Raw genomic sequence first — 72,089 nt, forward strand, 5'->3', positions numbered from 1 at the left:
AACCACGCAGTAAGATAATATTAAATGAACTTTTCGACGAAACTATTGAACCTTCAACAAGAGTTGTTGAAGAGCCTAGTACATCAACAAGAATTGTTGATGTTGGTGAAGGAACCCTTTGAAAAGTCCTTGAGTAGAATATAGGATCGTCCCAATTTCCCAATTTCACATAACACGAAATTTTTTACAAATGAACAGAAAAAATATGTATTTAATTTAGAAATTTACAGTATGCTTAAAACAAAATACAAAAATTAAAATTAGGGTTTAGAACCCATACATTTGAAGAAAGATTCTTCAATTGAACCCTTTGAATCGACGAATCCCACCACGAAATTTCCTCTGTATTCTTATGGATGAGAACCCAAAAGTTTGTCGGCTATGGCTATTTTGGTGAGGGAATTAAAGAGATGAAAGAAAGGAGAATGATGATGGGAATGTCAGATCTCTGTCACTTTCTATGTTCTCTGTGAAAGAAAATGCCAGAGAAAGAAAAGAAAAACAGTCCGCCCTACTATCACGTAGATTTTAAATAAATCATTTAATATATAAATTTATATGATAACTACCTTATCATAAAATATATATATTAAGCTTTATGTTAATCAAATATAATATATAACCTATAGTTTCTATATTGTATCAAATGGAATATAACTTATAGTTTCAATACTCTTCTACCAATAGATTTTAATATAAATCTCATTTATATTAAATTTAATTATATGAATTCAATTCATATAATTCATATTTGAATCACATTCAAATATTTATTTCATCTATAATAAACTTTATAATATAATGTATCAAATACATTATAGTAATTATATCATATATAATTAGAATTAAATTAATTATATCACATATAATTAATTTCCTTAATTAATTTGAACTAATCAAATTAATCCAAAAACTTATTCTCATTTATTCTCGTTGAGCTACCGAGGGGTCTCATGGACCTATAACTTGAAGCTTCAAAAGTATGTGAATAATTAATTAAACTCTTTAATTAAATTATTTACTATCCGTTAATTGTCAGACACTCTAGTAAAGACCGACGTTTGTACTCTTTGCACTACAGATGTATTTTTGTGTCCATTGGATATAGCCAGTCAACAGTACGATGATCCTTCATAAATTGCTCGTTGTAGTTATATCTAACTCCTTAAGTACCATTGATCCCTCTAATGAACAATAAATCATAGTCCAACTATGACCAAACCCCTTTCGAGCCAGGAGAGGGTGTGGCGCCACATTGTTCCATCCTTGGAATCAGCCCTTAAGGGAGCAATTTATCCACTTACACTGACATTAGGGAAGGAGTGAATTTTTTCTTGTGTAGTTGTGTTCCCAGCTCCCCATTCAGACAAATCCCCAAAAAGGTAGGCTTGTTGAGTCTGCGATCTAGCCATTCTCACCCATATAAATCAAAGAACCGCCTTTATAGGTAGGAGTTCATAACTTACTTAGAATTCAGGTCATGTTACTTATGGTCATCTTGGTGAAATGTAAGTCTCTATTATGAACGACATTATATAATAAGACTAAACATTTCATGGTCTGGTATTATACAAACTCATTGATATAGAATATCCCTACTCATATGTCTCCACATGAATGATCAGGATCAGATCATTTGTAGTACTTTACAACAATTGAAAGATCTACAAAGCAGGTCATACTCGTAGTGTTACCAGGATAAGGTATCCAACCTTATCCATCTACTACAGACCATTTAGGCTATCACTTAAAACATGATCCACTCGTATGTCTCTACATACATGTTTAAACTACAAGATAACTTTGGATCTTAGTTTATTGGTTTTGGTTAATGCAACTAAAAATGAAATAAAACATCATATATTTTATTAAATAAGTAAGATGTTTGTAAAATACAATTACAAACTATAGGACCCTATAAGATGTAAAACATCAACCCCAACAGTTGTTTCATCTAGTAGGTAGCATCCACCTCAATTGTTGAGGGAGCCTTGATGTAGTGCGAGGGTTACAAACCCACTTTTTTGTTATATGGGTTTAACAGAAACCCTATCATATCTGATGGGGAAGTTGAGAATCCATTATCTTATAAACAGGCAATGGATGATGTAGATAAGATGAATGGATCAAAGCTATGAATCTCAAAATGGAGTCTAGATACTTCGATTCAGTCTGGGATCTTATGGACCAACCTGATGGGGTAAAATCTATAGATTTCAAATGGATCTACAAGAGGAAGATGGGTGCAGATGGTAAGGTACACCTTCAAGGCCAGACTAGTGGCAAAGGGTTATACCCAAATAGAGGAAGTTGACTATGAACATCAAGACTTCCTTTCTGAATGGCAATCTTGAGGAGACAATCTATATTCAACAACCAAAGGGATTCATAACCCAAAGTCAAGAGCAAAAGGTTTGCAAGCTCAATTGGTCCATTTATGGATTGAAACAAGCTTCTTGATCTTGGAATATAAGGTTTAATACTACAATCAAATCTTATGACTTTGATCAAAATGTTGATGAATCTTGTGTATACAAGAAAATCATCAACAATTCAATGGTTTTCTTAGTGTTATACGTAGACGATATTCTACTCATTGGGAACGATGTAGGTCTACTAACTGACATAAAATGGCGATTGACGACCCAATTCCAAATGAAATATTTGGGAGAGATGCAGTTTGTTCTCGATATTCTGATATTTAGTGATCGTAAGAATAAATCGCTGGCCTTGTCTCAGGCATCATTATTGATAACCTGCCCATCAAATATTCGATGCAAAACTCCAAGAAAGGTTTACTACCTTTTAGGCAAGGAGTTTTCTTGTCCAAAGAACAGTGTCCTAAGACACCTCAAGAAGTTGAGAAGATGAGACGGATCCCCTATTTATCAGTTGTTGGCAGCCTGATGTATGCACTGTTATGTACTAGACTTGATACTTGCTATGTAGTTGGGATAGCCAATAAATATCAGTTTAATCCAAGATTAGATCACTGGATCATCGTTAAAACCATCCTTAAGTATCTTAAGAGAATACATGCTTGTGTATAGGTATAAGGATTTAATCCTTATAGGATATGCCGACTCTGATTTTTAGACCAATAGAAATTTTAGGAAATCCACTTCAGGATCAGTGTTTACTCTTAATGGAGAAGATGTAGTCTGAAGCAACACCAAATAGAGGTATATATCTGACTCCACCATGGAGGCAAAATATGTAGTGTTTTGTGAAGCTGCCAATGAGGTTGTTTGGCTCTAGAAATTCTTGACTGGCCTGGAAGTTGTTTAAGATATATTAAGGCTTACCACCTTTTATTGTGATAATTGTGGTATTGTAGTTAATTCCAGCGAGCCCATGAGCCACAAATGTGGAAATCATATTGAGTGCAAGTGACGTGATCATCACCAAGATTACTCCGGAGCACAATATTGTCAATCCGTTTACAAAGGCCCTCACGGCTAAGGTGTTTGATGGTCACTTGGAGAATTTGGGTCTATGAGACAAGCCACATCTAGTCTAGGGCAAGTGGGAGATTTTACTGGATGCGTATTGTATGCCCTAGTTTTTTTTTTTTTTTTTTTTTGTACTATGTATTGGTTTTCTCTTTTATTATGTACACCCTACTAACTTTAGGATAAGTAAAAAATTGTTGAGGTTGATGCCCTAAATCTCGTGGTTTTGTAGTTTGTAATTGTATTGTACAAACACTTTATTTATCTAATAAAAAAGAGGTATTTTATTTGACATTTAGTTGCATTAACACACACAAAAAAAATAAACCAAGATCGAAGGTTATCTTTTGTAACTTAAACATGTATGTAGAAACATATAGGTTTTTCATATTTAAGTGATAATCTAAACAGTATATAGTAGAAGGATAAGGTTAGGCACTCTATCCTGAATACAACACGCATTATAGTTATTACAATTGTTGTAAAGTGTTACAAATGATATAATCCCAATAATTCATGTGGAGACATGCGAGCAGGGGTATTTTATGCAAAGAGTTTATATAAGACCAGACCACAAAATGATTAGTATCTCTATATAACACCGTTGTTAGTAGAGATTTACATTTCATCACAATGACCATAAGTGATTTGACCTGAATCTTGAGTGAGTTGTAAACTTCTGCCTATAGAAGTGGTCCTTTGATTTGTATGGGTGAGAATAACCAGTTTCGCTGACTCAATATGCCTATCATTTTAAGGATTCATTTGTTTGGGGAGTTAGAAATCCAGCTTCACAAGAAGGAATTCACTCCTTCCCTATTCTTAAGGTAAGTAGTGAACTTGCTCCCTTAAGAGTTTATCCAAGACTTAAACAATGTAGCACCACACCCTCTCCACTTGAAATGAGTTTGGTTATAGTTGGACTATAACTTTTTGTTCATTAGAGAGATATGTGGTACTTAAGGAGTTAGATGTAATTACAGGGGCAAAACGGTAATTTTGACCCATCTGTACTTATGAGTAAGTTATGAAGGGTCGATGCCCTATTGATTGGTTATATCTAGTGGATACAAAAAATTATCTATAGTGCGAAGAGTGCAGCTGTCGGTCTTTAGTGGAGTGACCGACAGTTAATGAAAGTTGATTAATTCAATTAAAGAGTTTAACTGATTAATCAAGTATCATTGGAGCTTTAATCAATAGGTTCAAAAGGTCCCCTTACTAGCTCAATTGGGATTAAAGAGAATTGAATTAATTTGGATTAATTTGAATTGTTCAAATTAATAAAGAAAATTAATTATATAATTAAAATGAATTATAAGAAATGCAAATATTATAATGTATATGATACATTATAATATAAAGTTTTATTTGGGAGAAAAATATTTGAATATGATTCAAATATTAATATGAATTTGATTTATATTTAATAATTAATACTATAGGTTTGTTGGAATGTACCAGCATGCAGCGGAAGCGACTAGGATTCTTAAGCACTCAAATTCATTAATTTTGGCAAAAACTAAAGCATGCTATAGTAGAAATAGATGGGTTTCAACTCATACCTTTATAGAACTTTTTCTAAAGCTTAAATCCAGCTATAAATCTCCTCCGAATCTTGTTGTAGACCACCCCACAATCTTCCCTACTATCCTCTTGGTGCTCTAGATTGAGTTGTGAGATTAAAAATAAGTTGAAATAAAGGGAATTTGGAGACAAACTCACAGAAGCAACCCAATGAAGAACTCTTTCTTCTCACGAATTTTTTAGAGAAATTCTATCGATTGAATTGCCTCAAAATCACTCCAATCTCTTTAATACATTGCATATCATCATGCAATGAGTATGGCTGCATGAGATGCAACTCATACTTGGAGTAATTGAAGACCAAGATGGTGAGTTTAGTGTGATCTACTTGAAGAAGACATTGGAGAAAACCAATTTTTCATTATGTGTTTTTCTCTTCTTTTTCAACTTTTGATAAATTGATTTCATAAATCAATTTATTTTAAAATTAAAAAATATTATTAATTTTAAATTAATTTTCTTGATAAAATTAATAAACAATCATTTAAATAATTTAATTAATTCTAATTAATTTAATATCAAATATTAAATTAATTTTACACAATTCCATCTTCAAATATTTAAATCATACTTAAATATTATTTCTCCAATTCTATTTAATTTTAATTTGAATGTTTCAAATTAGCTTATCACGGTACTCTAGAGCTAATCTATTTATAAGCTAGTAGGGAGACCTCGCGGACCTACAGATCATGGGCTCCAACGATCCGAAATTAATTGGCTAAACTCATTAGACCTAACTAACCCCCATTCGTTAACTAATGGGTTACTCCATTAAAACCCATAGCTGAACTCCCCTCACTGTAGATATATTATGTCCACTCGATATAACCATGATTAGTAAGTTAACCCTTCGCAGGTTGTTCATAATAACGGTTGGGTCGAATATCTGTTTTACCCCTGAAATTACCTTTTATTCCTTAAGTCCTACTGATCCTCTAATGAACAAAAGATTTATGATCCAATCAACAAATCGAATCTCTTTCTAGTCAATGAGAGGGTGAGGCCTCTTGTTCAAGCCCAAAAATCAGCACTTCAAAAGAACAACCTTTCTACTATCCCTAATCGGGTAGGAGTGAATTCCATCCTGCAAAGCTATGTCCTCAGCTATTCATCCGGTCTTATCCCCAAAATGGGAGGCTTATTGAGTAGAGACGTTGGTCTACTCTCTCCGTTTGCAGATCAAAGGATAATCCCGAACAAACAAGAATTCATAGTTAGCTCAGAATTAAGGTCAAGTTACCAAGTTCATCGCTTTGAAATAGTCAGTCTTAAGCAGTAAACAATGTTATAAAATAATAGTGACTAGTTTCGTGGTCCGATCTTGTACAAAACTCATTTGCATAGGATACCCCCACTCCTCATGTCATAACATGTATGAATTAAGATCACATTGTTTGTAGCACTTTACAACTCTTTGTAATAACTACAGAGTAGGCCACATCCAATAGTGTTACCAGAATAAGACACCCAACCTTATTCATATACTATAAATCATTTTTTACTATTTACTTGAACTTGATCCACTTTTATGTCTCCACATAATGTTCAAATACTCATGTAATAGTCAAAGGACTTTTAGGTTTATTGGATTTCTAATAAGCAATATATTCAATAACAACTTATTAAATTTTAAGAATAAGTTCTACTGTTTGCAAATTACGAGTTTTAGGACATAAAACACAACAAGATCAAATGAGAAAATTTCAAACTATAGGTTATATCATGTGTGACATAATATAAACTATAAGTTATATTTTATATTAGACATAACAATGGTTTTAATATTTTATATTTATATATCTATCTATCTATCTCTCTCTCTCTCTATATATATATATATGTCAAATCAAATTAAAGTTTTTAATTTAATTATTAGGTAGAGATTTATTTGATAATTTTTTTCTGTTATTTTCTCATTTTAATGTATGGAAGTAGAAGTGCAAAAGAGATGGAACATGGATCATCTTCTTCTTGCATTTAAAAGGACACAAATTAGAACACAAGAGTAAGCAGTGTTATTTCGTTCTCTACTCTCTCCCAAATTAATCATCGTCCCATTCCAAATTTTCTGAATGAAAATCTTGAAGAGAGCATCTTTATGTCTCAACCCGAGGGGTTCGTAACTCAAGGTCAGGAGAAAAAAGTTTGCAAGTTGAATCGATCCATTTATGGGATTGAAACAACGTCCAGATATTGGAATATTATATTTGATACTGTGATCAAATCTTTTGGTTTTGATCAGAATGTTGATGAACCTTGGGTCTACAAGTAAATTATCAATGATAAAGTAGCTTTTTTGGTATTTTATGTGGATGATATTCTACTAATTGAGAATGATATAGGGTACCTTACTGATATTAAAAAATGGTTAGAAGCCGAATTCTAAATGAAAGATTTAGGAAGACGCAATATTTGTTGGGATCCAAATTATTAGGAATCGCAAGAATAGAACGTTGGCTCTGTCTCAACGACAAAATGTTGACTCGATATTCGATGTAGAACCTTAAGAAGGGTTTATTACCTTTCAAACATGGGGTTCACTTGTCTATGGAACAGTGTCCTAAAACATCTCAAGAAATTGAGGATATGAGATGTATTCCCCTATGCCTCAACTGTGGGCAATTTAATGTATGCTATGCTATGCATTAGGCTAGACATTTGTTATGCGGTGGGAATCGTCAGTAGGTACCAGTCCAATCTAGGGTTAGACCACTAGACTGCGGTTAAGAACATCCTCAAGTATCTTAAAAGAATGAGGGACTACATTCTGGTATATAGAGCTAACGATTTGATCCTTACGAGATATACAGATTCTGATTTTCAAACTGATAAGGATTCTAAGAAATCTATGTTAAGATCAGTGTTTACCCTGAATGGGAAAGCTGTAATATGGCGTAGCATCAAGCAAGGATGCATTGCAGACTCCACTATGGAGGCTGAATATGTTGTTTCTTGTGAAGTAACAAAGAAAACAGTTGGGCTCAAGAAGTTTCTAAGTGATTTGGAAGTCATTCCAATCATGGACTAGCCTATCATCTTATACTGTGACGACAGTGGGGCAGTAGCCAACTTAAAGAACTTCGCAGCCACAAACGAGGAAAACATATTGAGAAGAAGTATCACCTAATATGGGAGATTGTGCAAATAGGATATGTGATTGTGAAAATAGGAGATGTGATCGTCACAAAGATCGCTTCGGAACACAACATCACTGATCCATTTATGAAGGCTCTCTCGGCTAAAGTATTCGAGAGTCTTAGTCTACGAGACATGTACATTGTATAATTTAGGACAAGTGGGTATATGGATGCCCTAGTTTATAAATTTATTTACCATTCTCGTTGTTTTGGGTTATTGATATTATGTACTTCTCACTAACTAGAGTTTTAGTTCAAGTGGGAGTTAGTTGGGTTTCATGCCCTAAAACTCGTAGATAGTAAATGTAAATAATTTACAATCATCAATAAAGAGTTATTGATGTTATTTCAATAAGTGTGATTGATTTTATTACATGTGTTTTGTCTTAATAACCTTAAATCCAATAAACTAACATCCTAGGTTGTCTTATGAGTCTTGAACTATATGTGGAGACATACATGGATCAATGTTCAAGATATAGCCTAAGGGTCTATAGTATAAGGATAAGGTTGGGTACCTTATCCTGGTGATACTATGGATACAATCCACTTTGTATTTGATACAGGCGCAATGATCTAATGCATTGTGTAGGCGGCATGCGAGCGGGGATATTCTTTGCAATGAGTTTGCATAAGATCGGACTGTAAAATAGTAACCATAAAATGTAACTCTGTCGACTTGTTAGGTTTCTATTTCAAAAGGATGACCTAAGCAACTTAGTCGTAATCCTGAGTGTATTATGAACTTATGTTCACGAGGGATTGTCCTTTGATTTGTATGGGTAAGAGCAATCAGTTCACTAACTCAATATGCCTACCATTTTGAAGACAAGATCAAGTGGGGGGCTGGGAACATAATAATACAAGATTGATTTCACTTCTTCCTAACTTTAGGATAAGTAGATGAGTTCCCTAAGGTGGTGTCTCCAAGACTTGAACAAAGGGTTCTACCCTCTCATTGGCTCGAAAGAGGTTTCTGTTTAATGGTTGAACCATAAACAACTTGTTCATCAGAGGAGTACCGATACTTAAGGATACAGAGGTAACCATGGGTAAAATGATAATTTGACTCAACTGATGTTACGAACACTCATGAAGGACTAACTTGATGTTATTGGTCTAAATCTGTGGATACGAAAAATATATCTGCAGAAAGAAGAGTGCAATTGTGGGTTTTTAGTGGAGTGTACCCACAGTTAACGAATATTGATTAAAGTGGTTAATGAGTTTAGCCAATTAATCTCATATTGTTGGAGTTTCTAATCTTTATGTCCATGAGGTCCCTTCCTAGCTTGTAAAGGGAATTGAGGTAATTATGTCTTGAATTGAGTTTGAAATGTTTAAATTCACTTAAGAAAATAATATAATGATACATTATAATAAACTTTATGATATAAATTTAATTTTCGATATGATTAAAATTAATTTATGGGAAAATTAAATATTTGAAGGAGTTCAAATATCAATTTAATATGAATTGGATTCATATTAAAACTATAGATTAAAATTAATGTGTATTAGATGCACATTAAAACTATAGGTTATGAGAGAAATACAATTGAATATGATTTAAATGTAGGTTAAATTAAATATTTGATATTTAATTTGGTAATTAACTAATTCGATAATTAATTAATTAATATTTCATTTAATTTAACTTGATTTGATTTAATTAAATTAATTGAATTAAAACCATTGGTTATGTGAGAGATGTTTCATTTAAATATGATTTAAATGAAATCATTAATTAAATAAGATTTAACTAATTATTAATTCAATTAATTAAATTAGTTTATTTGATTTTTAATTAAATCAAATAACTCCTACGTAGGGGAATTATCTGAATCCCACGTTTCTTTCATCTCTCTCCTTTGACTAAAGACCTATAAAAGTAATGCAAGATTTTTTACAAGATACAAAAACCTTTTGTGGAAACATTCATATCTAAAAAATATTCACCCTTTCTTTCCATCATTGATTTGGTTCTCACAAACCAACACCTCAATTTTCAAAGGATAGGAAGGTTACCTATTTAGTGGTGTTATTGATTTCTTTTCGCTGTAGGATTTATTTTTAAAACATGCTTAACCTAGATTTATTTTATAGTAGCCTGAGTTTATTTTTGGTGTCTGAGATATTCTAATTTTTCCAGTGTACTGGGTATTTCACATTTTCTAAATTAATTTCGAGAAATGATCCTGTTATTTACTGTCTTCACATTGCTTCTTAGGTTAAGAGGATAATCTTGGAGGGGGTATGACAAGTTAATATCAAAGCAAAGGATTTCTAGGGAGTTTAGGGTCATGCATATTAGCTAGAGCATGTATATTAAAGTTATGATATATATTATAGGAAAAATGCCCAAGAAAAGTGGCAGCTGCGTAAGCAACCGGCAGGCAGAACTCAGAACATTACCAATGAACCTGTAGCGGGGAGTGTAGAGTCTAAAGGGGAATTTAGTCACCCTCAGGTTGAACCTAATATGGAAGAGCAAATTTTCACTATGATGACTCGAATGTTAGCTATTAGTGTAGGTTTAGTGCAAGTAGAACCAAAAATAAGTTTGGCATAGAGAGACTAAAGGCACCAGATGCCACCGCATTCAATGGTACAATAGATCTCACGGATGCAGAGGTCTAACTGAATCTTATAGAGAAAATTTTCAAGGTTGTGTGATGGCCTGAGGATCGAAAGGTAGAGTTAGTTGCATTTTTGCTCCATAAAGGGGTAGAAGATTGGTGGAGAATTATGGAATCCAAAAGAAATAATGCAAGTATTATTAATTGGGAATACTTTAGGAAAATGTTCCAGGATAAATATTAACTTAAATCTTTATGTAATGCAAAGCGGAACAAGTTTCTAAGACTTGTTCAAGATTTGATGACTGTTGCTGAATATGAGAAGAAGTATACTGAGTCATCAAATTATGCTCTTCCGATAGTTGCAGATGAATCTGATTGATGTAAGAGGTTGGATGAGGGATTGCGGAAGGAGATTCTTACTCTTGTAATTGCTACTATTGATTGGATAGAATTCTCTGAGTTAGTGCAGACTGCTATAAAGTAAAGAAGAGTTTGGTAGAGGAAAAGTAGGAAAGAGAAACGTTTAGGAGTGGATGAGCTACTCAGCCATTAAGTGGACTCCGTGATCGTTTAAATAGGAGGTTTGTGGCAGAAGTGTCTGGTAAGGGAAGTTTTAAGCCCTGCATCAGTGGTCAGTCTACTTCCAGGGGCAACTCAGCAGGAGGGATACAAAGACAAGGACCGAGAAGGTCTAGTTTTCCAGCAAAGTCTGTTGAGGTTTCCCTTTGAAGGCAATCTTGGAGAGTCCATAGCTAGTTCAGCAAGGAAACTATTGTGTGCTACTTGTGGAAAACATCATTGGGGATAGTGTTATAGTGGAACTAATGTCTCCTGCGACTATGGGCGAATAGGTCATTCCAAAAGAGATTGTTTTCATCTGATGTAGAAGGACAAAGCTAAATAGAAGACAACTTCTCAAACTATGAATCAACCTAAGACAATTGCAATTGGAGGAAAGGGCACTAGTGGTGCTAAGTAGAAGGGACCTGTAGGACGACTTCGTTAGTAGGAAAAGGTGAATACCATGACTCAGCAGGAAGTAGAAGATGCTCTAGAAGTTATCACCGATACTTTACTGATTTGTAACAAGCCTGCACATATGTTATTAGATCCAAGGGATACTCATTCTTTTATTTTTTTAGTATGTTTGAGGTGAGCATTGATAGAAGTTTATAGCCTATGGCTAAAAAATTATTTATCTTCCTCCTGTTGATGATATTCTGATAGTTAATAATCTTTACAGAAATTGTGTAGATGAGGTTGATGGTATAACTATGATAGTTGATTTAACTCCCCTAAAGCTTCAAGAGTTTGATGTTATTTTGGGAATGGATTTCTTATCTATGCATCCATGGATTGTTATGAGAGGGAGATTGTGTTTAGAAAACAAGAAGAATTTGAGATTGTGTTTAAAGAAGACGGGAAAATTCTTCCTACCTGTTTAATATATGCTGTAAGAGCTACGAAGCTATTGAGTAAAGGTTTTATAGCATATCTTGCACATATAACTAATTTACAAGTAGGGAAGCCGAAGCTTGAAGACATATCAATGGTGCAAGTATACTTGAATGTCTTTTGAGAGGAGTTGTCATGAGTAACACCTAATAGAGAGGTAAAGTTCACTATTGATTTGATTATAGGAACAATACATATTTCTCAAGCTCTTTACAGAGTGGCATCAGACGAGCTAAGAGAGTTAAAAACTCAGTTTGCAGGAGTTATTTGATAAGCGGTATCTATGACCTAGTGTATCTCTTTGGGGAGTTCCAGTATTATTTGTGAAAAAGAAGGATGGTACACTCAGATTATGCATAGATTATCGGCAACTGAACAAGATAACAATACGTAACAAGTATTCTTTACCTCATATAGATGATTTATTGATCAATTTGAAGGTGTTTGGATGTTTTTGAAGATTGATTTACGATCAGGATATCATCAACTAAAGATCAAGGAGTCGGATGTATCCAAGATGACCTTCAGGACCATGTATGGATATTATGTATTTCTAGTGGTGTCGTTTGGATTAACAAATGAATCAATGGTATTCATGGATCTTATGAACCTTGTGCTTTCATCCGTAACTAGATCAATGATTGAGTTCATAGATGACATACTAGTATACTTTAGAAGTAAGGAAGAGCATGCAAAACACCTCAAAATAGTGTTACATACGTTACGTGACAGGAAGTTATATGCCAAGTTTAGTAAATGTGGCTTCTAGCTTGATTAGGTTGTGTTTTTTAGGGTCATTTAGTGTCAATAGTTGGTATTAGTGTGGATCCCTGAGAAATGGAAGCTATAGTTAAGTGGGAATGACCCACTAAGGTAACAAAAGTTTGTAGTTTTTTGGCCTTAGCAGCTTATCACCGATAATTTGTGGAAGACTTCTTAAAGATAGCACTTCCTTTGACAAGTTTAACAAAGAAGAATGCTAAGTTTGAATGGTCTGAGAGATACAAGCAGAGTTTTTAGGAGTTGAAAACGAGGCTCGGGAAAACACCTATACTAAATCTTCCAGTTCCAGGAAAAGAGTTTGGAATTATTATGATGCTTCATGATAGGATCTAGGTCGTGTTCTAATGCAGGAAGGAAAATCGGTTGCATATGCTTCGAGACAGTTGAAGAAGCATGAATGCAACTATCCAACACATGATTTGGAGCCACCAACAATGGTCTTAGCCCTAAAAATCTGGAGACATTATTTGTTTGGTGAGAAGTGTCACATCTACATTGACCATAAGAGTTTAAAGTATATTTTTTAGTAAAAAGAACTGAACTTAAGACAAAGAAGATGGTTAGAATTGATCAAGGATTATGATTGTATGACAAAATATCATTCAGGAAAGACTAATGTTGTAGCTAACGCATTGATCAGGAAGTCTAGGCATCCTAAGGCTTCACTTAATATCGGTAAGGAGTCGCTATAGAGGGAACTGAGAAGTTTTAATGTTGTTTTAATAATAAGAGGCTTAGAAGATCTTCTTGCTCATTTCCAGGTGAGGTCTACTCTATTGGTTAATATTATTAAAGGCCAACTAAAAGATCAAGTTCTTAGGAAGCTAGTAGAAGATGTGAGTTTGAACTAGAGAGCGGATTATGTGTGTGAGACAAGATGGAGCCCTGATGAAGGAAAATAGGTTATATGTTCCTAACAATTTGACTTTGAAGAATGCAATCCTGGAAGAAGCTCATAGTTCAGGTTATGCTATGCACCTAGGAAACATATAGATGTATAGGACTTAAGATGTCTTACTAGTGGTCAGGGATGAAATGCGATATAGCAGAATATGTAGAAAAATGTTTGATTTGCCAACAGGTTAAACCTAAATGTTAGAGACAAACGGAACTCCTGAATCCATTCCCTGTTCTTGAGTGGAAGTGGAAGCATGTGATGATGGACTTCTTATTTGGACTGCTCCAAAATCCTAGTGGATTTAATGATATATGGGTGATTTTAGACATACTCACTAAAGCAACTCGATTCTTTCCAGTCAATGTAACATTTACTCTGGACAAATTAGCCAAGTTATATATGGACAGAATTGTAAGTCAATGTGGAGCTCTATTGTCGATAGTATCAGACAAAGACTTGAGGTTTACTTTTAGGTTCTGGCCTAGTTTGCATGAAGCATTTAGAACTAAGCTACATTTCAGTACAGCTTTTCATCCTCAAACAGATGGTCAATCAGAAATTACTACACAAACATTGGAAGACATGTTACGAGCATGTGTGTTACTGTTTAAAGGAAGTTAGGATGCATACTTGCCTATGATAGAGTTTGCCTACAATAACGGTTACCATTCCAATATTGGGATGACACCTTATAAGGCATTGTACGAGAGATGGTGTAAAACTCCTGTGTGCTGGAATAAAGTAAGAGAAAGGAAGTTAGTGGAACAAGAGTTAGTCCAAGCTTCTTTAGAGAGTGTCAAGTTGATCAGGGAAAATCTAAAGATAGTTTGAGACTAATAGAAAAGTTATGCATGTTGGGATTGGTGTCCTAATTCTCCCGGAGTCTCGTAGTTTATAATATATACACATTGTTATGAATAAAATAAGAGATTTTATCTGGCATTTACTCATATCCAATAAACAAAGCTCCATAGTTATTTTATGTAAACTAAAGCATGTATATGAGATATACAAGTGGATTATGCCTTAAGTGATAACCTAAATAGGTTTGCAGTATAAGGATTAAGGAGGGATACTTGATCATTGTGACACTACGGATACAACCCGCTTTGTAGAGGATTGCAAGTATTGTGAACTACTACAGATGGTAGATCTTGACCATTCATGTGGAGACATGCGAGTGGGGGTGTCCTATACAAAGAGTTTGTATAAGACGAGACCACAAGATGACTAGTCTCATTATATAACACTGTTGATACTAGAGACTTACATCTCACCTAAATGACCATAGGTGACATGACCTCAATCCTAAGTGTTTTGGGAACTCCTGCCTTTGAGGGTGGTCCTTTGATTAGTATGGGTGAGAGTAACCAGATTGCCAACTCAACATGCCTACCTTTTTGGGGACTTATCTGATTTGGGAGCTAGGAACTCAGTTACACAAGATGGAATTCACTCATTTCCTGAAGCAGGGGTAAGTAGATAGATTGCTCCCTTAAGGGATGATTCCGAGTCTTGAACATAGTGGCCATAACTTGTCTTTGGAAGAGAGGACTCGATCATAGTAGGACTATGACTTATGTTCATTAGAGGGATCAGTAGTACTTAAAGAGTTAGATGTAACTACAGGGGCATAACGATTATTGACCCAGCTATACTTACGAGCGATTTGTGAAGGGTTATCACACTGTTGATTGGTTGATATGAACACATAATATATCTGTAATAAGGAGAGTTCAGTTGTCAGTTTTTAGTGGAGTGCCTGGCAGTTAACAGATGGTGGATCCCGTGATTAAAGAGTTTAATCAGTTATTCAAGTACCATTAGAGCTTCAAACTACATGTTCATAAGGTCCCCTTAGTAGCTCAATGGATTCAAGTTGAGAATCAGTTGTTGGTATTGATTTGAAATGTTCAAATTGACAAGAGGTAATTCAATTATATATGATATGATCGGTGTGATGTATGAGATACGTCAGGAGGAGGATTAATATAAATGAAATTTACATTCAGTAACATGAAATAGAAAAAGAGCTATGGTTTATATGTTTCATGAGATGAAATATTAAAACTATAGGTTATAAATATACTATGGTAAGTTGGTTATCATATATATTTATAATAATATTAATTATTGGATAATGATCTCTTTTTCTCTAATAACCAATTGAGGGGAGGTTATTTGTAGTTTCATGGTAACCGTGAGATAAAAGAAAAAATATTTTCCTAAATTTAGTAGTTGTGAGAATTACCATCTCAGAAAAAGAATCACTCACGAGTAGCTGTCAAGTGAATAGAATTCACTAAACGATAGCTGAAAGGAGACTATACGATCATGAAGTGACACTACACAATAGTTCATTTAGCTGACCGATAGCTAAATGATCGTGGAACTTCTTTTAAATGATTGGACATCGTCTATACGATAGACCTTGTCATCTCCCACTTGCTCAATCGTTTACATGATTGTTCCTCCAGTCTCTTCCTTTAACCAAGTCCACATAGAGCCCACACTTCTGGATTCTCACACCGAGAATACTAAGGTAGCCATTATGGTGGTGTCGTACTTAACTCGACATAGTTCGAGGTTTTTGGAGGCCGTTCGTTGTGTTCGTGATCTATAAGCTTGCTGTGTTTGTGGTTGCCAATTGATCGTGCTGTATTATAGTTGAAGTATTCGAGCGTTTGTGATTATTGTTCTTGCTGTTGTACGAGCATTCGTGATCAAGGGAGATTGAAAATGAGTCTTTAAAGGTATGTAGAATTCTATCCCTTGATCTTATGTAAAGCATGTTGTAATTTCGTATGTTGCATGACCTGTTACTTTCCGTTTGTTGATTGTAATTATGTATGTTCAAATACGAATGAAATTTGGAACGATCATTCCATTGCTCATGGAAATCCTCATGTCCGATTTCTTTCAATGCAGAAAAGTGATGAAGAGAATTGGAGTTTGAGGTTGGAGACCAAGTCTTTCTCAAGCTATCCCTATGGAAGGGTGTGCTACGTTTCGATAGAAAAGGGAAGTTGAGTCTAAGATTGGACCCTAAGAGATTCTTGAACGAGTCAGACCGTTAGCTTATAGGTTGGCTTTACCGATGGAGTTATCCAGAATACATGACGTACTTCATGTGTCGATGTTGAGGAAGTATGTTCCAGACCCATCTCATATTCTTGAAGCAAAGCTAGTATAGTTAAAAGAGGATATGTTGTATGAAGAAAAACCAATATAGATTTTAGACAGAAAGGAGTAGATGCTATAGAACAAGACCATTTTGTTAGTGAAGGTGTTGTGGAAGAGGCCACTTAGAAGACTGGAGACTGGAGCAGATACCCACATCTTTTCTCTCAAGGATGTTCGACTAAATTTTGAGGATGAAATTCTTTTAAGGGGAAGGCAATTTGTAAGCCTTACTCCTTCTTTCTCTAAATTTCTTTAGGGTGAAGAAAATTTTGATGTATGTAAGCCTTATGATCCTTATTGGGTTTAACATTAGTTTTGTTTATGCTTGAGGTGAGAAAATGGAAGAAGAAAAATGTCATAAGTGTTAAGCTTGAAAAGACCTAAGTAAAACTATGTGGAGGTTGCTTTAAGAGTTAAGTGTTCTTAAATACTTAAGAAAATTTAAGGATGATTGAGGAAAAGGAGGTTAAGTGTGGAGCTTGGAAGAGTAAAGAAGTGAGTGAAGTATTAAGGAAAGTGTGGCATAAGTGTGGGAACTAAGCGTTGCCCATAAGAACTTATGGTGGAAGTGATTAAGTCTGCAAGGTGTAGGTGAGTCAGGACATGAGAGGAGACGTTAGGAAGTCTTGCATTGTAGTTGAAGCATGAGGTGATGAGGTATGGTTGAAGCATGAGGCGATGGAAAAGAATATGTGGCCGAGAGAGGTGAAAAGCATCTCCATTTAATTTTATTTGTTAAAGCATTAGGAAAATAATTCTTTAATTTGTGCTTGAGACAACAATTAGTGGCATGAGCTGTCAAATTATTAAGCAAAAGGGACATGCAGTCGGTTCTATATATAGGAGGTAGGAAGAGAAGCTAGTTTTGCCCATTTTACTCGTGCAAAGGGATAATTTTTGCAGTCAAATTAAAGTTATCTGTGAAAAAGTAGACTAAGGGCTGCCATGGTAAAATTCGAATAGAAAGTAGTTGAAAATTGAAGAAACTTAAGACTGGTCTATGTTTTAGAGCCATCGGATGAAGCTGGACTTTTTTGTGAATTTTGAGCTACTTGGGAGGAATTAGAAGTTCAAATTTGGAGGTAAGTTAGCTAAGAGGGTGTTTAAGATGTTTATGAAAAGAAAAATTTGAATTAATTTGGCTGAAAATAGTGTTTTGTCTGCTAAAAGTGCAATATGAAAATTACGTGTTTAAAGGGAGGTTGCTGCTGAAGGTTGAAGAAGCCAAGTGGGGGAGTTGACTTGTCAGTGAATGTCAGTGGGGTTTCTCTCCCGTGCACCAGCCATGCACAACACGGCCACTATGCATGCAACAACGTTTGTCTGTGCAACAATGGTCGTGCTCATTTGCCCATGCTCGATGCTCGATCACACACTCACTCGACACCTAGTTGCACACATGCTGCCGCCCATGCCATCCATTCGGGCACCCCCGTACGTACATCTAAGCATATGTGTGCGTGTCCCAGTGTCCACATCTGCCGTGGCCATGCACCTAGCTGCTATAGGCACGACGTTGGCCTAATTTGGGAATTTGAAGTTAGTGAGTCTATTTAAGAGTGTTATGGATTGTTAGCTTAAAAAATGACTAAGTAGGGATTCTAATAGGGATTTAAGGATTTATTAGAAACTAATAGAAGTATGGAATATTTTGAAAGCTAATAGGATTACTTAGAGGTTAACCAAGAGTTCTAATTCGTTTTCCAAGACAAACAAGGATTGGAATAACCCACAGATCCTTGGGAGTTAACCAATGACAGTGAGTGACAAAATGTTTTTAAAATGAGTTCTTTGAATATTTCAAAGTATGATTTCTTTTGATATGAAGTGTTTGCTTTGAAGCTATGATGAAAAAGGTTCATTTATTATAAGTCTCATGAGTTACTTTTCCAAAGGCTATGACCTAAGCATGTTTGTGAGACTTGCATTTTACTAGCATCATTTGAGCTCATATGTTTTAAAGGAAAGCTAGTTATTAGCTTATGATTGTTTAGAATATTTTATGTTAAAAGCAAATTTTTATGAACTCTTGAATCATGTACCCTAATTTAAAGACTTCCAATATTGAAGGAGATGAAAGTATCTGGAAAGTCCAATGGATGAGTTTGTTGTAGGTCTTTGGAACCCACCTTGGTACACATATAGGCTTTGGGCCATGTGCAAGGGTGCTTAATATTTTAGGGGCATTTCTATATGCACGTAAGAGAGTTATCGATGCTGATTGTATTGAGATACTCTATATCAGCTAAAGTCATTGACGTTGAGTGTATCGAGCTTACTCTACCTCAACTAAGGTTTCGGTACAAGTTTATGAACTATTTATGAGTAAGGGATTTAAGTATGTTTCCAAATTTCAAACTTTCTTAATATCTCTGTCTTAAAGTTATGAAAATGTTTCCTTGAATGATTTATACACTTGAAGTTCTGAAAGCATTTTTTTTTTTAAAAAAAAAAATTATGGTTTCAATTATTCTTCCCAAACTTGTTTATACTTAACTAGTCACTTACTAGGATTCCTGACTCACGTTTTCAAATGTTCTCTAGGTAACGATCGAGTTCCCGAAGCCTAGCTTACTACAGTCAGTCTGCCACTACCTTAGATTGTAGATAGATCAGAGTTTCTCTTAGATCTTAAAATTGTGCTTTGTTGTCTAGATGTTCTGTAAACATACTAGTGGGGGTTAGGGGAGACGTCTAAATATGTTGTAAATATTTCTGTATGTTGGGCTCAAGCATGTAATGAATAGAGTTATGTTGCTTTAAAGGCTAAGCTATGAGATTATGTATGTCATATATATACTGTTGTTTATCCGGCAAAGCATATGAATAGTTTGAGCAAGTTACAGGTGGGTAGTAGATACCTTAAGAAGGTTGACATTTGCTGTCTTCACATCCCTTCCTAGGTTAAGAGGATAATCTGGGAGGCGGTGTGACATTTAATTTAAAATAAGTAAATAAATAAAACAACACACTTTAGTTAAGGTATATGGACTATAATAAAAAGGAATAAAGAAAGCGCGGAGGAATTTTAGGATTTAAATATTTTAATGAAGTTATATGTTAGTAGTTGAGTACGTGTTATAATAGCCTAATACAATTTTATTCGACTACTTATTGTTATGGTATGTTTTAAGGGAAAATTTTGTATGATTTTATGTTTTAACTTAAAATTTTGGTTATTGAGAAATTATTGTAAGCTAAGAATTAGAAAATTAAGAGAAAAATGAAAGTATTTATATGAAAGAAAATGAGGATATTTGTATAATGATAAAAAAATTGGTTTTTTTTTTTAAGTTAAGAAAACTACAAACAAATTGATTATCATATTAATAGTAGGAGCATTTTTCAACTTTTTTCTTTAATTTTAAAATTATTTTTGCAATGAGGTATTAATAATTTTTGTTCATATACTAACAATAAATGTATTTTTTATTTTTTTTAAAAGGTTTAGTGTATTTTTGAAACTTTTGAAAGTTTAGGAATATTTTTTAAAACAAAGTTTTAGTGGTTCCATCTAAAACTAACTACAATGACATTTTTTTTTTTTAAGTTTAAAGGTATTTTTGAAACTTTTAAAAATTCACAAGTATTTTTGATACAAAGTACAATGTTTAGGAGCATTCTTTTTTTTATAGTTTTCATGAATATGTATTAGTATTTTTTTTAACAACAATATAAATATTTATTATTTTAATAATTAAAATTAGAAAATAAGATAAACTTGACGTTCTATCTAAAAATAAGATGGTAAAGTAAATAGAGTGGAAATATTATTGAGGGAGGGAGATGAGAGTGGATGGGAAGAAAAAGGATTGGGAAATGATTTTTTTTAATTTAAAAATGTCATGTTATCATTTAAAACAAAATATAAATATTCAAATGTAGAAAATGAAAATGGACTAAAACAGCTCAATTAAAATCTTTGGGGGTATTTGGGGGAAAAAGTTAGTTATTATAGTTAGGTTATAATAATTTGTGTTTGGGATATAGATTATTTTAGTTTGGGTTATAGTAGCATGTGTTTGAGATATAAACTATTTTAGTTTTAGAATAAAATAGTCAAAGTTATATTAAAAAAAATGTTGAAAGTAAAATAGTAAAAATTGTAACAAATAGTAAATATTATAACAAATAAGAGTTTTGAAATAGTTGGCTGTAGTTAATTGAAAAATACAAAATAGTATTTACTGTAACAAAAGGTGGTTATTATAGTCTAGTAGTTGTCATTTTTAAAAATAATATTGATTAGAAAATGATCGAGAGGCATGGTCAAAATTCATAAGAGTTTTTTTTTTTTTTAATCAAGTCCGCACGTAGTTCAATTGGCTAATCCATATGCTATGGAAGAAAAAGTGTTCTAATATTTCCACTGTACTTGTTAAATTAAAAAAAGGCTCTTTAATTTTTTATTCAATGTCATTTAAGACAAGAGAAAGTAGAATTTTAGTACATCTTTAAAAAGGTAAAAAGAACATAACAAAACAAATCAAATATCATGCCCAATTTATAACTATGTTCTCTTTTTCTTCCAAGTGTGAAGAGTATATATTTTAATCAATTGAATTATGTTAAAATAACTTATATTATCTTAAGAATAATTACTCCTTAAAAAAAATACAAAATTCACTTAATTTGTTTCTAAATATGGAATAGGATCTATTATCATATAATTTCTCTCCATTTGTTTTTCATCCAACTTCTCAATACATTTATTTTAGGGAAAATATTTGTGTGTATACCTTACACACAACATACATTTCTAGACATCATGATTTTAAATTTTTAAAAGTTAAAAAAAAAATTATCCAAAGGGGTCTCTTCTTCTATATAACCCTCCCCTCCTTACCTTGTTCAACAAGTGAGTAAGATTTTAATATCTTAATTTATAGTCCAAGACGTATGTCTTGATTAATCGAATTAGGTTGGTTCTTCTACTATATTTAACCACGATAATAAAATATAGATAAGATGTGTTTTATGTTGTTACGAGATCAAGATCAAGTTTTTTTTTTTTTTTTGTTTTCGTAAGTGTTGAAACTTGAGGACCATTACATATATTATTTATTTTTATAATATATCAAAATATGTCCAAGAAAGTAACTATTGAAATCCAAATAAATCTCGGATAGAATGAGGAAGTTGATGGATTGATTCAATAAAAGACACTCAATTTTGTTGTTATTATCCAATGGAATCTAATTCCATAGTTGACTCATGCCATTTGAATGACCCAACTTTTTAGTTCAAATTACTCGTTTTCATACCTTACTTATCCACATCTTTTTATTTGATTTTTTTTTAACAAAACTCTCAAAACAACCAAACACCAATAACAATTTACCTCCATAAAAGGTATGGAAAGAGCTGGAAAGACATCTTTCCAGACCTGTGAACATCTAAGAGTAGGCCAAAAATGTTATGTAGTGTGCAGTTTTGTTCTCCTCTTTAGTGATATGATAAAAAAATTATTAACTAAACCAATGAGGCTTAGAGCGTCCTTTACAAAAAAATCAAATTCATAAAAGTAAAAATCCGAAAGATTCAAAAGCTTAACCATTTCCAAGGAATCCGATTTAGCCTCTATAGGGGAGATTTGCCCTTGCCACTCAAAATCAATCACCTTAAGGCCTTCAACCATGGCTAAAGCTTCCAAAACTTTCACCCCTTAATTTCGATGAAAAGGCTTGCAGCCTTCCAAAATAAGTTGACTAGAACAATCGCTTAAAAGTCAACCCAAAGCCTCCTCTCAGAAGAGAGGTCAACCACACATAAAGTTTTAATGACCTAATGTTGGAGCTTTCTAATCTTGATCATCGACATTAGGAGTCTTAGAAAGAAAAGGAGGGCGATCTGACAATCTTTCATATGAATGACTCCAATGGAGATTCACACAATAAGAAGAATGTCTTTTTCATCATCTTTCCCATGATTGAATTAAGAGAAAACATAATATGATAGATCGACTAAAAAATTGAACTTAAAGTAAAAATTCATCTGGATTCTTTTATTTTTTTATTTTTAATATCTCGTCATCTTTTTCTTCTCTCTTTGATAAAATATTTGCAACTAATTTGGTTTGTTATTCATCGAATCAATTATTGTAATATCTAATTTTTATTTTTTTCCATTCCAATCATCATTTTTTTTTGAGAAATCCATATAATAATGCATTACTTAGTTGATTAGTACTTGACCTTATATATTATACTCCCCTTCAACATTTTATTTGGATTTGTTGAAAATGATATAAACTACATGCTTTTAAATATGTTTCCATTTGTTTAAAGAAACTTGGTTGACCAAATCAACAAACTTAAACATAACAAATGTTGATTTGACCATTATTTATGAATAACAACTAAAAAAAAGTCAATACGAGCACAATTTAGTGGTTAAGACATCTTTACTTCTAGAAAATCATAAATTCCACTCTAGCCTTAATTAATTCTTTTTTTTAAAGATTAACATGTGCATATAGTGGATAAATTCCCATGAACATATGTATCAATCAATTGAATGATTTTTATCTAACAAAATACAGACATTCAATTATAAGTATAATAACTGCAATAACTTTTAATAATACATGATACTTTATTACAAAACATGTTTCATAATTTATCTATACGTCCTTGCTATTTTTTTTAAAGTCAAAAGGTTCTAATTTCTTTCTACAACTATCAAATAATTATCGGAGTGAGCATAGTTTAATTGATTCGAATCTTTTTACCCCAATTATACGTTAAAAAACTATCAAATAATTATTCTAACATTACAATTTATCCCTCCAAGTCCACCAGAAATTTATTTTTAACTATTATTGTTATTTGTTTTTTCAAATTATTAGGTAGAAAGTTCACTAAAAAAGCTGGGCAGAAAGTTAAGCCAGACATGCTATTTTATATTACTTAGTTTATATGTTTATGTAGATAAAACATATTGTTTCAACAAATGTAGTCTGAAAATTAAATTTGTAAAGTAGTAAGGTACTAGGATGAGATGATCAATAGTTCAGCTTCAACGATAATTTACATATACATTCATTTTTTTAAAGTCGGATGTTTAAATTTTCATACCCCACATTACATATCTATCTATTAGACTAAAAAGTTAGAAAAGCATTTTTTTTTTCATATTTGAGTTAACAAGTGCTTAAAACCTACCAAAACTTTGGAAGAAATTGGCCAACTTACTAGGCTAGAAATTGGCCTATCAAAACTTTGGAAAGAGAGGCCATGTTGGAAGTTTGTCATAGAAATGGCAATAAATTGGCGAATCTCTCGACTCAAGCGGTAATCAATTTTCATTTCGTCTAATCTTTTTCTTTTAATTTGAAGTAGAAAATTATATATTTACAATTCTTCCATATCAGAAGTCTAAAAACATCACCAACTAATCGTAGATATATATTAAACCGCCTTCTGTCCCAACTACAATTTAAATATAGAGATATGTATGATAAATTTATTTTCCCATTTAAAATTTCATATCCAGCTCTGCTCATGTTCATTAGAAATAAATAACTAATAAGAACTTATTTTTATTTTTTTTTACAAAACTAGGTTATAATAACATTTTGTTTATTTTCCTTTGAAATTTATTTAATTTTAGTGGTTAACTTTCCAGAAATCTTAAATTTAGTTCTGTTTATTGTTTTTGTTTTTTATTAGTATTTTTATTTTAAAATTTGACATATTCCCATATTATATATTTTTTTTTACAAAAATTATTATTATTACTTTATCAATTTCGATAAGGATTATATTTAACGAGTCAACCTTAAATGCGGAAATAAAAATGATATTTTAATTTAATATGTACGTGTCAAAAGGAGATGAGAAAAAGAAAATAATACACAACTCATGTAAGTGGGTCCCGTCGTAACTTCTCCGCTCTAAGATTGTATACATTGCATAGGGTCCTACAACGCCTTAACCTCTAAGGAAGTGAGATAAATTACAAAAAAAAAAAAAAAAAAAAAAAAAAAAAAAAAAAAAAAAAAAAGGGAAAGAAAAAAAAGAAAATAGCACAAACGAGAAGCAAAGCAAAACAAAGAAAAGCAAAGAATAGCCAGAAGGAGCATCGGCAGCCGCTCTCTGAAAGTTGATGCAACAGCAACTGCTTCTCCGACGGCGATGCTAGAAACCGACATTCACGATTTGTCCGATGATGCCGATTACGCAGCCTCACAGCAGCAAGTACGTCGGAATCTATTGTTTTTGTTAATTTCACGGTTCAATTTCTTAAGCTGCACTCTCTTAATTATCTTGCATCGATGAATTATATTCATCCAATTGCGTCATTTCTCCTTTGATCTTGTTTTTTCTGAATTTTAGGGTTCTGCAAGCATGATGCGGACCGATAGCGGTCGAGGAAGCTCATCCAGCGAACCTGAAGGTGCTGAGGTTGTTTATTCTAAAGAAAATGTGACAATTCATCCTACGCAGTTTGCGTCTGAAAGAATTAGTGGAAGATTGAGGTTGATCAAACAAGGATCGTGTCTGTTCATTGTAAGCATGTCTGATCCCAACTCTGTGTTTATTTGGATAGAGAAATTTGTATTTGGATTTTCATTGCATTTCTGGATATGTGCCTTGTATTGACTCGGAATCTCTGTTGTTGTATTTAATTGTAGACATGGATTCCTTATAAAGGACAAAACTCAAATGCGAAATTATCGGAGAGAGGTAGTTTGGCTTTGGAATTGTAATCGAAATGATGGTAATTATCATCTTGCTATGAATTTCTTGACTGTGTGCTTCTTAAATGTAGATAGAAATCTTTACACCATCAGAGGAGTGCCGTTCACCGAAGTCAGGTCTATCCGTCGCCATACTCCAGCATTTGGTTGGCAATACGTTATAATCGTATTGTCGTCAGGTAATATATTCTCTCTCTCCTTCCTTTTTCTAAGTGCGCTGTTCATTTATATGTTCTCGTCAAATTACAAATTTTACTGGGATGTAAATTTAAGTGTTCCTGAACTGTGATTGTACGTTTGATTGTATCCATAACGTTGCCAATTGATGCGTAAAACTCAGATGCCTTTTAAAGTAATACTTGTTCAAGTTTCTACGGTTATCTATTTATTTCTTTTATAAAAATATATTAGAGAGTCGGGCTTTCAAACATTTTAAGGTTTAAACAGTTGTATCAGCTTCGGTGAACTTATGTTTTCCTAAATATTTATATTTCAGAGTTTTTGATATTAAATATTCGAATAGCAGCTCTAGCTTGGATGCTTCGCTTATCTAGAGAAAAAGAACTTTAAGAAAAAAAAAAAAAACTAGAAGATTCCACTGTAGTCAACAATCAATTCCATTTCTTCATTTACCAAGTTGAGTTGTGACTCAAAAGGAAGAAAATAAAATCTGAAAACCCCTTTTATTACAGAGGAGAAGCAAAAAGGATATAACAGAAAAAATAATGGAAGTATTTTTATAACTTATTTTAGAAAAGGAAAGAACAAATTAAGGATTGAAAGACACATTGTTTTTACGTCCAAGAACAATTTTATTATTGCAACTGAGTGTGTCTTGAGACTTGAAGTAGTCGTTTTCAAAATGTTTAGTTTTCAGAACATGATAAAATCTTCAATCTGAAGAGAATCTCAGCTTTATCACAGCCTCTGAACAGAGTAGGAATTACCATTTGGACTCTGGGGAATGATTATGAAGTATACTGGTTACTTTTGTTACCTTGTACAGTTTACGATTTCTAATTGGAGTGCCTTGCATAAATCATTTTGCAACTATTCTTCTCTTGTTATCGACCTAGATCGGAGGTCCATTGTTTGGTCCTTCCATTGTTGCATGGGGACTGTGTCCCATGGCCTTTAGATTGTTTCATGGATGTGAATCAATTAAATTTCTACAGTTTCCTATTAAAAAAGAAAATGAATCGATGTGAAGGTTTTTTTCCTCCATTTCTTTTTCCTATGATATATTCTCAGTGGTCATTAATGTTTTAAAATTCTCAAATATTTACCCTTAAAAGTGTTCAATTAGGTTCTTATAAAAAATGTCAACATAAAACTAATGTGTCATTAAATTGTTGTTTCATTATTATATTTGGGTAGGCGGGTATGCCACATGGACATGCCACTTGAAACAAATGATTCTTGTTAATTGGTGGTTTGGATTTTGTTAATGGGTGGGTTGAATATAATGTGTCAAATATTATTCGAGTGGCTTGTTCACATGTTTAAATATGTCAATAATACAAGAATTTAGTGATTTATCAACTTATAATAACAACTTTTAACTTCTTTTTGGTAGGACCTAATTGAGAAGTTTTAATACACTAGGGATAAAAATGAAAATTGACTAAAAGAGTAAGGACTATGGATAGAGGGGAACAAGATTATATCAATTTGGTTCTAATGCTTTTAGTCGGAGAAGGTACAAAATCCTTAAAGGATTATAGTCTCCTTAAAGGTACAAAATCAATAGGAGAAAATGTCAAATTTTGGGGATTAATAGTGAACAAAATAAGCTTAGGATATGGGTAGAGGCATTTGGTTGTGAGGTTGGTTCATTTCCTTCTTCCTACCTTGGGCTTCCTCTGGGAGGTAACCCGAGAGCTACGACACTCTGAGATCTTATTTCTGAGAAGATCCAAAAGAGGTTAGCTATGTGGAAGAAAGGCTTTTTTTTTTCCTTCTAAAGCAGGTAGGCTATGTGGAAGAAAGGCTTTCTTTTCTAAAGCAGGTAGGCTAACTCTGATCAGATCGGTGCTTAGTGGTATTTCTGTGTATTATCTTTCCCTTTTTCGGGTCCCTAGTTTGGTCTGTAAGAGCATAGAGAAGTTCATGAGAGATTTTCTTTGGGAAGGAGTGGATGAAGGGAAGGGATCTCATTTGGTCAGTTTGGGGCATTTTGTGCACTAGGGGGTTGGAGATTGGCAACTTAAGGATGCGAAACAAAGCTTTGTTGGCTAAATGGCTTTTGCACTTCGCCCTTAAGCACGAGCTTTGTTGCGTAGGATCATTGTGAGTAAGCATGGTAACCATCCTTTTGATTGGGTGGAGAAAGAGGTTAAAGGCACACATTGGAACCCGTGGAAAGATATTTCGTTGAGCTTCCTACTTTTTCGCATTTTGTTTGTTGTGTCATGGGGGACGGTAAGGACACATATTTTCGGGAGGATCAGTGGCTGGGGGATAGTGCTCTTTCTTCTGTCTATCCGCATCTCTATCATTTGTCTTCTTTTAAGAATCGCTTGGTCTTGGATTTCTTGATTTGGTATGAGAACTGTCTTTTTCTTTTGGATTTCGTCATCATTTGTCCAATAGGGAAATGACTGAGGTTTCCTCTTTTCTTTCTTTATTGGAGGATTGCAATTTTAGGGTGGGGAGAAGGGATGTTCGCATTTGGAGTCCAAATCCTAGTGAAGGATTTCTTGTAAATTCTTTTTCAGATTATTTTTGGATCCCTCCCCTATTAGGGAGTTTATGTTTGATGTGGTTTGGAGGATTAATATTTCTAAGAAAGTCAGGTTTTTTAGTTGACAAGTCTTGCTTGGTCAGGTGAACACTTTAGATAGGTTTGTTAGGAGGATGACTTTGCTTGTGAGGTTCTTTTTAATGTATTCTTTGTCGGAAGGTGGAGGAAGACCTGAATCATCTCCTTTGAGATTCCCTGTATGCGAGGGCTGTGTGGAGCTATTTCCTGCTGGAGTTTGATGTTAGAATTGTTGAACGAAGGGAAATAGCTAAGGACCAAACCTCACAAGGGTCCCTACAGTTTATCGTCGCACAAACGTCCCTTCGTTTATGACTTGCTGGGGTGTGTTAATCATGCTAAAGCTTTAGCATGCGTTCAACAATTCTATTTCCCTTTTGAATTAAGAGAAGATAAACTGTAGTTACAAAGGGTAAACTCATTTACACCAAGAAATAGACAAAATAATAATAGAGGAGAGAATAGATTGGAAGTTTTGTTCGATATGAGCATTTCTTTCCAACCAAATAGACCATAAGAAAGCCTGAACAAAGTTAAGCCATAGGATCCTCTCTTTCTTGAAAGGATGCCAAATGAGAAAGAAGGAAAATCTTCCACACCATTTGGGAGAACAGAATGCCAACCAAAAGTCTTCAAAATGAAATCCCAGAAGGCTCTAGATGCCGCCCTTGTAGTTTGGGAAAGTTTGCTTAAGATCTGTGGAAAAGGTATAATCTATCTCAAGGGGGAAGAATTACTCTTTATAAATCCGTTCTATCTAATCTTCCAACCTATTATATGTCCAATTTTCTAATGCCTGAAAAGGTGACCTCCATATTAGAACGAAAAATAGAAGTTTCTTTTGGGAGGGACACAATGGAGGAAAAATGAATTGCCTGGTAAAATGGGGGATAGTCACAAGATCACAAGAAGATGGAGGTCTTGGGATTGGAGGTCTTCGAAACAGAAATTTATCTTTGTTGCTAAGTGGGGTTGGCGTTTTATCATGGAAGAAAATTAACTTTGGAGTCAATTTGTGAGAAGTATCCACGGTAGCAGCTCATTCATATGGCATACAGCTGGAAAAACCAGCCTACGTTTAAGGAGTACTTGGATTAGCATTTCTAGTTCTTGACTGAAAATTGAAGCTTTAGCATGCTTTCGACCTGGTAATGGGCACCAAATTGGATTTTGGATGTATCCTTGGATTGAAATGTCTCCATTGATGGTTCGTTTTACTAAATTATTCAAGATAGTCATTAATCCTAAGGGATCAATAGCAGATCATTGGGATCAAAGCTCTTCATCTTGGACATTTTGTTCAGAAGAAACTTGAAGGAGGATGAGATTTTAGAATTTCAGACCCTCCTTAGGCTTGTTGATGGAAAAAATTTGTCAAATACCCCTGATAAGAGTCTGGTCTATTGATAAAAATGGAGTTTTTTCTATCAAGTCTCTTGTGAAACATCTTTCAATAGCCTCCCCATTAGACAAACAATTGGAGAAAGTGTTATGGAAGTCGAATAGTCCTCGGCGTGTGAATATCACAGTTTGGATTATGTTATTTGGGGAATTGAATTGCTCTGCTGTGATGCAAAATAAGCTGTCTTCTCAGTGTTTTTCTCCACAAATATGCCCCCTTTTTTGACTGCTGTTATGCGAGCAATTGTTGGATAAGACTATTTTCGTTTTTCGAATTGAATTGGGTGTTTGGAAACAATTTTCGTTCTAATGTAATGCAGATTTTGATGGGCCCTTCTATGAGGAAGAAGGCTAAACTACTTTGGATCAATGCTTTGACGTTGTTGCTCTTGACCTTTGGTTTGAAAGAAATCAACGTGTGTTCCATGACAAGAGAATGGCTTGGTTTGAACGGTTCGAGGCAGCTCAGCTGAATGCAACTTCTTGGTGCTCACTTTCTAAGCATTTTGCTGAATACTCAATTCAAGAATTAAGCCTAAATTGGAGGGCTTTCATTTTTCCAGATTTTTAGAGTCTTCCGAATCCTATCTCTTCTTGTTGGTTGCACGGTGTAATGAACATTTTTATTAGATTAGTTTTATTTTTGCTTTGTTCGTATCCAAAGCTATGGTTGTAATCTGTTTTGTTGGATTTATGATAGTCTTTGTTACTCTTGTTCTGTTTATCTTGGAAATGATGAGGGTGCTATGGGGTGTCAACCTAGTTGAGATGCCTGGGTGCGCCTCCCGATCTTGGTGTCAAGTTTTGAATGTTGTTTCCCTTGTATTATCAGCTTTGTCTCATCTCATTATCTTAATGAAGAGACTTTTTCCTTTTCAAAAAAAAAAAAAAAAAAGATGTGTGGATTTATTGGCAGCATGGGATGGTTTTATAGCATTGGAAGTTGAGTTGAACCATATAAATAATGCCAGATCCATATATAAGAGATATCACAGCAAAAGATTTCCAGAGAGTGGTTCAGAGGTTATTTCCATTTTTGGTTGTGTTTTGAGAAGGAATTTGGTAGTCTTGAAGTTTTTGATCGGGTTGTTCAGAAGAGGCCCAAAGGATGGTTGATAGATAAGACTCAAGAAGCGGGTTTTTGGATTCTTCAGAATTCAAGCTGTCCTAGAAGAAGTCTCAATTCAAGAATTTTGTTTATCCTGGAATATTTTTATCTTCTCTTCTATTATTTGCAATATTGGTTTAGTATTGTTTTTCTCTTCTTGTACTGGCAAGCTTTTGATAGCTTTATGTTTTATATTCTCGATTGTAATTTGAGCCTTAGTTTCATTTCATTATTTCAATTAAAAATTATGTTTTCATTTAAAAAAAAAAAAAGGAAATCCCACAAGGCTCTTGCCGTAAGACATGATAAAATGGTGCTTATGGGTTTCTTCATCCGATTTGCAAAGGATACAATGTCTAGGTGATACATAAATCCACAGGAATCTTCTCTGCAACCTGTGAAACGAGTTTAAACAAGAGAGACTGAGTTCCCAAAGGAAAATTTTCACATTCTTTGGGTAACCTTATAGCTATGTAACAGAACTTTTTATAACCCACTATGGATTTTTGTAAGTTTTTTTTCTTCCTTTGTGAATTTCATTCATCAATGGAATTCTTATAGAATCATATAACCCTTTCTTTCATGATATTTCATTTCAAAATATAAAGCCACGGGCAATGGTTTTATGTGAACAAACGAAAATGTATTATTGTTTTGAAGCATTATTGGGTTTATTTCCTTATGGAATTTGCTGCCGATGAAGTTCTCTATTTTTCTTAAATTGGCTTAGTTAGAATTTTTTTCATAGTGTGTTTATGTTGCAGTCTTGAATGTTGTTTGAGTAAATGAAATAATGAATAACGCTGCTACTCTTACATGTTATACCTAATTGTTAATGACATTTCATCTTTTGTGTCCGAAATCTGTTGTCATGGTACAATTCTATCTGCTCAAGGTTGGAATGATTTGCAGGACTTGCATTTCCATCTCTTTATTTTTACAATGGAGGAGTTCGGGAGTTTCTTGCTACTGTAAAGCAACATGTTTTTCTTGTGAGGTTTGTTCTTGTCATTTGTTAATTACTTTCTTTCTTTCATTTTATTTGCTTACAAAGAATGCCACATGAACATGGTGCTTACGAAGCTAAATCTAAAAGTTCATACAATTCATAATGTATGAATGTATGCACATTGGTGCTTGTTTTTAGATAATTAGCATTGTATTAGCAAAGAAAAAGTCACAAGAAGGTTAAAGAAGAACTAGGCATCCCAGATTTCATACAATAAAATAGCACGTGTGTCAATTGGTGTGTGTTTTTACTCTTTTGAGTAGGGTGCCTGTATGACCAGGTTGTTGGCTTTTAAGCTGTGTATAATCCTTTCTCACCCTTCACTCATCAAAAAATAAAATTGAGGACTTTACATGTTGGTGCCAGGAGGAAAGTTTGATGTAGTAGTTCTCAAGTTTGGCAAGTTGAAGGTTGGTTCTGTTTTTTCTATTGCAGTCAGAAGGTTCTGTTTTTGTTTCTGCACTTGAAAGTCTTCGGATTCTACAGCTGTTCTTCCTTCATTTTCCATTACTGCTGTTCTCTGCTAGTTTTCCCAAATTTGTTTGTTTGGTTTTTCCTTTGTTGTTTTGTCCTTGGCCGTCTGTTTTCATTCGTGGGATGTATCTTGAGGAATTTATGATTGTGTGCTCCTTTTATTTTTTCCTTTTTGCTGGTTGGAGTTGTAATTCTTTTTCCTTAAAATATGTAATTTAGTTATAAATGCCCCTACTTTTTGTTTTCATCTTGACTTCTTTATGATTAATTAAATTTGTACTGTTAGTCGGATTCTATTTGCAAGTTTTCTAATTTTCAGCACATATGCAGGTCTGAAGAAGATGCAAATACATTCCTAGTGAATGATTTTCAGAATCCTCTTCAGGTATCTGTTACCCTTCTCATCTATTGACAATGTCCATCATTTGTTTCTCTGGGTCAATGTTTTGGTTCTCTTCAGATTTTCAACCTTTTAGTGGCATTTTCTTTCTTCATATTATTGCTTTACTACAGTTGAATCATCCAAGGATACTGATCCACTTTGCTCTCATCTGTAGAGAACTTTATCGTCTTTGGAGCTGCCAAGGGCTGGTTCGATAGCCAGTGGACCCGTTTCATCCATTTCAGTTGATGAGTCTCCATCAAATGCAGAAAGGAGGGCTGGTGAAGATTCTCATGATGAAAGATCCAAAATTTCTCGGTACAGTGGGAAACAAAGACAAAAGGTTCATGATCCAGCACGTGACCTCCCAATTCAAATTCTGGAAAAATTTTCTCTTGTCACCAAATTTGCACGAGAAACAACTTCACAACTATTTCGTGAAAATCATAATAATGGTTTTAGTGCGGAAGAGATGCGAATCCAAAATCAATCTTCTCTTGATTCCCCTCAGAGACCATCCAATGGTTTAGAAAAAGTTACAGATGACAGTCCTGTTGTCCAAGAACCTATTCAGGTGAAGAGATCTTGTTTCAACTGTAATTTCATTAAAACTTCTCTCTTTTTTCTTCAGTTCATGGTGGAATGGAAAGGATGAGGTTCCTTTTACGATTTTATCAGAATGCAGCTTATCAATTTGCTTTCCAAGGTGGGTGGGTGATGGCTTGTGGAAATTCTTTTGGGTGTGAGATCCAAAGGAAAAGCTAAGATCCTTTAGAACCATTAGGTTAGGCCTCTTCATGGCTGGATGGAAAGGATTACAAAGGCAATATCTGGTCTTGTTAATTTCCTCCCTCGATTGTGGCTCCTTTCGAGGGTCCATCTCCAAGTCTTCTTCTTTCTCGTCCTTTGAGTCACTGACCACTATGAAGAAATTCTATGCTTAATTGAATTGGGGACGTTCTAAACATTCTTTTATTTATGGAAACTACATTATTTGAAATTTTGTGGAAGTCCGAGCCCTCTGATATAGTTTTGTTGTCAAACAGAAAAATTCACATGTGATTGAGAATAATAGGGTGTGGGAACTTTTGAGATAAACAATTTTGAGGAGGTATTGAAAAGGGCTCTGTGCATCGTTTTAGATTTTGTAGTCCCTTCCCTCTTTTTAACTTCCCTTTGCCCGGAAATTGGAATTTAGTTTGTTTGGAAGCAATTGCTTCAGTTGCAACATGTTGGAGGCTTAGAGCAGGATATCTTCCCTGAGTTGTTATACTCTTTGAACACTTTTTGAATTGTTAGATGACCTGCATGCTGGCAGTATTGTCTTATTATGTATCTAGTTGAAGCAAGATGGTGGATAGTGCCATTATACGAGAACCCTTAGTAATGACCATTTATGTTTTGAGGAATTAAACTAGTTTTGGACAAGAAGCAAAACTTTCTTTGATGAAAAGAAAAAAAACTAATGCTCAAGAGACACAAACTCCACCCAGAAGAGAGAGAAGAAAAAAAAAAGAAAAATGGAAGGATAAAATCAAAGCCAAATGAGGCATAAAACTTGAAAAAAATAACCACCAAGGAGATTGGGAAAAACGCACCGAGAAGAGGCCAACAAGTGAACTGAATCGTACCAAACTCTGAACCAAAATTGAGCCAAACAGCATGAACCATAAGAAATGAAGTACGATTAACATTAAGAAAATCTATACTTTTATGAGTTTTCTTTTAGGTCAGGAATTTAAGTTTCCTTCCTAGAATTACAATATTTTTTAAGATTCTGATCTCAGTTATTATTATATTTTTCGCTGAGATGATCTCAGATGTTATAAGGTCATGTTTGTCTTGTGGATTTGATAACTTACTCTAGACACCAGTAATTATGAGAGAATGGTGTTGCAGTAATTTTCTTGTTTCTATTCTAGTTTAAATACTTAAGATAGATACATTACTCTGAACATCTACAATCATGAGCAAATTTTATTGCTTTTATTTAATAACTTATATTCTATTTCGAATTCAGGACTTCATAAAATATGTTCTCATTAGGCATCTTGAATCATGAACTTTTTATATCTTTGGCAGTTTGATAAATGGACCCTAGTGTGGGGAAAGCCACGACAACCACCTCTGGGATCTGAAGAGGTGAATACATATTTCATTCTTTCTTTATTACTTTGTTGAAAATGAGATAGTACTACAATTAACATCATGTTCCATTTTGTGGTCTTGTTAATATCACTCGACCTAAATCCTCTGTACCCCAACACCCCCCCCCCCCCGTCCCCCAAATTCTCAGAGACAAATCTCATTGGAAAGAGGACATACAGAATGGGGAGTTCCCCAAGTTCTAATGAAGTATTATCAAGTCCCCATCCTTATCGAGTTTTGAGTACTATTTCTTTTTATCTTACCACGGGCCAAAAAATTACCCTACTGCATTTTGTCAGACAGTAGCTCTCCCTTCTCTTAAAAAAAAATCGAAATTTCAAACGGATCTTTTAACATTAGATTAAAATTCATTTGAGCACAGAAAATCTTTGTCCACTTAAGAAAAAGGGATGTTTCCATTTTGTTAGGCTATGCATAATCAACTCTTCAACCAATTGACGATCAACATTCCTAAATAACAAAGTGGCCAGCCAGTGATGCAGTTTAAACTCAATGCATGCCCCTGTGCATCATAATAGATAATAATCTTACCTACTTATTGGGCTATTTTTGTTGCTTAATGAAAGCTTGGTTTCCCCACAAAATGGTAGTAATAATGGCTAGTAGATTTAGATAGGTCTAACTTGAGCCTTGAGGTGGAGATTAATTTGAGAGGGTTAATTACTCTAGCAAGTTTATTAAGATTTCCAAGCAGAAGATTAGATACCGTTTGCAAATTGAAGGTTGCTAACATGATAGGATCCCTCTGTGAAAACCTTTAAGAGTATCTGGTAGCATTTCTCATTATATTGTGAAAAGGAATAAAAAGGAATAAATGTTCAAGAGATACAAACATTGGGATGGAAAAAAGAAAAATACAAAAGCAACAAATACAACCATAAAAGGATGGCTCATGTTTCATTTTAATTGTTTCACTTTTTATTGTCTTATAGTTGTGGTTGTTTTTCTTCTTTTTTGCTCCCTTTCGGAGTATCAAGTGTCCTTTGAATATTTCTTTGCCCTTTTGTGTCAATTTTCAGAACCTTTGGGATGGATATGGCTTATAAGGGAGGGTGTATTTCCATGATTGAGGTGGTTCTTGAACCTTCCTTGTGGCAGACTTGGTTTTTTTGCCATTTTGTGGGGCATTTGGCATGAGGGGAATAGTACAAAAGGGTCTGCGAGGTCTATTATGGAGGGAATTGGTTAGTTATAAGTCGTCTTTATGGACATCTATTAAGCAAACTTTTTGTAATTCTAATTACTTGTTCTCATTCTTTTGGATTGGGATCTGTTTCTGTAACTAGTCTTGGGACGTCCAAATCTGGGTTAATCCTAGCAAAGACATCTCTAAAGAAGGTTCTAGCACCACCATGCCAAATGTGTCTGAAGGAGAATAGCAAAGCAAATAAAGGATGCCCAAAAGTAAACCAACCCCTTGGACTGCTACGAAAAACCCCCATCTGATTCCAAAGTAGTATCGTATTCATACCATTGTATTGAGGTTTTGTTGGTAAACTTGTATTTTTGTTTGTCCTTGTACATTCTTTTATTTCTCTTGAAAGAAGATATACAAAAGGGGCTCATTCATAAGGAATACCAAAAAATGTTTTCAGTTTGTAATAAGGAAAGAGACTTAATGGCTTGTAAATTTTTACACCAAAAGAAAGCGTTGAAAATAGCAGACTCTAAGACGTCCTTGGATGATTTGGTTTTGTCATGGAATATTGTACATATGTATTTATACTAGATTGCATCCATATACTTGCAACAGGATATATGTTTGACCATGCTGGCTTTTTTATTTTTAGTGGGCCACTTTCTTGGATGCTGAGGGACGAGTTATGGATTCAAAATCCTTGAGAAAGAGAATATTTTATGGGGGAGTAGAGCATAATCTACGAAAAGAGGTATGTCTTCTATAGCGGTAGTGAAGTTCTACATATAATGAGTGTATTCTTCTATGTATTTTTCTCTTCTAATTTCAGTAATACGAATTGAATTTGGTTTATGATCAACTGTTTGAAGGACTTCATAGTCCTCCATAGATCTCTTTTTAAATTTCTTTTCTTTTAATATTATTATTATTTTTTAAATGAAGTTTTGTTGTCAATAATATAAATAAAATATAGGTATGGGCTTTCTTGTTGGGATACCATGCTTATGATTCCACGTATGCTGAGAGGGAATATCTTCAATCCATCAAAAGATCAGAGTATTTGACAATAAAGAACCAGTGGCAGGTTTATCATAAACCCTGTCCTACATTTTTTTTCTTCGTTTTCTGCTGAAGCTAGAAGGCTAGATGAGTTTTGTCTCCATGTGACTTTATATTTTGCATGGCGCACCCAGAGATTATTAAATTAGCTTTTTATGCCAAAACGTAATTTCTAGCTGGGGAGGTCTTGGATTGGGCACTCGGTTAAATACCTCTTTGTAGGCATCTGTCAATTAACTTTTTTGTAATTATGATTTTTTGTGTGGGCTGCTAAGGAAAAAAAAAAACTGTATTCTACTATGTTTTTGATTGGATGGAAGGCAAAATTAGGGAGAATGTACAGCATAACAGCATATAATCTCCCTCTGCTCTAAGTCAAATAAATGGTATGCTAATTTCTCTTCTTCTGTGATCAATTTGGATTGGGGACCTTTTTTAACACACCCCACTTTTAATGGATATAAGATATCTTATATCCTTTTTAATATTTTGGAATGAAATATGTGTTGTTATACAAAAAAAACTCCATTACCCATCCATAGAGATTACAAATAAAAAATGTCTGTATTGTATACGTCATTCAGGACATAATGATTAATCCATCAATCACAAAATATAATTGAATATTTTTTGACCTTTTATGTAGTGGAATCTTTGTTCCACAGAATTCTTTCTAGGTTTAGCTTTGTAAATAATAAAATCATCCATTTTCCCTTAACCCACTAAGTGAAGCTTATCTCTGTGTATCTTTTTTTTTTCTCTCTCCTGCAGAGTATCTCCCCGGAGCAGGCAAAAAGATTTACCAAATTTAAAGAAAGGAAAGGCCTTATTGAGAAAGATGTGGTACGTGTATCAAAATGAGATACTTTGTTTAATTTAATTGGTTATTAAATAAATTTTATCTTTTCCATTTCTAAATAGTTCATTTTAATCTTTTCCTAAGGTGAGGACAGACCGATCACTTTCTTTCTTTGATGGGGATGAAAACCCTAATGTGAAGCTTCTGCATGATATTTTGTTGACCTACTCATTTTATAACTTCGATCTTGGATATTGTCAGGTATGTCTTTATTCCTATGCCTTATAGTTATAGTTCAGGCACCAAGAACTACTTTTACTTTATTTCTTGAACCTACTAGGGTTTCAGAAAGAGTTTACATTTTATTTGAACTTAATTGTCAGTGAAGGGATACCTGAAGTTTTTGTAATTGTAAGCTGCTGCCCAACTGTAATATATGGAGTCGTCTGGGAAGCTTGATGTTCTATCTCTATGATTTTTGTTTTTCTCTTTACAAGTTGTAGTCTTGGGGGGCTTTTTCTCTTTCACTTAACTATTGTCATTTGGATGTATTCAGTGCTTTAAGAATCCCTCCCGAGCACGCGCCTAGGCTCAAGGCGTAGGGCTGGCACCTCGCCTTAAAAAGGCCAGGCTCACAAAATAAATTGCGCTTCAGGCGTGTGCTTGTTGTGAAGCCCCAAAACTTTAAGCCCTAGGCCTTAGGGCTTTTTCATTAATTTTAAAAATAGTAATAATTAAGGTTTTTCCTTCTCTATTAAATAAAAAAATCAAATTTACTAAGCCTAAATGCAAAACTTCTTGTGTTTAGGGTTTTTTTTTTCATATTTCCACTTCAACTATGCTTATTTCCACTCCAACTATGCTCTATCTTCTTTATAGTACACCTCACCAAAAAAAAAAAAAAAAACACTTTTTTGCACCTTGTGATTAATTCACAAAAGACTATTGCGTTTTATTGCACCTTGAGCTTTAAAGAACACTGGATGTATTAGTTATCATATTCATTGTTTTCATCTTTTCTCGAATTATCGGTTTTCCTATATTTTGAGCATTAGCCTCTTTTCATTATATCAATGAAAAGTTTTGTTCCTTTAAAAAAACTGTAATATATCTACATATGAAGTTGTTAGATCTAGATATGAATTCTATATGTCAGCAAGGATATAACTACGATGTTTGAAGTCTTAGGTGCTTCCTAAATTCTATCCTCTATGTGGCTATAAATATGTGTTATACGATACAAGATTAGGAGAATAAGACTATTCTGTGATGCCTAGCTCAGAGAATTCTGAAAGAGATTGTAGAGGGAAGGTTATTATATCATATGTAAAAGTAGGTTGGACCATTGGAGGTTGGCACTGCGAACTTGTTTTTGGTGTTTGCTCTCGTTGGCTGCTAATTGGTGTTTGCAGGCCCCTCTCTGCTATTATTTCACATTTCTTAGAGCTGGTTGGAGAGGGTAGGGGAGTTTGAGGACGTATTATTTAATAGTTGTCCAGTCTTGGGCATTGGCGTTGTCACAAGTGTGCAATAGCGAATTAAACTTAAAGCCAGGATGGAGTTCAATTTTTTCCATCCCTCTGTGTAAATAACCCAATATTGGTTCATAGTCAATAACATCTTCACCATCCAAAGTACGGATGAGTTGAGGAACACCGTGCATTGATGGGTGGTGAGGTCCCATATTGACTATCATGAGGTCTTTTCTTGTAGCTGGTCTATTCATAGGTTTTCCTCGATTCATCTTTCCATGAGTTATAAAGACAAACAGTTGCATCATCTTAAAGGTATTTTAGCAAACATAAAGAAAAAATGAAACAGTTGAATAAGTAATTTCTGGATTTCATGCACTGGAATCCCTAGGCACCTTGAAATGAATAGTACATCAACAAAATTGAAATAAATTTCACAAACCTGGACGTTCTAAATTCCTACCTTTCATATCTTTGAACTGGGTTTTAATGCTAATAATCTGCGTCACAGTGATTTTGTTAGCTGGACAAGATTTATAAATGAGATCTTACAATAAGGTTATCTTGGATAAGACTTTTCCTATAGTACCCAAAAGTGGTTATAGTTATTTTCTGGTACCCAAAAGTTCTATCAGACTTTTTAAATGGTCCTACCCAACCATGGTAGATTTTCTTCCGAATAGTTTATCCTGGTAATTGACAATTAAGACATATTTATGTTGTGCATTTAACAATGAAAATCAAATTGTAATGCATGGAAGTTGTATCATTTTTATTTATCACTATGTTCAGAGTTTTTTCCCTTCAGTTTTTTATATGCCAGTAGATGGAAGCTGCTTTTGAGTTGTTTTTTTTTCACCTTTTTGATGCACTAAAATTGCTTAGGCGAATTATATTGGTTAAATTTCATTACTTACTTTTTAACTCTTGATGATTTTACTGTGAGAACTTACAGGGTATGAGTGATTTTCTTTCACCGATATTGTTCGTAATGGGCGATGAGTCAGAGTCATTTTGGTGTTTTGTTGCTCTAATGGAACGCCTTGGACCAAACTTTAATCGTGACCAGACGGGCATGCATTGCCAACTTTTTGCAATTTCCAAGGTCCCCACCTCCCCCTACTTGTATTTCTTCATTGCATGCACATGCAAATCACACTCAAGCTATCTATATTTATAATGGTTAGGTAAAATATTGTGCAATAAAGTTGCTTGATTTTTGTTAATTATTTAAATTTTAAGTAAACAGTTTCCTGCTGGTATTTGGTTTTAATGGAGAAATGTACATGCAACTGTATTTGCTGCTGGTAAAGAAAGATCCTTTGTTCCCGAAGCTGTTCTGATGGGGAGGTTGGAGCTCTGTTTGACAAGGACTTTAGGGAAGGGCTTCTCTTGTTTTCTCCACAAACTGAAACCTAAGTTAATAATTTGTGCTCTCTGTCGGGCTTTTCCAGGACGGACAGAGCTTCCTAGGGTACTCTGAAGCCAGTGAGTAGAAAAAGAACCATCCCAATTTGTTTTCCATAGACAGAATCAGGATGTTGGTGCAGCGGCCGGAGTGTTCCAAGAGAGTGATCTCAGCAAAGTATCCATGTTGTGTTTTTCAAGCCAAAGCGTGTTGCCTTCATCATGCAGCTTTCTAAAAAACTCATGGTTACATGGGTCTTTGAAAAGGGAATTGAATGATGAAGCAAGCCATTCAAGAGTCTTCCATGAAACAAAAATGTAGTGGGTGTTTGATCAGTTTTGTTTGGTTAATTTGAAATGTTTCCACTGCTTTGTACAATCGAAGAGATCAGAGAAAATTTTCTGATCAATATGAATTGACTGGTGATGGCGGAGGGTGAGGCGGTCGGCGGTGGAGGAGGCATGGTGGTCGGAACTAATTATGGAGAGGTGGGGGGTGTAGAGGAGAGAGGAGATAGGAGAGAGTATCACCATGTCTGTGTCCTTATCCTAGGGAGTGATCTTGGAGAAGTTTCTTTGCATTTCTTTGGTCTTTTCTTCGTCTGACCTTCCTTTTTTGCTTGAATCTTCTTTCAAGTTGGAAAATCTTGGTCTACTAAGTCAAATGATTTTCATCCCTAGTAGAAAGGGTTTGATGGACAAAGAAAAGCCTTTCGACGTGTTCTTTGATCTCGTTACTAATATGCTATTTGTTGGTGTAAAAGTTCAAATCCTTTTGTTTTGTGTTGTTTTTTTTTTTTTTTTTTGTCTGAAAAGTTCAAATCTTTTTGCTTCCCATACATACCCTTCCCTTGTGACCAATTGGGAATGTTTTTTGTATCACCATGGATTTTATATCCCAGTTCAACTAGTTAAGGAATCTCAACCAATAGAATAGACTTGAATCCTCTATACCCCTCTTGTTGTCAACCAAAAAGAAAAAGGAACAATTGGAAGGCTCTCCTTTTATAATGTTCCTTTAGCCTGGCTTTGGGCGGGTGTTATCTCTACTTGGGGGACCTAGGTTGTTCCTTCACTTCATTTTGAGGAATATATGTGTGTGTGTGTGTGTTTCTTAAAAAGAATTAATTGAAAGATAATAAATAAATAACTCTATTTACTTCTCCATCCTTCTGAAATTGCAAAGGCTGTTGGAAAGGTTTTTCAGGAACTTTCCATGGGAGGGCTTCTCTTTAGACGGAGTTTCCCTGTGTCTGATGGTCTAAGGTTATGGAGGCAAACCTAGCTCTTTTGCATCTTTATCTCCCCTCACCCTTTATCTATCAACAAAGGTGCTTAGCTCTCTTGCATCTTGATTTGCTCCCATCGATTGTGCAGATTAGAAAGATCCAAAATTTATTGATTGAATTATCTTGCCATTGTACCCATCATTTGTTGGACCTCGATCACATTTATTTGAATATCTCCAAGACATTTGCTGATGACAAGCGTCTTGTTTGAACTGCATCATTTCTGAATGTGGTTGCTTTTTTCTGGCCATCCGGCTCTCTCTTGAGGCTGCTCCAGATACCAACTTTGGTTTGAACCAATAGAGAGAGTTTATTAATGAGCCTCTTTTTATGAGCAGAACACTAGTATTCATAAGTCTTAAACGTCTAGTTTATCAACCTAACTAATTCACCCACCAACTAATTGACAAAGTATTGCCCTAAATCAGACCAAGTCCTTGTGGATAGAGTTTGAGACAACATAACGTGTAGCCCTAGTTGCACTTGCATATTAGGATGCCTTCATTTTGTTATTATACGTTGTCAAATTTTTGTGCCAATTGGAAGAGCTTTCTGTAATATTCTTGTTTGAGACTTCCTTCGCTTATCTCGCCTTTTCTTTATTTTTTATTATTTTATTGAAACTTTCTTGGTTTGTGTAACACATTGAGTTTTTAGTCTTCTTGACTATTTGAGTTGTTTATTTGCTCAAGTTCTTTCAATATTTGGTCAACTTATTATAAATGAAATAGAAAAGCATAAGAATCTTCTCTCTCATCTTATGAATAAAGCTGCCATACATTATTTATTCATTATTCATTATTTTTCAAATACAATATCTTATGTAATTATTTTTAAAATTTATTTATGAATATCTAATTTTATTTAATAGGAAATGTTATATTTCTTTTTAAAATATTGATTTTACGATCCACCATATGTTTATATGGTGTCATTTTCCTTTCTAATTTTCTTCTGGTATGTCTTTGGCAGCTGGTAGAGTTGTTAGATACCCCATTGCATAACTACTTCAGCCAGCATGATTGCTTGAATTATTTCTTTTGCTTCCGTTGGGTTCTCATACAGTTCAAAAGGTCAGGATCATATCACCTGTATCTGCACTTTTTTTCCCTTTTAAAGCTGGAATACTGGTCATATCTTGGTTATATTTTTACCCTGGATCATTGTACAAATTCTCTCCACTATCCTTTCGTTTGTTAATTGATTACTATTAGTATCTGTCCACATTATGAATCTCTGTAGTGGGGGGCTTAAGAAATGTGCTTAAGAAAGTAAGATACAGTACTCAGATCAGTCTGAAACAGAAAGTTTTGGTTTGAGCAACATGTACTACATACTATACTGGCTGTCTGTAAACCAAAAAAATTGGGCCTCCAAAGTATCAATACTACAAGATGAAAGTACATCTACCCTCATCCAATGTAATTCTAAACTTGGAAAATTTTTTGGATCGGACAGGGAAGGTAAATTGGTTGCAAACAAGTAAAGCCAGCAGCATCAGTTTTATCTGTTGTGCGACCAAGTTTAAACTTTTTGTTCTGAAGAAGAAACAATTCATCAGGGCCCCCTTCCAAAGGAGGTACATAAGCCTCTCATGGATAAGAGAGTATTAAAGCTATAGTGATAATCAGGGGAGGACATTTAAAACAGAAACAACCAAAAGAATAGCACAAAAGAATCTATCCAAAGAGTGCTCTTTATCTTGAAAGATGCTGCGGTTCCTTGGTTGAATATGATAAGATTGTTGACAGAGAGGTTCGATACCTTTGAATTTTTGCTGATGTTTTGCATGAATATAGAAATGCAAGCAAAGAAATCACCTTGTGACTGAATTTATTCAACAGTTTTACGAATGTTATAATAACCTTGTTTAAAGTGAGTACTGACGGGAAATTACCATTTGAGTAGACATGACATACATGACTACTGCCATTGTGTGGATTGAGAAGAATTGGGCGGATTGTCAAGCATTCTGATTTGTGAGAAGGACCAGGTAAGTTGGGTAAAGAAGAGTAATCAATTCACATTAAGCAGCGCATGTCCGACCTCACTATCAATGGACTAGCACTACCAGGAAAGGAACCAATTATCACCTTCAATCGATAAACAGCAAATTATATGTGATGCTATTGAGATGGATATCTAAGTATTCTTATCGAATGCCACAGGCAATTTCGACAATTAAGCAACTCAGAAAAGGCTGGATAATAGTTATAATTTACATTGCTATAGTATTAGTTGTGATTGCATAGTTTGGTTAAAAGATTGTTCCACTAGTACTTAGAAAACCAAGTTTGACAACATTCCGGTACAAAAATTTCTACCCTGTTCTCTATATCTTCATTTGAAGAATTTGAAAATATTTGCCCAAAGAGCATAATGATACTTTTAGAAAGAGATTGATCTCCAGACCCCTAAGTGTTAAAAAAACTGCAAAGCATTCACGAGTCAGCAGCATTCTGTAGGCAACTTAACTACTCATGAACATCAGCATCTTAAAGATGTTTAATTTATCAAATTTAACTGAATATCATGCCCCTAATTCTCTGCTTATAATTTAGCTGGCTTCCCTCCAAGGAAGGCCAAACCACCACTTTGTATCATAGGCTAACTTCATACTTCAAAAATTTCTTTGAGTTGCTCCATGTGCTGATTTTGTATTATCATTTTAATAGAGTTATATATCTCATTTTATGCCAAAACACTTCTTTTGATCGAGAATTAGTTTCTCATGGATTCTCTCTTAATTATCGTTCTTTATTCACTTACAGAGAATTTGAATACGAAAAGGTCATGCATCTATGGGAGGTATTATGGACTCATTATCCATCTGAGCACCTGCATCTGTACATTTGTGTTGCGGTCTTGAAGCGCTATCGTAGCAAGATAATGGGGGAGCAGATGGACTTTGACACGCTCTTGAAATTTATTAATGAGTTGAGTGGTCACATTGACCTTGATGCTGCCATCAGGGATGCAGAGGCTTTATGTGTATGTGCTGGAGAGAATGGTGCAGCTAACATCCCTCCTGGAACCCCTCCCTCATTGCCATTGGATGATGGTTCATATTACATTCAGCAAGATGAAGTCTTATAGAGATATTCATTCTATTCCTTGTTGATTAACAAGCCCTGGTAGTCCAATATATTGGAAAACAAAGAATTGCGCATCTGTTAAGTAGCTTAATTTTGTAGGAAAGTATGGATTTTTAAATTTTCCATGGTATCAATCTATCATATTATATGAATGTTCCATGATCTCTGACGAGCAGGCAAGTATTATTGTTCAGTCAACTTCCAGAAGGAAATGCACAGAAGCGTTTCACTTGAACTGGATAAGTCATTTGTGTTCCCCCAACATTTACCACTTTTTATTTATTTATTTATTTTATACATATAATAGAAATAATGATATCTAGAATATAAAGGTCATGTTCAACTACCATGCTGTAATATTTGGTAGATTCCAAGATGTTTTTTGAAAGTGCAGTTCTGATTGCTAGATTACAATGTGTAGTGACAAGTAGCTCAAAGGGTAAAGGAAAAGGTTTCCTTGAATTTGAAGCTTTCGTCCCAAATCTTAAAAAGAGGTGGCAATTTACCATCTTACTGGGTGGAAAGAATAAGAAGCCTACCTGAGCATGTGGTTTCTCAAAATCTAATGAATTACAAGTTACATGTTGTCCAGTGATGCATCAACACTACTGCATCCAAATGCTTCAAACAGGAACAAAGGATCAAGGTGGTCAAAGTAAGGCTCGTCGTCAAAATTAAATGCCACGTTATTTGCCGCAACCATTGGAGAGTTTATATTATAATGAGAACTTATGTCATCAATTTTCCAAGGATCTGTAACTTCTCTGTTCTCTTCTTGGTTCCTTCTCTGTGTATCATGAGCCAAATTTGTCCCGTTGTCACTGCATATTGGTGGTTGAGGATAACCAGTCTGATTGATAACTTTCTTCTGTTTCTTATTATTCCCATCATCATCGTTGTCATCATCATTTTTCTTGCAGCTGTTCGAGGCATTAGCTTTTCTTTTGTCTTGCAGGCCATTCTTGTTTAAATGGGTATTCCAGTAGTTCTTCACCTCATTATCAGTTCGACCAGGAAGCCGACCAGCAATCAATGACCATCTGATGGAAGAAGTAACACAGTTGAAATTATCCAAACATTCAGCAAGTATGTTCTCTTTACAGTAAGTATTGATTAAACTTTATAGAGGTTAAATGCAATACAAACCGACCTGTTGCCTAAAAGTTTATGCATACGGATAATTAGATCCTCTTCCTCTTTGGACATCCCCCCACGTTTTATATTAGGCCTGAGGTAATTCTTCCATCTCAGCCTACAGCTTTTCCCACCTCGCATCAAACCTAAGAGACGGGGGAGGAGAGCGCACGCACACATAAATGAAAATTATAATTCCTGATATATGCATAACATGATTTAAAAAATCTTCATCTCACTGTGTGCTATAGAGTTCTGTGAAAGATGAATCGTAGCCAACCATGCACGTTTTATGTCAGTTATTAAAGATAGTCTTAGAGAAATTTTTGTTTTTTACCTGATTCCTGGGAGACAGTTGCCCAATTCCCTTCACCATGAGTTTCCACATAGTTTCTGAGGATCAAATCTTCTTCTGGTTTCCACAAATTTTTCTTCGGCTGTTGCTTCATCGCTTTACTTTCCTCCATCACTCTTTCCTCTTTTCAGGTTGGTGACAATACCACTTACAGGGTGTAATGATGGTTACCATGATTGGATTCTTTCTATATATGACAGCAAAATGGGCACCCAGCGCTGTCATATATTACTCGCAGAATGTTGCAATGTTGGGTCATGCATGCATTATCATTACAATCTTTGCGCTGGTGGATTGACGTGAGGGCCCTGGTTTGCTAAAAGCGTATCTGCCTGCTTCTGAATCAAGACAGGTATCTCTCTACTTGATAGAAGATTATTGAGCTAAAAAATAAATACTATTTTTAGAGTATAAAACAGAGGGAAGTCTAGTTTGGCCCTTATTGACAGGAGGCGTTTAATTTGAAACGAAATGGTTTCATTATAAGTTTTTGAAAAACATGACTCGTTTGTTCCATAACATGTCATTATAAGTTTGTCTGGGATTTGCTTGGTTTTCCGGTTAGAATATGATGGGAGTGATTTTTTTTTATTTTTTATGTTTGAATTAATGAGAAATGAGAATTATTGTTAGATATACACCTAGACAAAACGGATGAACTTGAGTTTGTTTTTAACTGAATAGTTTTAAGATTTTGTTTTATAGAACAATTTAATTTTTCCCCTTTGGATTGTGTATACATATCGCTCCATTTCATATCATTGTTCACCACCCTTCTCCCGAGAATAAAAATTGTATGCGTGTGGGGGCATAAGGTCTAAATTTTTTCTAGAAAGTTTTTGTCTAAAAAGATAAAAGTTTAAGCAAATCTTCAACTTTTTTTTTTTTTAATCTCCGTTTTCCAATGCTGTTTAGGTTATATTTCAATTTGTGCATTTGAACTTTCACTCCTTATTTATAAATTCCTTTATTTTAGTTTGATCTTGAACTCTGTGTAAAAGTTGTCAAGTCTCTTTAATGCCTGCACAAATGGCATTTTTTTTAATGAAAATGGTTGGGGCAAATTCTTTATAAAATCTAAAGATTGAAAATAAATAAATAAATAAATGAAGACGACCATAAGAATAAGTAAAGAAATAAAATCGAATCAAATAAACAAAGAACGACAATAAAATTTTAGACCCTATTCATTTTTGTTATCGGTCATGTGAAGGAAGGTACTAGAGCTATTCTACCTGGAGGCTTAAGTATTTAACAAGCTTTCTTGAGCGAGGCACTCAGAGATAAAAAATGGCAGCTTTTGCTGGAGGAAGCAAGCAGCCAATTGGGTCATCGTCTTGAGGTACGTACAAGTTTGGAAAGAAAAATAATTGAAGTTTTCTGTGTGTCCATTGGCATAATAGATAGGTACCGCGACAGAATAGACTGATATGATTTATCACAATTTTTTTTTCTATTGATTATCTGCCTGCAGGCTGCACCACAGGCTACACCGTGTTGTCCCTCATCACTGTTATTTTTTTTTTTCTCCTTTTGCACCTACCTGCCTGCTTCTTCTCCATATCAGGTACACCCACACTCCATTCCCACTTAGAATTAGCATTTCCAAATTATCGGTTAACAAGGGCTGGCTTGTTTTTTATTTGTGGTTTGTTGTTTTTTGTGGTTTTGAAGGGGACTTTGATAACTATTTCTTCTTTATGGATTTTTAGGAAGTAAACTACAAATTTGTTTAAAAAATCTAAACTTTAAAAAGTGGTGAATAGGTTTTTCAATTTTCAATTTTGTGTCTAAAAGGTAGTTGAACTTTAAAATGTCTAATAGTTTCATGAACTTTTTTATCTTTTTCTTTAAAGAGGGGTGAAAGGGGTTTTGATAACTATTTCGTGTTTATGGGTTTTTTTTAGGAGTAAACTACAAATTTACTTCGGGAACTTTTGAACTTTTTAAGTATTCTGTTAAAGGATCTAAACTTTAAAAAGTGTCTAATAGATTTTTGAAGAGCAAATTGAAAAAATTATTCCTAAAGTATGGTGGTAGTTGCAATTATACTTTTAAACTTTCAAATCTAAAAATTGAGCCCTCAAACTTATACAATTGTTAAAATTTGACCCTCAAACTTGTATAATTGTATAAGTTTTAGGGTTCAATTTTTTTCATTTGTGGGTTCAATTTCTATGATTATTGTAAGATTGAGGGTTCAGTTTTAACATTTTTAGAAATTTAGAGGCCCAATTTTTACCTTTCAAAGTTTAAAAGTGCAATTATAACTACCACCATACTATAAGTGTTGTTTTTGCAATTTGTCTGATTTTTTTAATTTTCAATTTTGTGTCTAAAAGGTCATTGAATAAAAATATCTAATAGATCATTAAACTTTAAATTTTACGTTTTTTTTTTTTTTTTTTTTTTTGTAGGAATGGTTAAAAAATGAACTTTTTAAATTTGTCTGAAGGGTTCTGAACTATTGATGGTAGTTCATGCCTTTGTTGTTTGAACTTTGATATTTTAGACCCTTTCATGAGTAAAAAATATCCATTAAAAACTGTTCATTTTGAACATTTTTTTTAATAACAAAATCACAGTGATGAGGGGGCAGCACTGTGATGGGTTAAAGTGTTTTTTTTTATTCTGTTCTGTAAGCGGGGTGAAAGGATTTTGAGAACTGTTTTTTGTTTTTGTTTTAATAATTCGTTCCCTTTCTCAAAAAATGGGGAAAATATCCTATTGGTCATTGAGTTTTTGGTATAGTTTATATCTAGACTCTAGTTTTTAAATAGTTTTCACTATTTTTTCCTCTATTAAAACTAAAATTACTTATAGATTTTCACGTCATAACTTTGTAAATTAATTAACTGAAAGTTGATTCTGAAGACCAAATGTGGAGTATTAATAAGAATTTGGAGGTAAAAGTGTAAAATATTGAAATTCAAGTATAAAATGAAAACTAAGCTCAAAATTCAATGGTTAAAATGTTACATTTTGAAATTTATGGACCAAATAGAACTTAATCCATGACTCATTGGTTAAAGTAATATTTTGAAATTGAAATACCAAATGGGACTAGGTTTGGAACTTACAACCAAAATGTATTTTTTTCAAAATAAATAAATAAATAAATAAAATTCTATGATATTTTAGGCAAAAGCTCAATTGGTTAAGTCATGACCACGAATCAAGTTTGAACTTTTTTCATTCCTATATATTGTTGGAATCTAGAAAAATAATGAAGCACAAATGATCAAAGTTTGAGTATACAATTCAAACTAGTTAAGACATGATTGATTAAGAGGTCAAAAGTTCAAATTCTTCCGTATCTCCTACCACTACGATGCAAAATACTAATTGGCATTTGAGGTTTCATATTTTCTTAAAATGATCGATCCTTCTGTTTAAGTACATTTTACCAGCAAAAAGATATGTTTTATAAATAATAATATTACTAATAATAAAAGCTAGAAGAGGTAAAAGGAGCAAATACTTATTTTGGATTGCAAAATAAAAATAAAAAATAAAAAATATTTTAAAAAAGAGTATAATGTGACAAAATTGTGATTTGACCAGAAATTTTATTGATGGGGTTTTTATCATCGAAGGGGTTGTTAAAGAAGGAAAATTCTAAAAAATAAAGGTAAGAAGTGGAGCTTAAACTTATTAACCGCTAGGTTAGCTATTGGTTTTAGTACTTGAACCTCCCTCTTGGCTTATATTAAATCCGTCGGTGGGAACAATTAGATGGTGTTAAGAAATCGACAATCAAAGAAAGCGTAGTTTTAGTTATGTCTAGGAGAATTAGAGAGGTTATATAGTACGTTTTAACAAATTGTTTCAAGCACGACTTTGTATTTGGTTGTTTGCTCTAGATTCAAGTCATTCCAACCCTTGAATTTTATCAAAATGCATAACAATAGATTCCCATTCTTTAAAAATCTCACCTTTTCATATTCATACTCAATACCATACGTTCACTTATATTTAGTACATCGACCTCAATCCTTGTCTCACATTGTTTTTTTCCCTTTTCTTATCTCTCTCCCCAGTCCCCTTCTATCATATGTTTGTCCTTTTCTTACACACGTGCACACACATTATATAACTTATTTTCCCTCTATTATTTTATATTAGGAATATTAACATAAGTTTAGGCTTTAGAAACAGTTTAATATAGAAAAACTGATTAATTATTTGATAGTGATCTGATTTTCTACCTTTAAGCCTTTTATTAGGTTTCAGAAATAATGTGCTATAAATAATAAAATAGGAATTTGATGGTCGGATTACACAGAGCGTTGTTCAATAATTATCTTTCTCCAAAAAAAAAAAAAAATGTTGTTCAATTATAACTCTAATTTTCTTTTTCTGCCATGGGATAGCTACCTATTCTTTTCCCACTATCTTTTGTCCCTCCCTTTGCCCAACCGTATCCTATGTTCCATTCCAATAGTTATATTGAGTCAAAGAAATAGTGTTTGTTGGGAACTTGGGAAACGATTCCTTCTTGCCTTGGAGGGAAACTGCATTGATTCCATAATATAAATCACTGAAGAAAAAACAAATCAATGTTTTAAACAAAAGTTTTGATTGCAAAAAATTAAATTAAGTTGTTAGAAAGTCGATTCAAATAGACCTTTAATTTGTTCGAGTCGGATTGAATAAAAATGATAAAAAATTGTTATAACTATTTGGGTTCTCTTTGTACTTATATTTCGCAAATTTCGAATACCAATCTTTAATTTGTGACTCGGATTGAATAAAAATGACAAAAAAACATAATAACAATTTAGGTTCCCTTTGTAATATTTCGTAAATTTTGAATATCAATCTTATAATTTTGTTTTATGGTGAGAAAGATGTTTTTAAAATATAAAATAAAATTTGAAAACTAAGGTCTCATTTGATAATGACTTTGTTTTTTATTTTTTGTTCTTAAAAATTAAGTATATTTTCTCTCAATTTTTACAATGGTTTACATTTTGTTAAAGAAAAAAAATTTAGGTCTTAGCCAAATTTTAAAAACAAAAACAAACTTTTAAAAACTATTGTTTTTAGTTTTTAAAACAATGGTAAAAAATAGATAACAAAGTAAGAAAATTAGGGATAGAAGGGTATTTGGGTATTTATTGGTTTAATTTTTAAAAATGAAAAATGAAAAATGAAATGGTTACTTTCACCTTCAAATTTTTTTATTTATTATCTACTTTTCGCCAATTATTTAAAAAAGCAAGTCAAATTTTGAAAACTAAAAAAAGTAATTTCTAAAATCTTGTTTTTGTTTTTGGAATTTGACTAAAAATTCAATCATTATACTTAAGAAATATGCAAATGATTGTAAGAAAGGGGGAGATAGGCTTAATTTTTAAAAACAAAAAACGAAATAGTCAACACCAGAAACATAAAGAGGTCTTATAATATTTATAAGATACATGAGTTATTCCTCTCATTGTCAAATAAATTGATAGAATTTCATGTCTATCAAATACGGTACCAAAGCTTGTGTTCAAATGGGTATTTGGTCCAAAATATAAATTGAGATTGAATTGAAAGAGGCATAATCTTAGTGGTACGTTGAGAATCCTAATGAAGTGATTTCACAATCTTCATAAGATTTTTTTTTAGTACTATAAGATTGATAAGTTATATTCATCATTGATATTGAGATGAAATCTTATGTTTATCTATTATCCTTTATTTTTAGCTTTAGTTTTTTTTTTTAATGCTTTACTTTTAACTTTTATCAATTCAGGTTATTTTACCTGTGAAACTTTTGTTCTACCCTATGAATTTTGGCATGGTTGAAAACTCCATTAAACACGTGTAACATTTTAAAAATTAAGGATAAATATTGAATGCTAAAAGTTGTCCATTTTTACTCACGTATAAACCACTATTATTATTATTATTATTAGTAGTAGTTTTTTTGTGTGTGTTAAAATAACATTAGAATGTGGATAAAACAACAAAAGGGGAAAAAAGGGGGAAAAAATAAGGGAAAGTAAGTTTATGAGATCAAACGTAAAATTTTCCAAAGTGAAGGAACACAAATTTTTGGAAAAACATATAGTACTCTTTTATTGATAATTTAGACACCTAATTTGATGTAAAATTCTGTGCTAATTTTATGTTTAGTCTCAAACAATTAAGTTTTCTTTTCTTTCTTTTTTTTCCAATTTGATCTCTAATTTTTCAGAGCTTTCAAAATTTATCTTTTATGTATTGATTTTTTCAATTAAGTTTTTATCATCGCTAAATATTAAAAGATATGGCGACATATAAATTTAAAAATACAAATGTATTTATTTTTCAGCCATTAATATATCAACATGTGAATAGATCGATTACTTGTATCAAGTACAATATCATATGTTAAATCGTTTGAAAATTTGAATTTGGTGCATTTTAAATTTATTATGAAGTATTGTGCCTGTTTAGGGGAACTTTTAACTCAACTAAAAAGTGAAGTATTCCCCACTTGTTGTCTCACCCCAATTTTTTTTTTAAAAAAAAAAATAAAAGGAATTCAAAACTTTTTAAATATTAGAATCCAAATTGATAAAATAACCCAATATTGGACTAAAACATATATCTATCTTATAGTTTTATTTTATGACTCTTGAGTGTTGCAAACAATTGAGAGCAATGCTGGAAATTACCACCGTAGAGTTCTCAAATAAATAAATAAAAGTTGAAACCCACTTTTCACCTTAAACTTTCAATAACAATTTAGTCCTTAAACTTTAATTTGTAATAATTTAATTTCTACAGTTTCAAATTTATAACAATTTAATCTTTGAATTTTAATAAGTATCAAGTTAGTTATTTGTAACGATTTAGTGATTATTATGAAAAATATTATTAAATTTAATGAAATCTTATACACATATAGATAGAGAAACTGATCGAAAATTGCTTTTTTTAGTAAATAAATTACCATTAGAGTATATAGTGTAAAAAAGATAGGAAATTACGTGGGTGTATCCTAAGATGCGTCTATCTCTATATTTTCCAACTCATCATTAACATCAAAAAAGAATTAAAATATTTCAAAAAATAAATAAAAGATTTGTCACATAATTTATTATGATATATATATATATGAAATTTAGTGTGCCAAAAATTCAACACCCAAAAGAAACAGCTAGCAACTTTTATATCCAATAAGAGCACAAATTCCAAAGATTAGAAATGAATGATTTGGACAGATTTGTGTTTCTTAGGGCTGTGATTCCTTTCACTTTTTCCTATTAATTCCACAATGACATACCCATCATCCTTTTTTTTTTTTTTTCTTTTTTTTTTTTTCTTTTTTTTTTTTTTGTTGTCTGTAAGTTGAGATTCCCTCTGCAAAAGTTGGAAGGAAAAAATTGCAATCATTCTCAAATGAAAGCTTTCAAAACAGCCCCACCTCTGATTTTCTTTCTGTTCAGTTCATCTCTCTTCTTCTTCCTCTTCTGCCTCTCTTCTCAACCTTTATGTGACTCATTTTGTTTCTGTTTGCTGTCACATTCTCTCTATTTTATTTTGGATTTGGATTTTAGTTTAATATCTAAATTCTTAGGTCTAGCTTTATGTATCTTTGGCCTTTGAACTCCAAAATTGTATAATAGGTCTCGAATCTTTCAATTCTATATTATCTAATAAGTCTTTCACATGTTTAAATTTTTTAAAAAAATTATGGATCTAATAGATATACTATTGAAGTTTATGTCTAATAATGTGATCCTAAACTTAAATTTTGTGTTGAGTACATTTAAGAATTTTAGAAAAATGTTAAATAGGTCAAGGATTTATTATATGATCTATTTAGACGCAAAATTGAAAATTTAGACATCGTTTAATAACCATTTGATTATTTGTTTTTTTGTCTTTGAAAATTAAGCCTACAAATCACACTTTCATCCACTGGTTTCCAAGTTTTGTTGACTACATTTTAGGAGTGTTTTCAAAACCAAGTTAAATTTTGAAAACTTAAAAAAATAGTTTTAAAAAACTTATTTTTGTTTTGAAATTTGGCTAAGAACTCAACTCTTTTACTTAAGAAATATGCAAATCATGGTAACAAATTGAGAGAAAATAGGTTTAATTTTCAAAAACCAAAAACAAAAAACGAAATGGTTACAAACGGGACCTTAGGAATTTGTTGGACCAATTCTTAAAATTTAGGGAACAAATAGATACGTATTTGAAAGTTGGGTTAAACTTGTAATTTGATATCCTATTCTTTTAGTTTCTTTTTTTTTTTTTTTACCTATGGAATATTTGAACTCTTTGAGAGAGTATGCCCATCTTGATGCTACATTGACTAAACACTTGTAGATAGAAAGAAAGAAAGAAAGAAAGTTGTATGTGTGAATGATATATATGTCCAATATGGACTTTTCAAATGGTCCTTTTCCATCACCATCTTTATCTTTCTTTATTTTTTTAACCCTAAGGTTTTTTTTTTCTTTTTGGAAAAATCCTTAGGTTTATAATTAATGTTTGATTGGGAATATAAATAAATATGTTAATGATGGGGGGAAAAATAAAATGGTATAACATAGAAAAATAGAGATAGGAGACAAAAGCACAAGTTATAAGAGTCAGTTGATTCTTAAACAAGTGAAAGGGACACAACATGCCATGAAAGTCACAACTTCCCACCCACTTTGCTTATTATCAAAGCAAATGTTTTTTTTTTTTTTTTTTTTTTTTTGGTTTTTTTTTTTTTATTTTATTTTTAGGGTTTGTATTTTATTTATATTTTGTTATAAAGTGAGGGTCAAGAGTCTTAATCAACTTTTCCAACTCCGACAACAAAGGCATAATAGTGATGTCAACACAACATTTTTGCATCAAAATTATGGGACAAGTTTTGGTTTTGTTGTTGGTAGGAACTTTTGGATTAATTAGAAGAATATTGTTGTTTAAAAAAGACGAACAAAAACATGTCATTTGATCTTGGAAAAAAAATTACTATGGATATTGTTAAACATCATTTAAGAACGATATATATGAGATCTAAAGAAATTATATATAAAAAAAAACCGTCGCATAAACAGATGGAGTAGGTTATAATTAATACAAGAGTACTAGAGTTTTTCTTTTGATTCTAACACACATGCACATATCTCATTTATCTTTTATTTTTAAGTACTTAAAAATGTCTGATTCCCCCTTCCCATATATTGTCAAAAAAAAAAAGAATCATAATATGATATTTAGAGAGCATATTTTAGAATGATTTTAAAACTCTTAAAATAATTTTGGCATATTCAAAATCACTTTGAAACATGCTTTTTAGTGACTTAAGATCCATTTTATTCTACAAAAATTGCATTAAAAGTGTAAAAGCAGATATTAAATTGATATATACTGAAGGATTAAAGTCATGTTTTTAAGAGTTTTTGAACGTAATACAAAAGTGGTTTTAAGCATTTTAAAATCGCTCTCAAATATGGTTTTGACCAACGCCTAATCGAAATGAAGCATTTCATATTTAAACTTTTTTTTTTTTTTTCGGATGAGAGATTCAAACCTATCAAACCCTTAGCAACTAAGGAGAAATATTATGTTAATTACCATCAAGCTAATCTCATATTGGAAGTCGTGTTTAGTTAATAATACATTTCAAAGTAGTTGTCTATTTTATATCTAGTTCAAATATGGATCACAATATAATTTAGAGTACTATTCTATTTGAAAATTAAGGTCATTTTATAACTATTTTGTTCGTTTTAACTTTTGAAAATTATACTTGTATTCTCATCCTTATTTATTATAGTTTTTCTAAAGAAACATTCGAATTCATGGTCAAAATATTATTCTTCTAAAAAAAAGTCGTATGTATAAGTAGTATACTTTATTAGTTTAATCTTTAAAAACAAAAAGAATAAATAAATAAATACTAAACTTAAGGGCTTTTTAGTAAAAACGGAAATATAAAACAAGGAATTCAATGAAAATATGGTCATATTTCATGCTTTTAGATATTGTTTGGTAGTAAATCCAAAAATTAGATTTTAATTTAAGCTATTTGTTTTAAATGTGTTTGATGGAGTATTTATATAAACCATAAAACTAATTTTAGTTATCTACTAAATATTAGGTTGATTATAGACTATTATGAATTAATTTATAGACATATTCTATTCAAAAAAAAAATTATAATTATTAATTTATAATACTAGATCATTTATGTTTCATTACATTACTCATATTTTAATTTAAAAAATGAATGGAGTTTATTACCTAATATACTATATTTCTAAAGGTTTTTGTTCTTATTTAATATAATTATGCATTTTAAAATTCAAAATTCAAAATCTGGATATACTGAAAATATAAAAATGTTGTTTTCACAATTTGAATGGTTTGAATCACGCAATTCAAGAATAATTTTAAGAAATATAATTCAGATTGTCTACCAAACACATATTTTTTCAATTCAGTGAATCTGAAAACATAAAACAAAATCTAGATTACTAATTAAACAGAACCTAAAATAGAATCTAGATTGTTAACCAAATAGACTCTAAATGATTTCGTTTTTTTGTGTTTCTTTATTAAAATTGGTACCTTTCTTCCTCAACAACATTTTAACCATGATTTTCATTTTTATTTAAGAAAATATTTGAAATCTTATTCCAAATTCTAACCACAAAAAACAAGTTTTTAAAAATTATTATTTTTTTAATTCGAAACTTATTTGGAATTTGAAAATGTGTTTAGAAAGTAAATAATAATAATAATAATAATAAAAAGAATCATAACTGATTAATGTACAAAAGTTAAAACTAATTGATTATCAAACATGGCATACAAGTTTTATTTACCCTTAAACTAAAAGATTGGTTAAAAAAACTACAAAAACTGAATTAGATATCACAAAATGTTTGAAATGAGAGAAGATTATATACCATATATGGGATAATTGGTGTTATTATATTGGTGTTCTTTTTTAATTATATGTCAACCACAATACAAAATTTCCCTTCTCAACACTCATCAAATTACAACAAATTTGAGGGTTTTGTATGGATAGATATGGCTCTATATATATTAAAGGAGCAACTTGTAACACTCCTTCCTCATTTCGACTCAATTATAATGTTTTGATTTATAATGTTATGATATTGCTTGACGTGTAAGGATTAAAAATTTGAGTATTTGACTTATTAGTTGATGATAAATGTCTTCACTAATTCAGTTAAACTATACTCAAATTTGGTTGTATATTTTTCTTCGTCTATAAGTTTTGGCTTGAAAGTTGATGTATAATTAACCGCCATTATATATATATCTATAGATTGAACTATAGCCCTCAATATGTGTGTGTGTATATATATATTTAACAAATTTGATATACTAGCTAGCTACACCATATATATAATCTACATCTTTTAATATCAATGTTTATACTAAAAAATGGTAGTTTTCTACTTAAAACTATTAAGACTTTTAAATGTTTACGACGAAATAGAATTTTAAAGACTAATGTGTAATTTAAATTAGAAATATAATTTGAAGAAATTAATTAAAATATATTGTGAAATTAAATAGTGTACATAATCTATTTACTCTCACTTGTTGAATTAAAATAATAATAATAATAAGGGTTACCTTTTTCAATGTAATTACAAAAGATAATAATAAATCACAAGGGTGGGTCTTGGACTCTATCTTCTTCATGGGTCAATACATCTGGCCGATGGGCTCAAATGCATCACGTGCAACTCACGTGCGCCCTTTGAGAACTTAATAATTGGGAATACACATGTATGCGTAAGTATTCTAAATATTATGATAATAGATGTTCATTAAATATTTATGCTTATTGTCCATAGACTATGTGAGCATGCCCTCGTTTCTGAAAATGTTGTCTATGTGTCTTAACATTATACATTATTAGTGTCCATGTAATCCACCCCTACTTACCAAATTTTATATAGTGGCATTTTGTGGGTTTTGGAAGATACACATTGGACAAATTTCATGAGAATTAGAGAAAGTGGAGAGTTTAGAGAAATTTCTTAATTTATATTTTGCTAATTTATTTTATTTTTATTTTAATATTTATTTATTTATTTATTATATTATATTATATTTATTTTATTATTATATTATATTATATTTATTTTAATATTATATTTTATTGGTATATGTGTTCCTGTTGTGCTTCTCAAGTTCACAATACGTTATCGGTACGAGCTTCTATTGTTTTTCCTACTAAAGATAGGTCCTAAAGGTATGTCGATTTTTTCTTTTTCGTTGTAACTAATAAATTTTATGTTATTTTACATATTTAATATCTATTAAATTTCTAATATAAATACAATATTTTATGATAATGTTGTCATGAAAAATCTCAAAAAATTAGAATTTTTCGCCCTTGATATTAATGACAATAATTATTTGTCATGGGTGCTTGATACCAAAATCCACCTGGATGCTATGAATCTTGGAGAAACTATTAAAGAAGGAAATACGACATCCAGTCAGGACAAAACAAAAGTTATGATTTTCCTTCGTCATCATCTCCATGAGGGATTGAAAATGGAGTATTTTACCGTAAAAGATCCTGTATCTTGTGGAAGATTTTGAAAGAGATGTATGATCATTAAAAAACAATTATTCTTCCTAAAACTCGTATGAGTGGATGCACTTGAGGCTCCAAGATTTCAAATTAGTAAGTGGTTATAACTCCGCATTATTCAAAACCAGTTCAAAACTGTTGTTATACGGAGAGAAAATTACTGATGCTGGTATGTTAGAGAAGACATTTTCTACATTTCATGTCTCAAATATGCTCCTACAACATCAATATCGAGAGAAAGGTTTTAAACAATATTTTGAATTGATTTCATGTCTTCTCGTGGCCGAACAAATTTACGAGTTATTAATGAAAAACCATGAATCTAAACTAACTGAAACAACACCATTCCATGAAGTAAATACTATGAATTTTAATAATAATCTTGGTCGTGGTCGTGGTCATGGTCATGACTGTGGCCGAGGAAGAAATCATTATTATTTTTGTGGTGATCGTTCTAAGCATTCAAATTTCAAAAGAACAATACAAAATGATGATCAAAAAGGAAATGCTCCACAATATAAGAGTTCAAAAAGTGTTAAAAATAAAGTCTTCCGATGTGGAATGACTGGGCATTGGTCACGTACCTGTCATACGTCAAAATATTTAGTTGATCTCTATCAAGCATCCCTGAAGTAAAAAGAGAAAAAATGTGGAAACAAATTTTGCATACTAGGATAATGACATATTTGACCCTCCTATATGACAAATTTGGATGTGGCGGACTTCCTCGAATCTTCTGGATAGAAAATTGGCAGAATTAATAGAACATCAAGTGTTTCCTTTGATTTTGAAAATATCTAGATTTAATGTTGTTTTTTTTTCTCTTCATCTCCATTTTTTTTTTCTCTTAGTAGTATACCCCAAATTTTATTTTTCTTATTGTAACTATTTTCTTTTAATGAAGAATCCTGTATCATTTTCATATGTAAGGTGACTAGAAAAATGAGTAAAGAAGATCTATGTTTGGCAGACAGTGCAACTACACATACAATACTTACAAGTAGAAAATATTTTTTAAAACTGACAATGTTGGAAGCAAAAGTCAATACAATATCAGGTTCTGCAAACCTAATTGAAGGGTTTGGAAAAGAAAATATTATTTTGTCTAGAGGAACAAAATTTACAATTGACAATGCATTGTTCTCTAGTCAATCAAAGAGAAATCTACTTAGTTTTAAAGATATACGTTACAATTATTATCATATTAAGACTGATAGAAAGAATAATATGGAATACCTTATATCATATATACCATCTCATATGAAAAACGTATACTGGAAGAGTTGCTTACTTTATCTTCTGTATTATATTATACTCATATACGAGTAATTGAAACATATGCAACAATGAACCTAGAGATGTCCAAAAAATCCATGGGGTCAAGGCCCTGCGGGGCGTGGAATCCTCAAATACATGGGGAATGGGGGAGGGAGTGGGAAATTTTTTCCCCGTTTGCAATTCGGGGCGGGGGCCGGGAATATATTCCCCGATCTCAACCCCACCTCTTGTCCCCGCCCCGCCCGACTTTTATATATAAATTATAAATTTATAATATATATTTTTTTAATATTAATATTGTAGACTTTGTTAGGATAATTATAGAGGTTTTAATTATTTAAGTTTAAGACTTTATTACTTTAATTCCTTAGCTGTTATAATATTTAAAATAGGATGTTCTAATTGTTTAATTTTAATTTATAAAAATTATGAGAATTTAACATTTTAATTATATCTTTTTAAATTGAATGTGTATTAATGTTTTTATTACCAAAATTGATAATATTTTATTTAAATGAAAGTTGTGTTGGATATATTTAAAGAATTTTTGAAAATATATATTTAATTGAAAAAAAATTGTTAGAAAAAAATGATGGCAGGAAAATTTTCCCCGCGGAAAAATTCGCGGGGACAACAAATGGAATAGGGGGTAGGGACGGGGACAGAGAGAGTTTCCCCATCCCTGTCCTGCTCTATGAACATCTCTAATGAACCTAAAGTTCATGAATCCATATATATTCACATTTTGGCATGACAGATTATGTCATCCAGGGTCTATAATGATGAAGAGAATTATTGAGAATTCAAATGGGCACCCATTGAAGAGCCAAAAGGTTCTTCAATCTAATGAATTATCATGTGATGCTTGCTCTTAAGGCAAATTAATCATTAAATCATCACCAATCAAAGTAGGGACTGAATCACCTGTATTTTTAGAATGAATTCATGGTGATATATGTGGATCTATTAACCCACCAAGTGGACCATTTAGATATTTCATGGTATTAATAGAAGCATCCAACAGATAATCACATGTGTACTTATTATCAAATCAAAATCGTGCATTTGTAAGATTACTTGCTCAAATAATTAATTTAAGAGCATAATTTTCTGATTATACAATTAAGACCATTCGTCTTGATAATGCAGATGAATTTACATCACAAGTTTTTTATAATTATTGTATGTCAATTGGGATAAGTGTTGAATATCCTATAGCTCATGTTCACACACAAAATGGTTTAGCAAAATCATTCATAAAACGTATACAGTTAATTGCTAGACCATTGCTTATGAGAGCTAAGCTTCCTATACCTATATAGGGACATGCTATTTTGCATGCAGCAACACTTGTATGCATTAGGCTAGTAGTTTATCATAAATACTCGCCATTACAATTAGCTTATGACCATAAGTCAAATATTTTCCATATGAGATTTTTTGGATATGCAATATATGTTCCAATTACTCCACCACAACGTAAGAGGTTAGGAATATATATTGGATATGATCCCCATCAATTATTAAATATCTTGAACCCCTAACAAGTGATGTACTTATTGCACAATTTGTTGATCGTCGTTTTAGTGAGACAAATTTTCTAACATTAGGGAAAGGAATTTAGAAGTTGGAAAAAAAAATTACATGGAATGCATCATTATTATCTCATTTAGATCCCCGTACAGATCAATGTGAACTTGAAGTTCAGAAGATAATTCATTTGCAAAATATAGCAAATCAGTTCCATATGCATTTATAGATGTAAATAAAGTAACTAAGTCACATAGATCAATTGCAAATGTTTCATCGAAAATTGATATCCTAACACAACAAGTTATTACTAATGAGTCTGGAAAATGCAAGAAGCATGGTAAACTAGTGAGTTTCAAAGATAAAAATCATCGAAAAAGAAAAGTAATTAATAGTCAAGAAGACTTGATTGAGGATGTGAATACCTATGAAGAAACTCATGACATGACCAATGACGAAAGTGGAATACATAAAGATAATAATGAGATTTCAATAAACTATATCATGGTAGGAAAAAGATGAAACCAAACTAAGCAATCGAGGCAGAATTAAACTCACTTTCAAAATATCAGGTTTTTGGATCAGTAGTCTAAACACCAGAAAATGTCAAATCTGTGGGATATAAATGAGTATTTGTGAGAGAAAGAAATGAAAATATAAAGCAAAACTAGTTACACAAGGTTTCTCACAAAGACCTGACATTGATTATGAAGAGACGTATTCTCCGGTGGTGGATACAATTACATTAAGATATTTAATTGATCTGATTGTGTATGAAAATCTAGACATGCATCTTATGGATGTAGTCACAACATATTTATATGGATCTCTTGACAATGATATTTATATGAGAATCCTAGAATGATTTAAGGTACCTAAAACATATAAATCAAATTCTCGGGAATTGTATTCAATAAAGTTACAGAGATCGCTATATGAATTGAAATAATCAGGACGAATATGATACAATCGCCTAAATGGATATTTTTTGAAAGAAGAATATCAAAACAATCCAATATATCCATGTATTTTTATTTAAAAAAAAAAAAACTGTCAAGATTTTCTATTATAATTATATATGTTGATAATTTAAACACAGTTGGAACTCCTGAATAGCTTTCAAAGGCAATAGAATAGATGAAAGATCTTGGAAAAAAAAATTGCCTTGGCTTACAAATTAAGCATTTAGCAGATGAGGTATTTGTTCATCAGTCAACTTATATAGGAAATTTTTTTAAGAGGTTTTTGTGAAAGTTTTTTAACCTAACCTAGATGGCCAAACAGAATGCAAACAATCAGCAGAAATAAATCGAAAGCAGTAAAGAACGAACACCAAGATATATAGTAGTTCGACCAGTTTAGTCTACATCCACTTCGAGAACCAGTTTGGATTAATTTTATTATGAGCAATAAGGAATGTACAAATTACATATAATCAACAATAAACCAATTTGTAATTTAATATCCACTGATACTGAGAGATTTACATTAGACGTCGTCTCTGCCACCGAGAACAATCCACTGTAAAACAGCCCAAAATAGTGCACTACCACCTCTGACTGGCGAACCACGTGTAGACTCGCACGTCTCTCTCTCGCTGTCAACCTGCCAAATGAACTGCCTGATCAGACCGGACCGCACTTCTACATGGACACCCACACTCGAACCCGATAGACATCCGTCGAAAACCGAGACCACCTGTCTCTCTGACGATCTCGCCGGATGGAAACCAGTCGACTCCCTACGTCATGCTGTCGCACGGCCGAATACCAGACGGCTGCGTTAAAAACCCAACGACTTCACCCCCTTTTATATGGACAAAGCACATCCATTGAACATTCCAATGGAAGTTCGTTCACTAGATGTGAAGAAAGATATATTTTGACCTCGAGATGATAATGAAGAACTTCTTGGTTCTGAAGTACCATATCTTAGTGCAATTAGTGCACTTATGTATCTTACTAATAATACAAGACCAGATATTATATTTTCATAAAATTTATTAGCAAGATATAGTTCTTTTCCAACAAAAAGACAATGAAACATAATTAAACATATACTTCGTTATCTCCGAACGATTGATATGAGTTTGTTTTATTCAAATAAATCAAATTTTGATCTAGTTGGTTATGCACATTCTGGATATTTATCTAATCCATATAAAGCTAAATCTTAAATAGGTTATCTATTCACATGTGGATGAACTTTTGTATCGTGATGGTTAGTGAAATAGACCATAACGGCTACTTCCTCAAATCATGCTGAAATTCTTGCAATTCATGAGGCTAGTCGAGAATGCTATGGATAAGATCAATGACTCAGCACATTCGTGAAACATGTGGTTTGTCCTTTAATAAAAATCTTCCAATAATATTATACGAAGACAATACAACATGCATATCCCAAATCAAATGAGAATAAATTAAAGGAGATATAACGAAGCATATTTCACCAAAGCTTTTCTACACTCATGGTCTTAAAAAAAATGGTGATATCACTGTACAACAAATTTGTTCAAAAGATAACCTAGCAAACTTATTTGCAAAGGCATTACCTACCACAATTTTTGAAATCTAGTGCACAACATTGGAATGGGACAACTTAGAGATCTTAAGTGATGTTTCCATGAAGAGGAGTAAATATACTTTTTAGGAGTATAAATTATATGAAATATGTACTTTTTGCTCTTCACTACGATTTTTTCTCATTGGATTATTTCCTATTAAGGTTTTAATGAGGCATATTTCATATATATAATGGGCATCTAAGGAAGAGTATTATAAATATTATGATAATTGTTGTCCATTAGATGCTCGTGCTTCGTGTCCATTGACCATGTATCATGCCCCCATTTCTCAAAGTGTTGTCTATGTATCTCAACATTACACATTATTAATGTTTATATAATCTACCTCTTACTTGCCAAATTACCTATAAATAGTGGCATTTTGTGAGTTTTGGAAAACACACACACATTGAGCAAAGTCCATGAAAATTGGAGAAAGTGGATAATTTAGATAAATTTCTTATTTTATACTTTGTTATTTTTTTTTATTTTTTTATATTATATTTAATTTATTTTAATATTTATTTATTTTATTATTATATTATATTATATTTATTTTAATATTTTATTTTATTGGTATCCATGGTCTTGTTGTGCTCCTCAAGTTCACAATAGTAAGATTATTTTTAGGGTATTTTTGTGATTTGGGTTAGATTTTCATTTAGTTACTGAAGCTTAAACAAAAGTAATACTTTTTTCTTTTAGGTTTAGAAAACAATTCTAAATTTTTTTGGAGTGGATTTGATCATTAATTGACTAATAAAAAAATGACTAATTTAATCGAGGTAGCATTTTTTAAATGACATGACCCATTATACTAATTTAATTTTCATTTTAGCTTCATCTTCTCCTTTCCCTCATAATTCTGTCATGCCAGTGACCACCGATAGCCTATCTAACTATTACTTCCATAACCTTCATTTTACAGCGTGATTTGAGGAATAAATTAGGAAAGGTAATAATAATTCTATCAACATAACCTACTTCCACTTTTTTCTCTTCTTTCTCTTGAGATGGTTTAAAACTATTTTCTAAATTTTGAGAATTAAAATGTGCTAGAGAAAATATAATCTATAATAAATAGATTAACCCTAGGATCATTCATGTCAAATTTCCAAGAATAAATAACATATCGATTTCCATTGAGATTGATGATAGCTTCAAGATGGCGATGACTTTAAAATAGCAACAAACTTGAAACCTCGAGAGTGCTCAGAATACCCTAAAAGGTCTAGCCTTAGTTGGACAACCCCAGATGTGAAAATGCCTAATACTAGGCTTCTTTTTTGTCCACAACTCATAAGAGATTTTAGTTACTGTTTTACTATGTACCCTATTAAGGATATATGTGTTGAGGATGATACCCTAAACTCTCATTGGGTCCTGTGGTTTGTAAACACAGTTTTGGACAAACGCTTGTGATGTAGTAATATATGATATTTTCTTCACTTTTGTCTATGAACGTTGGATGTTTTAATTGCTTTACCACAACTAATAAACTAAGATCCCTGGTTGTCATTTGTAACTTAAGCATGTATGTGGAGACATACAGGTAAATCATGCCTTAAGTGATAACCAAAATGGTCTGTAGTATATGGATACATAAGGTAAATCTTATCCTGGTAATACTATGGATGCGACCCGCTTTGTAGAATAGTTATAAGTATCGTGACTTACTACAGATGGTCTGATCCTGATCATTCATGTGGAAACATGCGAGCGGGGGCGTCCTATACAAAGAAGTTTGTATAAGACCGGACCACGAAGTGTTATAGTCTCGTTATATAATGTCGTTTATGACAGAGAATTCACTTCACTAGAATGACCATAGGTAACATGACCTCAATCTTAACTGAGGTGGGAATTCCTGCCTTTGAGAGTGGTCTTTTGATTTGCATGGGTGCGAGTGGCCAGATCACCGACTCAAACCTACCACTTTGAAGATTCATCTGATTTGGGAGCTAGGAACTCAGCTACACAAGATGGAATTCACTCCTTCCCCGAAGCAGGGGTAAGTAGATAGATTGCTCCCTTAAGAACTGATTCCGGGGCTTGAACGATGTGGCGTCACACATCTTCTCATGGCCTAAGAGGTGTCTATACATAGTAAGATTATGTTGTATTGTTCATTAGAAGGATCAGTGGTACTTAAGGAGTTAGATGAAACCACAGAGGCAAAACGGTAAATTGGTCCAGCTGTACTTACGAAAATCTGTGAAGGGTTATTGTACTGTTAATTAGTTATATCCGATGGATACAGAAATATATTTGTGGAGAGAAGAATGCAGTCATCGGTCTTTAGTGGAGTGTCTGGCAGTTAACGGATGGTGGATCTTATGGCAAAAGTATTTAGTCAGCTATTCACGTACCGTTGGAGCTTCGAGCCATGGGTCCATAAGGTCTCCTTGGTAGCTCAATGGATTTAAGTTGAGAATCATTTTTTTAGTCAGTTTGAAGTGTTCAAATTGACAAAAGGGAGTTCGATTATATATGATATGATTGAACTAGTCAATTGTATATGATATAGTTGACATCATGTATGAGATACATTAAATAGAGGAAATAGATATAAATATGATTTATATCTAGTAGAAGAGAAAAGACTATGGCTCATATGTTACTTTTGATGTGATATTAAACCATAGGTTAATGAATATAATATGATATATTTATTATTTAATTAAACGATTATAGGATAATTGTTGCCCGAATTTTTCTCCGTAACCGAATGAGATAGTGGGAGGTTGCATTCCGTTTTCGTAACTAAAGGATAAAATGAAAATTGTTTTCATTTTGCAAATGATCAGACATTCGTTCACGAGTAGTGTATACTGTCTATTGCATAGCAAACCGAGAGCTTACACAATAGCTCAAAGTTTCTAAACGATCGTATACACGTGCACGATTTACTAAACGATCGCATAGGATTTGCTAAACAATTTTTTAGCTCTTTCTAAATGATCAGGCGCCCGAGCGTTTTACTAAACGATCATCTATATGATCACGCCCCTTTAGCTAAACAATCATATACCTCTACCTAAACGATCGAGCATCGCCTATACGATAGACACCCGATATTCTCCCACTTGCTTGGTCGTGGTATACGATCATCTCTTCCTCTTTCCCTCTACAAAATTTAATAGAGCCCACACCTCCTGGATTCTCACACCGAGAATACCAAGGGTTCTAAGTGGTGGTGTCTTCACTGATGTCGTGTTCGTGAGGAGGCCGTTCGTGGGTAGACGATTTGGTGGACGATTACTTGGACATTCTTAGCGAGAGCAAAATGAGCAGTCCTTAGACGAGAACGAGATTTTTGTGAAGAAAGGTTCTTCAACTGGTACGTTTCTTGTTCTTTATGTTGTTTAAGTTTCAAAGCATGCCTGTAATTTGTTGTTAAATGCATATCTATTATGAAACGATCTTGTTTCTGCTCAGAGGTACTCTTTGATAAGAATTCCTTTAATATGTTGCAGTCTTTAGTGCCTCACCTCAAAGGGATTCTGGTAGAGAAGAATGACTAATCATACTTCTTACAATATCCTTAACTATTCTATTTCGCTTTTTTGCTACACCATTCATGCTGGGTTTTTCTGACATAGTGTATTGCGAGACATTTCCTCATTCCTCTAGGTATTTGGCAAAGGGCCCTGGACATTGCTCACCTGATCCATCATATCTGTCGTAGTATTCACCACCACGATCGGATTTAACAGCCTTAATTTTCTTTATAAGTTGAAGTTCAACTTCAGCTTTGAAAGACTTGAAAATGTCCAAAGATTGAGGCTTCTCATGAATTAAATATAGGTACTCATATCTTGAATAGTCATCCATGAACATAATAAAATATTGTTATTGTTGGATTGTACGTCCTAAAACTCGTAGTTTTTAATGTTAAACATATTATATAATCAATAAAGATATTATTGAGGTTTTTTCAATAAAATTGTTATTGAATATGTAAATTGCACTTGTAAAGTATAAATCCAATAAACTACGAACCATTGGCTATTGTTATGAATACTTTATGTGGAGACATAAACTGGATCAAGTTCGAGTATAATAGCCTAAATAGTCTATAGTACTTGAATTAGGTTGGGCACCTAATTCTGGAGATACTATTGAATACGGCCCCCTTTATGATTGTTACAAATGTTGTAAAGTGTCATAAACGATGTGATCAATTCATTCATGTAGACATATGTGAGCGGGGGTGTTCTACACGATGAGATTGTGTAAGACTGATAACAAAATAATCACTGTTACGTATTAACATCGTCTACTGTTAACACTGATTTATTTCACTTCTTAATAACCTAGATAACTTGATATGAATCATGAGCTGTCTATGAACTCCTGTTTATTCGGGATTGTTCCTTGATTTACATAAGTGTGGGTAAGCTTAACAGCGTTGTTCAATATGCCTCCCATTTCAGGGATAAGACCGGATAGATAACAAGAGACATAGAATTTGCAAGATTGAATTGACTCCTACCCATTTTAAGGATAGTAAAAAGGTTATTCCCTTAAAGGTTGATCCCGGGTCTTAAACAAAGGACACCATCCTCTCGTTGGCCTGAGAGGGAATGGACTTAGTGATTAATATTATAAATCAATTATTCATTAGAGGAACAGTGGTACTTAAGGAGAAAAGATGTAACTCATGGGTAAAACAATAATTGACCTAGCTGAGGTTACAAATAACCTGTGAAGGATCAACTTATCGATGACGATTATATCAAATGGACACATAATATATTTATAGTGAGGGGAGTGAAACTATAGGCTATAGTGGACAGTCTTGTTAGTCAACAAATGTTGATTAACTAGGTTAAAGAGTTTGACCGATTAGTCTCAAATCGTTGGAGCTCATGATCTGTAGATCCATCGAGTCTCCTTGCTAACTCACTACAGACAAAATTGAAGAACTAGGTGAAATGAGAATTTGAAATGTTCAAATTCGACCTTTAGGGAAAATTGTATTTTATATAAGATATAACTTACAATTATTTAATTATTTTTGGAGAGTTTGTTTTAAATAAAATATTAGCATGAAAGTGTTTTAAAATTTGATTAATGTGATTAACCAAAGTTAGGTGTCAAAGACAATTTAATATGTGATATTAAATTTATTTATTTTATTTAATTAAATTTATTTTAATTAAATAATTTCTAAAATATGAAAATAGTATTTCATATTTTCTCAAAAAAAAAATTGTTTTATTATAAATTTATTTTAATAAAAAAATTAGTTAGTAGAAAAATCCAATTGTTGGATTTTTCCACTAAGTGAATTTTGAAGTGGCTTATGCTAAGCTTGACACCTACATTATTCATGCTAATGGAGTTTGAAGTGGAAGTCATGGAAGAAGGATTTTTGCATATGTTTTGTTTATAAATAGGTTTTGATTTTCAAAAATTTAAAACTAATGCTTCCTTAATTTTTGAAATTATTCTTTCTCAAATTCTCTTTGACTCTCCAAATTAATTATTGAAATTCCCTATTTTTCACTAAAGTTTTGGTCCCACAACCGTGTTCTTCAAGCGGAGAATAGCGAGAATTTACCGTTGGTAGTGTCGACTGTGTTCTTCAACTGGAGAATAACGAGAATTCAACCGGAGACGAAGTTTATCATAGAAACTACAAAGTTTGTATCTCTAACTCTCTTTGCATGCTTAATCCTTAGTTAATTATTTGTAATTAGAGCGTTATGGTACATTACTTCCGCTGTGCATGCTTCTTTTAATTCCAACAGTTGTTCATTCCAAGAAGCCGCAGAAAACGGACCACAAATGTCTGTATATATTAGTTCTAAGACGTTTGAGCATATGTTGATACCTAATTTTCTTATGTTTGTCTGTTTTCCCTTAATACATTCCACACAAATGTTGAAGTTATCTAAATCAAGGGAATCAAGAATTTCATCTGACACAAGTCTTTGAATTCTTTGTTTAAAGATGTGACCTAAATTCTTGTGCCATAACATAGCAGAATTCTCATTTAATTTACGCTTTGTACCACATGAATTAGATAACAGGGTCTTGTTAAATGAAGCAAAAGAATCAAGCATATATAAATTATCAATTAAAGAACCGGTACCAATAAGTTTGGAATCTTAAAAAATACTAACTTTATTATTTCCAATAGAACAAAAAAAACCAAATTTATCCAAACTTGAAATAGAAACTAAATTTTGTCTAAATGATAGTACAACAAAAGTCTCCTTCAAATCCAAATAATAAGTTTTTAAAAGTAATCTAAAATTCTCCTAGAACTGTTTTGTCATCGCCCACATAGACAAGTCTTTCAGCATTACTTGGCAGCCGGCTCGACAGGCAACCCTGCATTGATATGCTTATGTAAGTAGTAGCATTAGAATCTACCCACCAAGTATCTATAGGTACATAAGCTAAATTACTTCAGAAAAAACCAAAGTAAGAAATTTACTCTTTTTTACATGCCACTTGGCGTACTTGGGACAATCTTTCTTGAAATGACCTTTTTTTTTGTAGAAAAAATATGGATTTTCAGTAGTTTGTTTCTTGCTCTTATTTTGCTTAGATGTCCCTTCTGCCGTCTTTTTCTTCTTATCACGAAAGTCAGTTGCCAAATGAGCACTTTATGTCCTTTCTCTCTTAATCTTATATTCTTCTTGCATACATTGTGAGATAAGCTCATTAATATCCATTTATCCTTCTGGGTATTATAGCTTATCTTAAATTGAGTGAACAGGAAGAGAGATAAGTACCAAATGTATGAGTAGATTTTCATCTATCTCGATATCAAGTGCCTTTAATTTTCCTGCGAGATTGGACATTTCCATAATGTACTTCCTTATGTTCTCATTGCTCTTATACCTCATAGAAGTTAAAGAAGTCAAAAGATTATTTGTTTCCCCTTTTTCGTTTTTAGCAAAATATTTCTCAATTTGAGCAAGGAACTTATTGGCATTTTCACTTTCCGTGATAGAGCCCCGAAAAGACTTCGGAATGGAGTGTCTAATGATCATCAGACACAAGTGATTTGACTATTCTACTTCTCCATATTAGTTGTATTCGGTTGTTCCTTAGTAGAAATAGGTTTATCGATCCTTAATGCAAAGTCCAAATCCATACACTCGAAAAGTATCTTTAGGTTTTCCTTCCAAATCTTGAAGTTCGATCCATTCAACTTAGGGATTGAACTTAGATTTCCAGATATTTGAGTAATACCAACTAAAACAATAAACAACAAAACATATACTCACAATTAAAATATAACAAAATAATTTCACATATGTGACGGGCCCTTTTAACAAGATACTTAACACA

The 72,089-nt window shown here is 32.8% G+C and overlaps 2 protein-coding genes and 1 long non-coding RNA gene across 3 annotated transcripts; 2 read left to right on the forward strand and 1 right to left on the reverse strand.

Annotated features, from left to right (window-relative positions):
• The first annotated feature begins 25,008 nt into the window (after positions 1 to 25,008).
• LOC120079706 (RabGAP/TBC domain-containing protein) lies at positions 25,009 to 45,643 on the forward strand. The gene is made up of 15 exons (XM_039034033.2): positions 25,009 to 25,278; positions 25,417 to 25,590; positions 25,716 to 25,767; positions 25,853 to 25,960; positions 31,964 to 32,048; positions 32,865 to 32,919; positions 33,092 to 33,490; positions 34,999 to 35,058; positions 36,876 to 36,974; positions 37,197 to 37,307; positions 38,054 to 38,125; positions 38,226 to 38,342; positions 40,509 to 40,658; positions 43,222 to 43,322; positions 45,021 to 45,643. Exons 1-15 carry the CDS (start codon positions 25,216 to 25,218, stop codon positions 45,343 to 45,345), a joined length of 1,971 nt encoding a protein of 656 aa, XP_038889961.1. The 5' UTR covers positions 25,009 to 25,215; the 3' UTR covers positions 45,346 to 45,643.
• A 14-nt stretch (positions 45,644 to 45,657) lies between these two features.
• MYB82 (myb domain protein 82) lies at positions 45,658 to 47,042 on the reverse strand. Its single transcript, XM_039034034.2, has 3 exons — positions 46,816 to 47,042; positions 46,495 to 46,624; positions 45,658 to 46,384 (listed from the first exon to the last, which is right to left on the reverse strand). Exons 1-3 carry the CDS (start codon positions 46,943 to 46,945, stop codon positions 45,922 to 45,924), a joined length of 723 nt encoding a protein of 240 aa, XP_038889962.1. The 5' UTR covers positions 46,946 to 47,042; the 3' UTR covers positions 45,658 to 45,921.
• On the forward strand, positions 46,300 to 49,713 carry LOC120079708 (uncharacterized). Its single transcript, XR_016530090.1, has 4 exons — positions 46,300 to 46,446; positions 46,965 to 47,185; positions 48,051 to 48,175; positions 48,308 to 49,713. It is a non-coding gene; the product is annotated as an uncharacterized LOC120079708 (long non-coding RNA).
• The last annotated feature ends 22,376 nt before the right edge of the window (positions 49,714 to 72,089 follow it).

The sequence above is a fragment of the Benincasa hispida genome, chromosome 6 (assembly GCF_027475165.1).
Source record: "Benincasa hispida cultivar pf3 chromosome 6, pf3_genome.v1.1, whole genome shotgun sequence".
Lineage (NCBI taxonomy): Eukaryota > Viridiplantae > Streptophyta > Magnoliopsida > Cucurbitales > Cucurbitaceae > Benincasa > Benincasa hispida.

What these genes read in the sequence shown, in the direction of transcription:
- MYB82 (XM_039034034.2), bottom strand. Translation starts at nt 46,945, where the DNA reads ATGGAGGAAAGTAAAGCGATGAAGCAACAGCCGAAGAAAAATTTGTGG. An exon ending in AACTGTCTCCCAGGAATCAG is followed by an intron (nt 46,625 to 46,815) that starts GTAAAAAACAAA and finishes CCCGTCTCTTAG; the next exon opens with GTTTGATGCGAGGTGGGAAA. An exon ending in CATAAACTTTTAGGCAACAG is followed by an intron (nt 46,385 to 46,494) that starts GTCGGTTTGTAT and finishes TTCTTCCATCAG; the next exon opens with ATGGTCATTGATTGCTGGTC.
- LOC120079706 (XM_039034033.2), top strand. Translation starts at nt 25,216, where the DNA reads ATGCTAGAAACCGACATTCACGATTTGTCCGATGATGCCGATTACGCA. An exon ending in CACCTCTGGGATCTGAAGAG is followed by an intron (nt 35,059 to 36,875) that starts GTGAATACATAT and finishes TTTTATTTTTAG; the next exon opens with TGGGCCACTTTCTTGGATGC. An exon ending in AGCATAATCTACGAAAAGAG is followed by an intron (nt 36,975 to 37,196) that starts GTATGTCTTCTA and finishes AATAAAATATAG; the next exon opens with GTATGGGCTTTCTTGTTGGG.